Below are 72089 nucleotides of genomic sequence, written 5' to 3' on the forward strand. Positions count from 1 at the left end.
TCTGGCACGCTCAGCAGCCTTCTTCCCCGGGAAACCTTGACTTATGAAATTTCTTTTGGGTAAATTTGTTTCTCACTAATCTTGAGGGAGGTGGGCAGTGGGGCGGGGGGGGAAGACCTCCTTCCAGTTGCACGCGGGAAGACAGGCTGTCCGGGACCAGGATGATTTCGAGAACACACTCTATTACCCTCAATTGCTTGACAGAACAAGGGCTGCGGTGTTTCCAGCAGTGAACTGACATGTCAGACCAGCCCGGGGGGGTTAACTCTCCCCACTGGCACCCGCCAGCCCTGCACCACTTCCTTCTGGCACCCACGGACCCCAGCAGCGATCGGAGGCTTCCTTCCTAGCAGCGACTGCCAGGCTAAGGCGTGATTCCACGGCTTTGGGACAGTACGTTCAAGGAGATTAACAACACTGGAAGGGACTAGAATTGGGGAGAAAGCCTAGAAATCACAGGGCATCCAGTTATGAGGGGAAAAAAAAACCCCAAAGAATTAATCATCTCTGCTGGGGAAAAATATATTTAGATCTTAGGGTTCAAATCCCTGCAGTGACTATCACCCTCAAGAACTTCACCTCCAGGACTTCAAAGTCTAAAAGCCAGTAGCCAGTTGTGGATTCCTAGGGCACAAGACAAGCAACAAGTTGGGGAGTTTTAGGGTTGTAATTTCAACCAAATATCATTAATTTAGGAGATTTGAATCACAGCTACTGTTTGCAATGTGCCACTTGTAAAAAAAAAAAAAAAAAAAACCCAACAAAAAAGGAAAGCTACTGTGCTCCATAGATTTATGTCCCCAAACCACCTATTCTTCAGTTCACACTAAAACCTGATAAATCCCACCTTGCCGTACCAGACCCCGGGGAGAAAGAAGAGCGAGGTTCTTACAGGGTGTTCATGCCCAACATTAAGATTCCACGGGATCCAGGCGTCACCAAACCTCTGCCCTGGCCAAGACACAGATCTGGGACCAAATCCTCAGTCTAATCCAACTGTTCTTCACTCAGCTAATACCACACTAATACTCAGTTTTAATATCACAAGAGGAAACTTATGAAAACCCTGCCGTTCACCCTCCTTGAATGTACAGCTAAACTCCAGAAAAATCTCTCTTTACAGAACCAGAGCTTTTTTATCTATCAAAGTTTACCAAAAAAATAAGAGTTGACTATTCAACATGATTATTTTTCTTCCTCGTTTTTATTTTTCATGTAGTTTGATACAGTTAAGCTTTTCATCTCTGCTTTTTCTTTCTCCTCCTCTTTCTCCCCTCTTTTGTCACTCCTTCCTTTCTTCCTGCCCTTTTTCATTTTGCTTCTGAAAAAAAAATGATGGAGAAAAGGGGGAACTGAAAACCCACCCAAACACCAAATTTCGTTGTGCTGGCCTGAAGTAAAACAAATACGTATTTCATTTAAAAAAAAAAAAAAACAGGACGAAAGCCCATTCATCCTCGCTGGGACCTGGAGGAACTCACCATCTTGCAAGATGAGCTCAGTGCTTTGCAAAATTATCTAAGCAGTGGGTACAATAAAAGGTGGGTCCCAGCCAGAGCTCCGGATATGAGCACTTTCCATCCCTGAAGGGGAGTTTGGATTTCAACATCGGGGCTTGTTCCTTGCTGTTAGAACTGGAAGCCAAACACCCCTGAACATCAGCAAGGCTCAACCCCAAGGGCACACGTCTCCCATCAGACTCCTCCGCTAAGGGACAAGCAGCCCTGGGACAGGAGACCTTGGTGTTGGGGAGACAGAAGGACCTTTTAAAGAAATAAAACTACCTTCAGGACCAGTGCAAAGGCACTTGGAGAGCCCTGTGGTCACTCTGCTGGTAAAGATGAAGCCTGGTGGTGCAGATTTAGTCAATATTGACTGCAGATTCTGAACCAGGGTGCCTAAAGTGAGACTTGTAATGTTCTTCCTGGGTCTCAGGAGCACGAAGTGAAGGCAACTCGCAACCACAAGAGCTGGGCAGCACCATGGCCTCCTTTAAAGACTAAACTCAAACAGCCAAGCTTGAATCATGGAATTTTCTAGGTTGGAAAGGACCTTCCAGATCATCTAGGCCAACCATCAACCCAACACAGACAAAACCCCCCACTAAACCATATCTCTAAGCACTATGTCTACCCGGCTTTTAAATACCGCCAGGGATGTTGACTCCACATACGTTGAAGCCCATCCTCAGTTTAGACCAAAGGAAAGGGGAAGAGTCGCTCAATTCTTTGCATTTCAGTGACAAGAGCACAAATAATCTCAACGGAGGAAAAATCTTACAAGAAGAGTGTAAAGGAATAGGAGAAACTTCTTTAACAAAGAGGAAAAGGAGCACTTGCCTACAAACAATGGCTGAGATCGGTAGAGAATCACAGAATGGAATCATATGTTCGATTCTACTAGAATTTGTAGATATTTTTCTCCGGCTGCAGATGTAACACAGAACAGACAACAAGTCTGCAAAGATTTAGCCAAGAAGGAATTCAATGGTTTTACCATTTCTCCCTCCAAACACATGCATTCTGTACGTGCTTTCCATGAGCGTTCAGGAGATTATCAGCGAAAGTAATTCCGTGTGAGCAAGTATCAGACAGCGTTTCAAGAGCTAATTTTGCACTTAAGTAATCACATTGAAAAATAGGATGCTAAGATTGCTACTCATCCGAAAGAGGAACAAAAACATCTTCAGTGTCTTATGGACTCATTAAAAACTAGCCCAGACAGCTAGAGTATTGCATTTTTACCCAGATTGACTCATAAGTGATTAGAACGGGATTAAAAAAAAAAAAAAAAAAAAAGGAAATCACTGGAACTGTTCCCACTGTAAAGTGGGGCTGAGTCAGAAACAATTATTTTCACCTGGGAAGTGGGAAATATCATTTTGTAACACTTTTTTTACTCTTTGCTGGAAAATGACCAACTTCGTTTTACTCGTGATTGAGAAACGCATCTTAAATTTGTTTTTAATTTTGTATTTTCATATTTATCCATTCAATTGGATGGCACAGAAACACCAATTCAGGGCAAGAAAGAAACTTTTTTTTCCCTGTTTCTACTTTTCTTCCTCCTCCTCCTCGCCATGTAAATCTATCGAAATTCCTCAAAATAGACAAAACCACTAGGTGCCAAATACAAAAAAGAAAAAGAAAAACAAAAAACCCTCCCACAAAAGCCACAAGCATTATCCATTTTATGGAACATATTTTGGTTGAAAGCAAGATAAACACCGAAATTTCCAAATGCTATGTTTAAAATATATCTCAAACTTTTTTAAGAAATTCACTAGAAGATATTTCTACTTGGAATTTGCAGAAATTAAAATATCTTTGATGCCTGATTGTCAGCTTTTTATGTTTCTGGAATGATCTGCACACAAAATGTGATTTAATGAACTATTCAGGCTTCCAAATAAACCTTGCAGAGACTCTGGCAGACTTTTTTTTTTTTTTTTGCAATCTGATGGTGAAACTCATTACATAAATTATTTCCAGTAAATTGCTCCCTTCACCCTCATGGAGCACTACTATTTAAGACTTGTGGAAACATTTTATTTAGAGATAACAGCGCTGTTGCTACCATCCAAGAACAACAGAGGACGATTATAGATTTCATAGACCATCTAGTCTAATTCCTGTGTAAACAGGCCATAGGCCTTTTTTAAATTAAATGCCATTTCAAGTCCAATAGATACGGTTGAACTAAAGCACAATTCTGGAAAGAAGGAGAAAAAAAAAAACGCATCCACAGATAAAGTATGTGTAACAACGTATGGCATAACTCCAGACAAGTACCAAAATCCTGCCCCGCCACCCTTGCCTCTCACTGTGCCTGTCACGAGTCTGTCCGGGCTCAGCGGAAAGCACAATGGTTCAAAGACAACATTGTGATGCATTTCCATAGCAGAGGAAAGACTTGGTAGCTCACAGCCTGTGTTTGCAACACAACAGGCAAGAGGGAAAGCTTTTATCCCATTTCCATCTCTCTGTGCCATAAACAAAGAGCTAAATGGCACCAAATACCTGGGATTTGCAAGGTTTCTTGCAAACAAGCATTGCCCAACTCTGGTGAATTTGTTGTAGGTTTAGGTGCAAACCTGTAGAAGCATTTAAACCATTAGGTGCCTTTTCAAAGTTGGTGATGATGTGTTAAATACACAGCGAGCGGGGCAATGTCCCACCCTGGCTTGGCTGAAGGCAGCTGGAGTTTCACCATGGAAGTATTACCTGATGCAGATGCACGTGCCATCGCGGAGCTAATGCGGAGGTGGGATTAAAGGCTTCCAAACACCATTGAGCAAGAAACTGGGAAAATAAAAAAAAAAAAAAAAAAAAAAAAAAAAAAAGAAATCCTTTCTCCCCACTCAACACTCCTTGGATAAGTCACCCGAGACGTACGTGTGTGAATCGTCACCACCGCCCCAAAAAAGGGATATTATGAAGTCATCTTCACAGGGTCACAAAGACCCATTTATTTGCCGTCCAGATGTAACCGTGGGAGGGGAGGTGACAGAAAACAGCCAAACCGCCAGTGCTCCCATTCTGACACACTCCTCGGCACCCAGTGGGGAGGCGGCACTAACAACACCCCTCACCTACCTTCGCGAGGCGCTACAAGGAAGTTTGTGCAGAAGTGCTACGGAAGGTCTGACGACTCCCGCTCTCTCCAGGGTTTGTTAGAAAAGGGAAAACCTAGCCCAGAAAAGTCTCTGTCTAGCATTCCGAAAGAGAAAACAACAACAACAACTGTTTTATTTATATATTTAATTTTTAATTAAAAAATAAAGGTTATCTTAATACATCTCTTGCAGCCTTTGGGCAAAATGCACCCTTAACAAGACTTTATGAAACATGATGCACATCTATTCTTGGCACACATCTTAAACGCGAACTTTCTGCAGCAACTTCTTAAATCCATCATTCTCCCCAAACCCTGAAAACGTTTAAATGTTCTTTAAAAAACCCTACAAAAATTAGAAGGGGGCCCAAAGCAAAAATCCCAGATCCAAGCATCCCAAAGCTTTTGGAGCAGACTCAAATCCAAACCCTCATCATTTCATTCGAAGTTTTGTCCTGGATCACTGCAAATTCACAGACACGGCACCCAAACAACCACGAGAGCTGAAATCCGAACGCTGCTGACCCGGGTATGAATCTCGCTTCGGAAGCTTTGATCTTTACACTGGGCCAAAGCAAACCTATGGGTCTGAACTCCTTCCTAAAACTGCTTAAGTTGGGCCCATCCCTAACAGAAATAAGTGCTGGTTACAGGATGAAATGGTGCTATCAGAGCTCCCCATTTCTCAGCTGTCCCCGATCTGAGACCAGACCAAGTTCTCTGTCCATTTGCACTACTTTAAAAGGCAAGGATAAAGTCAAGCGAACGCACTGCACCCTCCACAGCAGTCATATCACCTCCCGTTTGCCTCCCGCAGCGTGGAAGGAGCCCTGGACCTTCTTTCCTTGCCAGGAGCTGTCTCAGGTTTCTAGAGGTGGTTTCTCTCCAGCCCCCGGAGGGACACGTCCTCCCCACGCACACGGGGTGTCTTTGCTCCGCCGTGGCCCATGATGGCTGATTCCCAAAGGCACAAAGTGACCAATCTTTAGACTTATACACAAGGTCTACATATATATATATATATTTATATATATATGTACACACACACAATTACATACATATTTAAATATATATATATACATATATATATTTGGTTTTGGTTTTTCTCTTTTATCTTTTTTTTGCTTTTCCTTTTTCCCCCCTCTCCCTCCTCACTTCCTCTTTTAACTTAATGGCGTAGTCTCCTCTGAGGAGGGCTCTGGTATATGTTCTGGACACTTCTCTGTCTCCAAAGAGACTTCAGGCTTCTCCTCTGTCAATTTAGGCTCCTCAGGAGCTTGAGATGCCTCCTGACTCTGCGCCTGGCTGTTCATCTTCTCTTCTGCTTCAATTTCCTCCGAGGTGGGAATGGAGTTTTTCTTTGGCCGGCCTTTGGGCTTCGTTGGAGCCTCCTGTCCACCTTTCAGAACCTGGAGCAAAGAGATGGAACCGTCAGGAGAGACATCCTTTAGAGAAGGATGAAGCTCGGCTTTGACCTCAAAGTTAATCCGTGACTTGGTCACCATTTCAGCCTCACTGAAATGTCTTGCATCCATGGAGCGAGCTCACTCACTATGTCACATAAATAAAATGAAACGCTAACATTGCCACCAAGGACACCCAAAATCTGGAGGTCTCTAACTCAGTTCCTACAGGAGGCCCAAAAGCAACTTAGGCACACAGTCCTCAACATTACAGACAGAAGATTCGATGCAGAATTCAGTTCCTTTCCTGAGTTTGCTTTATTCAAAGCCCAAACAAGAACAAGCATAAACCTTAGCCAGGGTCTCCTCTGACTGCCTTTCCTCCAGCCTCTCTGGCTTCTGTAATAGCCTTTTTCATTATTATTATTATTCTAACACATGCATTACATGAGACCCCTTCATCTGTGTAAAAGGTGGGAGTCTGCAAAACAGGTCTGTTCCTGTGTTTAGTTCCCTCTTCCCTTCACACCATCACTGCAGCAACAAGCCACTTCCAAACAAAGATCTGCACCCAAGGTAACCCCAAATTTATTTGAAGCGGCAGTAACTTCCGCAGCTTCACATACATGCAAAGACACAGCCTAGAACTGCATCTCCTCTCCCAGATCAGGATAGATAGACACCTCCCCTGGAGAATGTCACAGCATCACGGTTCCCACCAGAATTTATCGGACAGCTGTCTTTTCTGAAAGCATTTTAACTGGAAAAGGGCCATGAAGCTGAGAGTAAGTGAAAGAGGTGAAAGGAAGATATAAAAAGCAAGAATTAATGATATTAGCTCTCAAAACTGCATTGGTTTCCATGGAGCAATACAATCCTTTTGTCTATGCGTATAACCAATCCCACAAGCATTATGAATGCCAAAAACACAGAAGGAGATATTTTGGTTCTTCCCTCTGTTCTGTTCTAATTTCTACTAATTCTTTTCTAATTCCTACCGCCTATGGTCCCTCTAGCCCACCACATATGTTGCGGTATAAACTTTTTTTAAAAAGAGTATATTTCTAAGAAAAGTGGTCAAGAATAAAACAAAACCTGGTATAAATAGACACAGGTCACTGACACTATGCTCAGCTTCCAAATCTGTTCTTTGGAAATCAGTTTTTAAGGACCATGGAGCAACAGCAACGAACCACTTACCATTTTCTTCCACTTCATCCTACGGTTCTGGTACCACGTCTTCACCTGGAGCTGAGTCAGCCCCAACGACTGGGCCAAGTCAAGCCTGGGAGACAAGACAGACATTGAAATGAGTTCATGGAGGAGAAGAGCAGCTCAGATGCCAGGCGCAGCCAATCCAACCGTGTAAGAACGTACATGTTGTATGAAAAAGAAAAGATGTCAGAAAAGATGGCTATTTGTGTCTCTAATCTGTTGTTTTGAGTAAAGGTCAGACAGAAGTGGTAAAACACTGTGAGTTTAGGATGTTTAGATGCTCTTATGGAAGAAGCAAGAATATTTAGGTGTTTGCAGGCTATCTCTTTTCCTCTCTGTGACCAGTGGACTGATGAGCAAGCCTAGAAGTTTTGTACTCCAACTGCCGATGCTCCACGTTTGTGTATGAAACAGGGACCTACTGCTGCACCGCATCCCTGAGAAACAGGTCTATGGTGTCTGAAGAAAACACATAAGAAGCGAGACACCCAGCATCCGTCTGCCTTTGAAAGTGCTGCTCTTTGTATGGCATTTCTCCTTCACTACCTACATAATGGGGATAATAATACTTTCTCGTTTCTCACGTAGTAGTAGTACATCTAAATCTATTAATTTCTTATGCATTCTGCTATTATAGGCAATTTAGTCTTATAAATGAATTTATTATTTGCGTGTTTAGCTTAAGGGTATATGTGGCAGACAGCCCATAATCCTCATTCATCCTCCACAAATCTCCAACCTGTGCAAGTTCGTCTGAAACCATTCATTATTTCTATATTAAAACCCAGGATATGAAGCAAATGCAGCTCAGAGTAACTCTTTATCCTTCCCCACAGCTGATAGCACCCTGCATCTGGCAGTGTTGTAATGGAGTTGCACAATGGACGGAGTTGGAAATCCTCAATAACGCCGGGCAAGTGCCCCACAGAGTCACGCAAGTCCTGCAGGTGGGACAGCTCAAGCCCAGAGTCACATTCCAAGGTGTTCTGGATCGTGTGAACTTTTTGGAAAATATTTCCCCACCTTTGCATGGGGGGAAACACACTTGTCAAGGCCAAGTTTTTCATAATAAAACTTTTGTTTCAGCTGGGCTCCTCAGGCAGTCAGACTCTTACATTTACAAACACCTACGTACATCACAACAGCTCTCTGTGCTCAAACACATACTCATGGATTCATGCTTTTCCCCTCACTTTGGATCCACTCTAGACCTACAAGCTTGGTTTGCCCTCATTTTTCACTGCATAATATCTACAAGATATCTCATTGACTTAAAGGTACTACCATTTTTATTTGGGAAGCAGAATCCAGCAGAGGCATTATCCCGTTGTACTGCGCCCCCTTACTACTAGTCAATCAGGTGCTCCCGTTGCCCTCCAAGCGGTACAACGTTGTGTCCAGGCCAAAAGCTGCAGGAGCAAATGCAGATCACAACCCACTGCTTGGCCATCGTGTTTCCAGCCATGAGTTGACAGAGAGAAACACTGCTTGACTAACTCTTGCCTTGGTGCACATGTCTTATCACACCTGGACTACCTGCAACCAGCTACCATCTCTTGCCACACACATTAGCGTAACCACTATTGCATAGAAACTTGAGGAAACAAACAGGGGGGAAGTGGTACATGGACAGGAATTGCTCATCATGAGCCTCAAGCATGTACAAAGCCAAGGAACAGTTATACCATAAAATTAATTAAGAGTCTTGAGTGCTTCATCAACCGTGTCGACCACTTGGTTGTGTGAAGCTGCGAGGAGTCAGAACAGGAGCATTAGGGACTCCGAAACTGTATGAGACAGCCCGGCTGTGCTCATGAAACGTGGTCTAGCTGAGACCCTTGGCTTTGGTGACGGGCAGTACGAGGGGTGAATGCCCATCTTCAAAATCAATTTAAATATTGGGACACTGCCATCTGTGGAGTTCAAGGTCTGGGGTACCTTTCAAACCCTCTCTAGGTTTATAAACTTAATAGGAATTGGTCAGGTCTTTTTCCTGTAATTTAAATTTGCAGAGCAGGATTCAAAGTCTTTAAAACAGATAAAACCTTTCCTTATTTTGGTTTGTCCGTTTGGTACCACGTAGACCCTAAGAACTTCCCTTTTCCTTCACAAGGACAAGGTACTTGCCTGTGCCTTCACAAGGGCAAGGTACCTTCAATTCTACGCAGCCCTGGCTCTGTTATCCACACCGACGGACAGGCCAATGTCTTCTCATTGAATTGCTACCCAACTTTGCTAACAAGAGCTAGTTCAGCAGCCAGCTGAAGCTACAGCCAACCTCTCGGCTGCCACGGAGACACAGCCATCCACCATCAGATCCCAGGAGCAGACAGGCTCCACCTTTTTTCAAGTGTGCAGCAGGAATGGGAAAGGCAGAGCGCCTTCTGCACTGTACCCTGCCTATCTCAGCCCGGATGCCTGCTAAAAAGCACATAGATCACCATGTGACACTTCCATTGATATGATCTGCTCGTGTCACCTTTGATCCCAGGAAAAGTTAGCCTTGAAATTGAATCTGGTCATGTCCTTGGCCAATGGCAGAGGCATCTCTGTGGAGCCAGAACATGGGAACAGCTGAGCAGGGCTAGAGCAGGCCCTTTGCTCATTCCTCTTCCTCGTGCAAGAGACTGACTTACCTGTCAGGGGTAGAGAGATACTTCTGCTTCTGGAATTTCTTCTCCAAGCCCATCAGCTGTAGCTCCGTGAAGATGGTCCTACTCCGGCGTGGCTTTTTTAACCGAGGCGCGGGCTGCTCTGCCTCCGACTCGCTGCTGGCATGGGCCTCGCTGGCAGGGGTCTCTGAGCTCCCAGTCCCCGGGGAGGGCTGGGCTGGCAGCACGCGGGAGCTGGTGGCAGCTGGGACCAGGTGAGGGACCACGGAGGGCTGCCTGGTGATGACGGAGATGAGAGGATATGCCCTCAGAGAAGGAGAACCTGGCACGGGAGGAAGCAGAAGTGGATGAAGACCAGTTCAGTGCCAACACGGTTAAGCAACGGGAGCACTGGAGAGAGTAAGGAGGGAGAGATACCTTCCCTGGCTCTGCCATTCACTTGTTAAATGACCACAAGCACGTCAATTCCCCTCTCTGGACCTGTTCTTCTCCCAGATCGCATGTGTTTAGCTTTCCTGGGGCTGGGAGTCTTGATATGCATTTCCCTAGCACAGGGAAAGGAGGGCCTGTGTTTCCATTGCCTTTTTTTTTTTTTTAAGGAGTTATTGTAATACACACCATTGAAGTAATCTGTCTAATTACTACAAGAGATTAAAATCCAAGCCAACAATGAAATCTCTGCCCATTCCTGCAACTCTGCTTCTCTACGGTCACTAGGACAGGGCTCACTTGAGCTAATTCCCTGATCTCCCTTCACAGGTGACACACAACGGAGTTCAAGTCACAATTCATCTCATCCTCTAGCAGGTAACTGAGTCAGATGAATCACACTTTCATCCTCCACTGTCCATACTGACCCCCTTGACCATACACGCAGATGAGGATGAATAGATCGGAAGCAGAGTTCTTGACCAACTCTTAACTCTACATCTACTACCAACCAGTTGATACCAGCCCTAAAAAAATATCCCCACGGTTCCGCTCCAATCCTTTCAGGTCAGGGCCAGTCTGGGATGACAAATCTAAACATTCCCAACCACTAGAGGAAGTTCTGATTTACATCAGACCTTCTGAATTTACAGCTATAGACAGATTCTGCTCAGCCTTAGCCTCAGGAAATCAAATGTTCCTTTAAAATTTGGGCAGGGAAATAGGGCCATGTATGGGAAACGTATGCTTGTTGCAAGATAGCACCCTACACAACTTTGCAACACACCTGCACAGCCTTGGGCAAGTCACCTTCTTGCTCCGTACCTCAGTTTACTTCATTTGCAAGCTGGAAACAGTCCTCCTTACCCACTCCACTGGTGGTAAAACATGGATTAAAGTTTAACGTACATAAAGTATTCTGAGATCTTTAGATAAATGGCACTGTGAAAAGGAACGTATTACACCAGCAAGGCCTGATTGTGAAACTCTTAATATGAATCACCACTAATGAAAATAATGATCTGTAGACCTTAATGAGTCTATTTCAGTGAGTAACTCACCACAGTGGAAGAAAGGAGTTGCCAGCCTGGCCCGCTGGTGACCTATATTCCTTACCCTCCTCCTCCTAGAGAAGGGTTGTGGGTGCATAAATCGGGTCCCAGGAAAGCGGCAGTGCACGGGGTACACCAAAGAACCGCGCAGCTTGTTGATCGTCGCTTCCCTCCACAACCGCTGCAAGTTGTGCAAAATCCAGCCACTTGCAGAGCAAGCTCGGAAAACTATTGCCAAAACACTGTAAATCCCAACAAACTGGGTTTTAAGCAAGACTGTGACTACAGACTGGAGTTTAGGCAGGCTGGGACTTAATCCTTGCTTTCTCCCCCGCATCTCTGCAACCCTAAAAATTAAAATGTTTCCATTAAATTTAAATGATTCCACTTAAACCACCAAGGAAGTACTTGAGAGATGAGATCAGAATTGCCAAGCCAGTCTTTTGCTTGTGTAAAGTCTTATGTACTTTTTTCTTCCTGTGGATTTTTTTCAGCTGAAGACCATGCTGGTCTACAGCATCACCAAGTAACCTGGCAGAAATTCTGCCTTGATTTACAACTTCGGTGGCTGTCAGAGATCCTACATCAGGACAGAGTGCGCTGTCCTTGCTTTGAACTATTAATTCTGCCCTCACGGATATTTATGCACCCACTGACACCAGCCAACTACACAGAAGGTAAACCAGATCCTGCTCCCATAGTCTATAACCTCCATGATGGTTTCTTCCATCATGGGATAGCAAAAGCAATGCTGACCCACCAATGGAACAGATTACTTCCTCTGTTTTGGCCAAATTTGCCCCAAAAAATCAGCACCTCTTCCCTTCTTGCAGGGCACCTCCATGGCAAGAGTCCTGTGCAGGAACTCTGAAGCTACCTCCTCCATAAGAGACGTTCCTGGGTGAGCCATGAGGGGCGTTGATGGTTTGGGTCTGGCAGCAGTCCTGGGACTTGGCCCTTCTGCACTACTGCTCTCCTTTACAGAGGCTATAAGAGAAAAGACTCCAAGGATCCCAGTCCCAACCTGCTCTGAATGAGGAGACAAAACCGATGCGGTACCTTACACCCCATAAAGGAGTGGATCCAGCCTTATTTTATACCCTGATCCCGCTGTTAGGGGGTCCTGGTCAAACCCTCCCACCACACAGCTCTCGCTCTCCTGCAGCTTCATTCCCGAGCCTTATCTCAGAGCCTGAAACCCCATTCCTGTCCTTGCACACGGGTGGCTTTTGGCACCAGATCACTGGTTAATTGATACTTTTACCCTTGTACCCCCGTATATTTCCAGCAGGGCTCTCCATAAACCACAAGATTACGAAGGGGTAATAAATCACCAGAGCTCAGAAACCCCTGCAAGGCTCCAAGCGACTGAAACCTCTGGACAAAAGCATTTTTACAAGGGACTCTCTTCAAGGGAGGTCAGCAAAAGCTATTTGATATCAGAGCAACCAGGGATATTTGCTTTCCCGTACGGCACGGCAGCAGCACGTGGGACTGCTCGGGTTGGGGGGAGGCTAGCTACAATGGTCCCAGAGATTAAGATATGCCTCCATCAGCCATAGGAAAGTCCCTTTAGGCTATTTTTCCAATAATAAGGTAGGATCAGGAATAAAAGAACTGCTTTCCTCCTTCCAGGATCAGCAGTGAGAACTTGGCTATTTTTGTAGGGTAGAACAGTGGTTTGTTATTAGAGAAGCAGATGACACTGGAATTGTCCAGGTCCACCTTTTCAAGTGCTGAGCACCTGAATGAGGGGACACATTTTCCAAAACGTTCAGCAGCAGCAGCTGTGACCTGGCCAAGCGCTCAGAAAAGCTCAGCACGTGCTTATTTTTGGTGCTCACGTCAGGACACTTATTTACTTACGGCGCTTCGGAAACCGCTGTTGGACTTGTGTGCAAGTAGCAATTTGCAACCGCTGAGCTGCTCCGAGCTCCAGGTGGTGAACAGATTTGTGAGGCTGCTGACACCAAGTGTCTTGTATTTGTTTATCGTTTGTGATCGTAAGAGAAGCCTTCGCTTCTGGTTTGACCCCAACAGTTGCGACAGTGCTTTTAGAAACCATCGTAAATAATGAAAGCATCTGCTGATGTTCAGCCCAGCCGTACGCAAGACTTCTCAGCTTTCTGCCCTCAGCCTGATGAGGACACAGGAGGGTGAGAGCACAGAGCAAGCACAGCAGTTAGAGAAAGCCATGGGGTTTCAAGGCTTTAGATATTTTCTGGGGGGAAAGCTGCTGGCCAGAAAGGGGGCAATGCTTTAGCAGTCAACCCTCCTTGGAGACAGAGTAACCCAGAGCTGGCCTCTCCTCTGTGTTGTGCTAGCTGGCTTCTAGATCCCAAAGAAAAAAGTCTAAGTTCCGTGTCCTGTTCCGGATCCAGTTATCCCAAAGATCAAAGGCAGCTGAAGCTGAGCCAGTCCCTTGTCTCTAGGTGCACTATTAGTATGACTCCCCTTAAACCATCCGTACAGTTCTGACCCTGATAAAGCCTTGGCTTCCAAACACTCTGAAATCTGAGGCTAGATCTAAATTTCACATCCCCCAGAGTTCAAAGGTATTTCTAGACTGACACGGTATTGTAAGAATGGAATAATTTCTTAATCTTCAACAAATTAAATGCTGGCAAGCAGTTCTTGTCTGCTCAGTGCTGTTGTGACATGCTCTGTCTCCCAAAATGGGAAGGAATGGAAATGAAACGCTCTTTCTTCCCGTACCTGCCTTTCAGAACTTCTCAGCTGAACACATGCTTTCCCGCATCATTGTCCGAGCACCTTTTCCACTGGGCTTTTGCACTTGAAAAGCAAAAAGCAGCCCACAGAAGTCAGAAAATGAGGAACTTGCTTGCCACCCGAGCAACACACACATTGTGTCCACCTAAAACAACCAAGAGGCAGCACAGCCCGATGATGAAGCCACCAGTGGTTTAGGGCTCAGGAGGTCTCAATGCTCTTCATAGGGACAGCGGTTTCTTACTGTTTGGTTTTATACAGAAAAGTACCAGTTTATCTATTAGAATAGTCTCAATCACCCCAAAGTCTAGGGTACTCTCGGGCTGACTTCACTGCTGAATATTTCTCAGATAGTTGGGAAGTATTAGTACAATCCGCATTCCATACCATGCACAACTGAGGGAGCAGAGCTTCAGCCACAAAAGTTTTCCTGTAGTTATTTTTTAAGCCTTTAAATAGTCTCAATTTCAAGCAGCAAGAAAGCTCTTATTTCTCTCCATCTCCATAAAGCTAACATCTGGCCACTCAGTTGCTAGAACTAACCAAGGGCTAAAAATAAAAAGGACACTGGATCCGCAGAGCGTTTTCTAAGGATCTGAAAACATTTTGCTTTGCTATTTAAATCGGGCCGTGCTGGCAGCCGCTGTACAGGGAATAACAGACCTGCCCCTCGCACAACGCACTGACCACACCGCCTTGAAATGAGTTGGCTTACTCAAGCCACGCAAGTCTAAGGAGAACCCTGGGCTCCCGTTTCCTAATTACATGTAAAATATTTATCCTAGAAATGTATCACGACATGACGTATCCAAAGATATCTTTTTTCCTCACTTGTTTTGCTTCTCAGCAGTAACACCGAGAAGAAAGACACAGAGAATTCATCCCATTTTCTCCGGAAGGGCCCAGTCAGAAATGTCAATATTTATTAGCCAAAACAAGCCAGTATCTCGGGCAAATTTCTGGAGCGTGTCAGCCTTTTACTCCCTCTAACCCCGGGTGTGAACACAGGGGGCAAACAGAAAAGACTGGGGCTCCCCACACGGGCTCCAGCTCCATGAGGAGGAATTGGGAACACTTTTCATCAGACCAACCTGAAGTCACCTCTACTCAGCGGCTGGGACTTTTCATGCGTCTTATGACCGCCAGATACGACGCAGTAGGGACATCACCACTACATCAGATTGCGTTGCAAAAGTTTTAATTAAAAATAAATACTTCAAACAAATCTTTCCCCCTTCTCTTCCCCCCTCCCCCTGGCTTCCTTTCAACCCCAGCAGCCACAGACTAGAGGGAAGAGAAAAGGGAAAGCACTAATTAATTGCACTGTTTGACTGCCGGCGATGGCAGAACAGTTTTCCTCCTAGGCAAACTCAGCTAATTCTGTTATGGAAAGAAAGAAAAAGGAAGGAAAGATTTATGGATCAGCTCCTCTTGGCAGGTCAGCCCTGCTCGGAGGCAGAATGAAATCTCACTCAGAAAGGGCTGCAGTGAAAGGTAAATAATAAAAGAAAATGAACTTACGACTCAGGAAGGTCTATAAATCTGCTGTCTCCTGAGTGTCAAAACAAAAGGGAACCAAGGAGGAGTGGAGTTCATTTAGGAAAGAGCTTCGTTTTGCCGAAGGAGCAGGCAGCCTACTGAAAGGAAGAAGCAAGCCCTGAGCAAAGCAAAGGAGGCAAAAGCAGCAAGGAAATGTTGAGAACAAGTTGAACTAGACTCTGTTTGTGTAGGGGGGGAGGGTGTTACATCTACCTTTCGAGCAGAGATCCCCAAAAGCTGAGATTTCCCAGCCATGCCATTCCCATGGATCTTGGCTAAACTTTACCACCAGAGCTAAGCAGACCCGATACAACCCAGAAACTCAACATGGCCCAGGAGCCAACTGGTTAAAGACAACAGCCAAATACCCGCTGTGTCCCCCAGGACACAGGATGTCCTCTCAGGTCAGTATGGGCTCCTTTGCCTTGTAGCTGCTTGAGCTGAAGGCCGGTGAGGGACCTAGCATGGCTCTTATGCTTAGCATCCTCAGGCAGCACACACCATGTGGACCTGCAGCATCTCTCTTGTCCATCAGAAGCCCCGCTGAGGGTAAAAAAAGAAATTATTGCTCTCAGGTTAGGCCTTACCCCATCTGTTTTTGCTGACATTGAATTTAAGCCTTTTCTGCTCCATCTACACCCGGCTCAGGCCCTGAGCAGTCCCTCTTCTGCATGTCCTTGCCTCCCCAGCACCCTTGGCATGGGCAAGCACGGGACCAGCTTCCCCCCAGGTACCGCTGCCTGTCTTTCCTGGAAAGGTGATTTTCCCTCACCTGGGAGGGCTCATCTCAGCCTACGTCCTGCATCACATCACTGCACAGCCACGCTGTCAGCTCTCTTGCTGAGTGAAGCTGTCATGAAAGCAACCACACGGCCGGTTGAGGCCAGAGGCGGTGGGACGAGGAGCATCCACACAGACTCCCCCCCTGCCTGTGCCCTGTACCATCAAGCTGCCAAGTTTACCACCAACTAAGCACCTCCCCAGAAAGATTCCTTCTCATCTCTTCCCTGTGTTTATGTTGTTTTTACAGGTGCTGCTATAATGAGATACCTCGCTTATTTGCAATTGCATTATATTATCCAGTAACACACAAAAAAATTCAGCCGCTGGGTAAATAAAAATACTGCCCTCTTCATGTTTTCCTTCAGCTCTGCTTTATGAGTATTAACTACTAGAAGGCACCTTGCACCAGGTTCTTCCCGAGACCAATGCTGTGCTCCACCAAGCACCCTGATAAAGATGTAAAGGCAAAAGGAAAGCGGAGAACAGTAACGGGTATACCAGGCAAATCCCTTTCCCTGTAGGAACAAGCGCTTAGGAGAGGGCTGAAGGGAAATAACCAGGTCCCCCAGCCCAAGATCCAGTCCTCTCCTAGAAGCCCTGCCCGCTGGAGTGCTGGCATTAACACACACTTGAATCCCAAGTTAAAAACACGACCTGGATGATGTTTACGCTATGCAGCATGGCGCTGTGCACAGATCCCCAGCTATCTCTAGAATGGGAGGCAGCAGAGCCATGCCAGGGTATGACTGCACCTGAGCCAATTATGCCCTGAAGAGAGGTGGGCTAATTAGGTTGTGAACACCGTGTTGACAGCTTGACAGTTTCCAAGACACGAGTCGGTGTATTTGTACAGTACAGCCATTGCATCACGTTGACGCAGATGGTCTTCAGAGCTACCTACCCCTCTTGTACCCTCTCCTGATGGGCTGGAAGTCCAGGCATAGCCACAAAGTCCTCCTGAAACTGTCCCCTGCACAAGTCAACTCTGTCTCAAGCCCAGAGGTGGTAACTAAGTACGGACTTAAACCATTTTAGCATCCCTGTCAAACAAAGCTGAACCAGAGAGCTGGTGACAAATAACTTGTCAGGAATCCTTTGCATCAACCAGTTCAGACACTGATTCTCTTCTCATTCTTTCCAGTCTTACTGTAAGACAACCCTACAGAACCTACCCCTCTTCGAGTATCGAAACAGCTGGAAAACCTGCATGTGATCCTCAAACCTTTAAAAGTGCCTTATATCAACTCTGTAATCAGATATTTCTGTGGCTATTACATATTAAATAGGAATTCTGGAACTGGGGATGCTTGATAATGCTCTTTATTGTCATACCTCTTCTCCAGCATCCCAGCATGTAAGAGTTTGGTCACTTAACTGAGAGTTAGCACTGCTTTGGGAGGGGAGATTTGTCTTTATTTGTTTTAGTTGGGGTTTTGGTTTGGTTTGGTTTTTCCTACTAGCTCTCTTTTTCTTTGGTTACATGTGGAAACCAGTTGTAGCTAAGCAAGAGCCAAAGCCTCTGCACGTGAGCAGAGGTGAAGGGCACTTCTGGGACATGTTGAAAGCTTCCCAAAATAGTCCCAGGACTCAGCCCAAATGCACAGAGCCAAGATTTCCATGGGAATCGTGAGTGTCACAGAGGCTACAGGAAAGCAGAGCAGACAGCCCTGAAAATCAGCCCTGAAATCTAAATGCAGAGCTGGAGCACGAAGAGATGCTGGTGGTGTTCCAAAATAGCATGCAGTGAGGTTCCTTGGAGTGAAGACTAACTGTTCATCACCAAAGGTTGCAGGCACAGTTCACTCCATATTCTATTTCCACTCCTCATTACCCTGACAAGGACCATGAATCTTGCAAAGATTAAGCACAACTCAGCTACGCAGCAAAAAGCCTGCTTGGTGGCAAGTGGCTTCTCTCCCCTGTGGAAGAATCCAGACCCAACTGATGCCCATGGCAAAATGCCCACCAGCTTCAGCTGAGCCAGGATTTCACATGCACTTGCCCACAGAAGGAAAACAGAAAATAAATGAAAATTAGTGCAGCTATTTTTAGTGCAGCTAAAACAATCCTTTTTAGGGCATTCTGACTGAAGGCCAGTTCTTCAGGGGTCTATACCTTCTCTGATAAGCCAAGGACAAGTGGGGGGAAAAAAGTGGCTTATAAATTGGTAATTTCTGACAACATCTTCTTAGGTGGGGGAAAATCAGGGCTCATCAAGAGTCCTATTTTACCTTCCCTGAGCATGTTAGAGAATGGTCACTTTTCTGTTCAATCACATTTTTTTCAGGGGGTAGGTTTTCAGCTAAGACAGTTGCAAACAAAACCCCTGATGTCTGTAAATGTTAACTTTTATAATAAAAGAATATAATGGATCGCAGCTAAAAAAGCTCAAAGCTTCTCTCATCATGCAACTACCTGTCCAGCGACCCAGAGGCGAGTGGAGCTGGACACAAGCTTCAGCTGCCGTTCCCCAAGCTATGAGGCACCTCAATCTTAACAGTTTAGCCCAATTTCAAAGCCACAAGTGAAATTTCCTCAGCGCTTGGAGCTGTGAGATCCAGGTTTTCCCTTTCAAGCCTATCCTCATTAGCAATTTATCAACATAATGTTTCAGTGTAACTTCTACATAATAACAGTAATTAATAAGTTTGAACGCATCCGAGGCATGCATGCCGGAGGCCTTCACAAAATCTAACCAGAAAGATAATTAATCCTAACTTAATAATGACATTTGATATTTATATTATGGTTTTTTACATGTTTAAGGCACCGCACACACAGTAAGTAATTGGCCTTGAACAAATGATGTGCCTGAGAACCTCCCTGAACGAGAACTTGTCTCCCTCCCTGCTGCCACAGGCAGATGTATAACACCCTGCCTTGGACCGGGCTGGATGTGGGGCGATTACCTCTCTTATAAACACAACCCAAAAATTCACCCACAGCACCAGCGTCTCCAGGGATGCCAGATCCCCAAAGGAAGGCACCAGCGTTCTTCTGGCAGGGTTGGCAATACCCATAATAACAAACTGGCTTTGTTTGAGGGCCATACTGGTGGGGGAGGAGATAGGAACGTAGGATGAACCCAGAGTGGGAAGACCTGGTTGTGCTGCTCTGCCGGGGCTGGTCACCCCGTCGCGGTTCCATGGAGTCACAGGACAGCAATGCTCAGCTGCTGGGTTTCTGCTCAATTGATGGAAAGATAGAAGCAAGCTCCACCTGGGAGCTGTATGTTGTTCTCCTCACACACAGCGGCCTTTCTTCAAACGGGGGAGTGTGCCAGGACCTTGTCAGATCCTCAATGAAGAAAATTTATATAGAGAGAAGAAGATTATTATTCTTATTTTTAAAGAAGCATTTACGGAATCTACTTGGCTGGCTCTCAAGAAATCCTTTGTAGCAAATGTAATAGCACTCTGGCTTGATCAGTGGAGAATGAATCAGAAGAACACGCACCACTTCTCTATTTTGAATTATTCTGCTCCAGGTATTCAAGCGGCAAGCTGCCTTTTGGAAGGGAGCCCCCCTCGAGTCAAATCCGTACTCTTCAGGCAAACTGCACATGGCTCAGAGAGGTCCTGCGCTTTGTCTGAGGCTACAGAAACATGATTCTGTCTGGGATTCCTCCTCATTAGCAGAATGATCCCTTTAAATCCTACTCAGTGGGAAAGGAGGCGCTCTGAACCCAAGCAGTTCAGTCCTAACATCTCCTATTAGGAGATACGGGCCCAAGGCCATCACCACTGGAAACAGCTCCAAGGGGAGGGTGGGTTTGGACATCAACCTCCATTCCAGGCCCTTACTGTTCGGACTCCGAGGGAGTTTTAAGACCAGGCCACATTAGTCCCAGAGAAATAAATGCCAGCACATCTCCATAAACGACAGCACTCAGAGGGTGCAGGAAAGTTACTGGGACACAAGCCACCAGCTCATTTACCATAGCTCTACCGAGGGACGCTTCGGCTCCATTCAGCCAACTTCAATTTGAAGCTCTCTCTTTTGAACTAAGTCATGTTAAATCCTTCAGCCAAGTGTTTCCTCCGTTACAGAGGATAAGGCTTGGCTCTAGAGCTCATCACCCCTTGGACCCGGATCGAAGAAGCAAAGTAGCCAAAAGATTACAGAATCCGATAGCCAGAAGGAACGGATTTACAGGCAGCGTCCGCTCTTGTCTATTGGGGGTGGAGGAGAAACCCTGCACCAAGAAGACAACTCTCAGGGTGTCTAAGCTTAAATTGCAACAAGTTTCTGTCTTTACTGCTGACAGCCGGATGACTAGACATCCTGGGGCTCTGGGGAGAAACGTAGGAGGCCAAACCCCATCCTCTGTCCAGATGGTGTCACTGGTCAAGGAGCGAGATTTGGACATCGATCTGGAAACAGATCATCAGAGCTGAGAGGGTACAGTTTAATGGAAGGATACATCACGTTCTGTTCTTTATACTGCTCCCCGAGTATCTCTTACTGGCCACCATCCAAGCTACGAGTCTATATGGACTTTGGACTGACACATTATGGCCATTCTTACATCCTTACACATCTGATAAATAAATCTGCCCTCTCTCAGGATTTCACAGTTTCCCTCCAAGTTCAAACGCGTGATGCCATGTGTGCATAAATCAATCAGTCCTTCACTTCCTGCTCCGTTAATTATTATCACAACATCCATAAGCAAACACCAGCCTTGGACAGCTGACTAGCCCTGCACACAAAAGCACTCTTCAGGTTTCTCAAGCCCACCCTTGTGTGAGCTCCAGCAAAAAGCTTGCCATAAATATCACTACCTCTTCCTGCTCCGAGCCTCTAAAACACTCTGGTGAGTGACACATGGGAAGAGAGAGAGTTCAATTGTTTCTAAACACCAGACTGTGTAAATTTTGCCTCTTGGATCTTTTGGAAAATGCTTTTTTCTTCTCGGGAGAATAGTAGATCAGTGTTTAAAATACACAGACACCCCCCTCTTTTCCTCCACGCTGAAATGAAAGGGGGACTTCAGCCTGAAAGTCCCTGTCTTTCTTCAACCTGAAAGAGACCTGTCACATTTTGGCAAAGCCTTTCCCTCTTATAATTGTGGTTTATCATCTCAAGGGTTGCTTTATTAATAAACTTGCCCCCATCAGGACTTGTTTAGCAGAGAGGTTGGTCTCTTCGAGCCGCACGTATGATTCTTTGATCTTGCATCTGCCCTAACAGAGAGAAAACTCAGCTCTGTTTCCTCTATGGACAAAAATAAACTCTGCGGACGATTTGGCTGAACAGCTGCACAAACAATGCAATTTAGGAGGATGCTAATGATACACGAGCAGGTTTTGTTCGCAGCCTGCCTATCCTTTGTGCTTGCCAATTAGATCAGCGATCTTAACCCAGCTCTCGTGGCTGGGGAAAAGAGGAGAGACATACTCAGGGAATAAAGCTAAGCAGAATGCACATCACAGTATTATTCCAGGAAGCTGAAACCTTATTGTCAGAATCTAAAGCACCTTGGAATAAGGATTGCCTCCAAACCTGGGGTTTTTTTGGTTGAATAAGCTGACAAAGACCATGTCATAGCTTCTACCAGCACAGGGCATGGCTATTTTTATTCCCTCCACATCAAATAACAGCACACCCCTGTCACCCCATGGATTGAATCTGAACCTAAACAGAATGAATCAAGGACAGCTCAGCTCCCGCTTTTTGGATGGGGAAAAAAAATTACAGTTGAATTTCCAGTTTATAGAAACCTTTCATTGCAAAGCATTCTGCAACACAACTAAAAATCACTGCTGGAAGCTTCACTCCCAAAGCAGCTCCCTTGGTTTTGGTGGGACTATCTACATGATATATATAGAGTTAGTCATGAGCTGAAGATGTTGCAAGAACCCTGGGTCCCACAGCTTCATCGCTGCCTCTACCTGCAGCCGTGACTATCCGGTATGGACACGGGAAGGCGGGATGCTCCCATGGGTTACACGCCCCGTCTCCAGGCAAACTGATATTCCACTCGCTTCAACATCTGCACTTAATTACCCTGCCCTGTGGCCCGGGAGTGAGCGAGGAGAAGGAAGGCTGCATTCACTACTGCAGACATCATGGAAAGAGCATGTCAGACCGGAGCATTACACATGTGTTTTCACTGCAGAGTACAGCCGGTGGGTGAAAACACAAGCAGAGTAGACGAGGCAGCTACGGGCTTGGTCTGTAGCAGGGAAATGGAGGTGAGCAACAAGCAGAATAGCCAACTGCTCGGTGGAGAAGGACCTAAAGGGCTCCGAATGACAGCTCGGTCCACCCTACACCAGGGTGCACTGCCTGTACCAGATCTTCAGCCTGTACAAACCTGCAGAGCCCCCAGCATCAAAATCAGTCTGATTTATAATAGCGGAGACCCAGCCCATTCACTTCAGGGCGGGTGGCGGTCGGGTTTTTTTCAGCTGAAGCCCAAAACGAGTTTTGCTCCTATTGATATTCATCTCATTGCAAAAAGCGAGCTGAAAAAGGTCTCAAGGATGGGCCGCCTCAGAATGCACGCACCCAGAATAAGTAGTTCCATGAGAAAAATGTCAACCTTAGAGTTGCAAAGCACTTTGGAGGCATGCCACCACTTACATGGCAGAAAAGCCATGACAAGGTTTTCCCAGCCACCATCCTGCCTGCACCACAGCACTGGTAGAAGGATAAGCCAGAAATTCCAGTTGGTGAGCTCTAGCTGTCCCAGTCCCCAAACAATACGAGCCCTCACTCACGTCAAACATCAGCGTGCTGGGTTTTTTTCTGTTCTGATAGGAATTCAGCCAAGGAGACATCGTTTTCACATCTCCAGACAAATACAAATTAGACTCAGGGTGGAGATAGGCCCTAATTAATCATAAGGGTTTGAATTAGGTTTCTACAGCACTCAAATTCTGCTAGCTTTAATTATGAATTAATGCCATAAAGAACAGAAATGTTAGAAGGATACCTGTTTCCAACAGCTCCAATGCAGAACTACAAACATGCCCCTAGAAATGTTCGGATTTAGGGATACGGATGGGAGACCCCCCCCGTCACCCTAAGGTTTGGAGGGCTTTAACGGGAAGCTTTGGTTATCACCCATCTCTGGATTTTCATCAGCACATCTATTTACCTCCGATTCTCCTACGGCACCTGCCACTGAGGAATGCAGCATCGCCGTGTTCCACAGGTACCTCTGTGACTCGATAATCTCATTTAAATACCAATCACAAAAGTCAATACACACAAAAAACAATGCAGCCCTTTCTTCCCTCCACACGTGTGTGGGTGTACAGTTCCAGCTAGCGTTAGAAACAACTCCAGGCTCATGGGAATATTGTCTCTTTCCCACCGACTTTGTTTACTCTCACCTGCCCCGATAAAGGACCAAAAGAACAAAGTTCTGTTCACTTAGGTGTAGATTTTGGGGAAAGAGGACATTAGGCATAGTGTGTCCAACCCTGCCACTGCCTCAGTGTGCAATCTCAGCCAAGTCCTTGAATTTCATGGGACTTCTGTTTGCCCCACAGGCAAAATGAGGACCGTGATACCTACCAGCCACACGAGGCTGTTGCACGGTCTGGACAGTACTCAAACGGAAGCCACAAGGGAGGCAGAGGTGTCACTATCTCACAGCTTGCTGAGGACATTTCCCATTAATAGATTGCATGAGCACCGCATTGAGAACTCTCTTCTGTGCCATACGATTACGAAATTCCTTAATGTGCCATTAATATGTATGTTAATATTGAAGCAATGCATGTATCCTGTTATTGTGCAACCGGCAATGTTGCCACGGAAACTCCTCCAATAACAGGCACATATGCAGCGCGGGGTTTTTCAAACCAAAATAACTTTTTTTTTCCCCTTTTTTTTTTTTTTTTTTTAAATTCTTCTAAACCAAGAAAGATATTCTGCCGGTTTTTACACGATGGTTATGTAAAGAAATAAGTCTACTCGGAATCTTTTTTATATTTCTCAGCCACCATCATTACCAGACTCCTTTATGTGGCACTGCTGGGATGAAACTCCTCTCGGATTTGGTATTTCCATGCTCTCCCCGCAGACAGCATGAGAGACTCTTTACATTGCCAGTGCTTTCATTAAGCTTTGAAATGGGGGCCGTATCCCACATTACTAGATCATCTGCTCAGAGAACGTAGGCAATTATCGGCATTTACTTCTATATGATGAAAAGGAACCAACACTGTCAATCCATCGAGCTGAACTGGTTTGCTTTGCTCAGCAACAGTTTAATAGTTACGAGGGGTCTTCTAAATTCCAAGTGCTAACTGATCCTTTAATATATATTTGGTGAACCTGTCGTGGTTTCGGCCGAATTTACCAAAACCAGACCAACAGACGGCCCTTCCCCCCCCAAAAGAGGAGAGAAGAGGAGAAAGAGATAAAGAGATAAGGAGATTCAGAAGTTTAGAATGAACTAAACTACTTTAATGAAGAATTAATATTAAAATAAAAATAAAGATGAAAATAATGAAATAGATACAATATATACAAAACCGTATCAAGCTCCCAGGATGACAGTCACGTCACCGGCAGGCACTGGGGAAGTCCCAGACTGGACTCAGCGACGGATGGGAACCGGATTCTAGCTCTGGAGTCAGGAACACACGGATCGGGATCAAAGGCAGATGAACAGACAGAGTCCTCTCTGGACGTCGGCCATCGCAAGAAGGGGCTGACCCTTTGATCCCTCAGCTTTTATACTGAGTGTGGGGCAGATGGGATGGAACACCCCAGTTGGTCAGGTTTGGGTCACCTCTCCTGTCCCCTCCTCCCCACCGATGTGACCCCTCTACGTTTTTTCCATTTCCGACCCTCTAAGGGGGCAAATAACAAAATTGTCTGCCCTTGGTTGTTACAGCAATAAGGATAAGCAAGGGCCTCTCTGCATAGCATTCCTTGGCACGGAGCACAAACATTGGGCTGATCATTCTGAGAACGAGCAGTTTTCTCCACAATGTGCCGTTAATTTCAGAGAGTTAGAGGAGGCCTGGCTGGGATGTAAAGTTACAGAACAGAAAATTGGTTCAGTTTTTACTTCAAACCGGGACAGAACCACATACGAAAAAGCACTTCAATTCTAACGATTTTTAAAAATCCTACTCATCTTTTTCTCTCTCTTGAAGTATCGATGTGCTGCTGTCTCTGTTTCCACCCCGGAGGATCCGCTGGGAAACCAGATCCAACGTCTTTCAGTTTATGTAGAGCTTTAGAAAGACTCGTTTGGACACTGCAACCCATTTCACCGTCTTGAAATAGAGTTTCTCCAATTAATTCTAGAGTCCTTCTTTAAGTGTTTTAAGTGATTAAGTGTTTTTCCTCCTTACGTTATTAAATTTCTATAGAAATGAAAATCTTGAAGTTAGACGGATGCAGTGGTGAATGCATACAGATGGAGATATATAGTTGGTTTAATAAAAAGATGACATCTCTTCTGTATCTAGCGTGTGTATTCACCACCACAAACACTCCACCACCACCTCTTTTTCACATAGAAAATGACATAGTGGGGGGAAAAAGCACAACTGAAACTAAAGTTAGATCAGAAACTTCTAGTCCGGCACAAGAATTGACTCAAAATAACTAGAATTTCAAATTATTTTAGTCCTTTATTAAAAATAAACTAATAAAACCAAGACAGACTGAATTTAAGGCATTTGAATAGCTTGGCCCTTTCAAATATATAAAGTGTCAAACTGACAACATATTCTTATTCCTACTCCTTTCCAACTCGGAGGGAACAAAGTAACAATCTCTAAAGAAAAAGAAAATCTCATTAAAACAAAAATCCATGTGAGTTGTCTTTGTACATATTATGAAGCAGAAAAAAAAAAATAAAAAAAAAAGCGCCTCATTTTAATTATTTTCTCCTCTTTGCGGGTCACCTTTCATTAAATTGTTGAGAATCAAACCTACTCCCACCAAGATGTTAACTTCTTATTTCCAGTACTGCTTGGGTGAGGAGACCAAATAAAAATATGTGGCTTCTACAATAAGACATCATCCATCATCAGCATGTAAAACGCAGTCATTAATCACAGCACTAACCTACTTATTATGGGTATTCAAGCACTGGCAATACAAATGCTTATAAAACAGGGACTCCTTTCATAATTCCCTGCCCTTGTCTCTCAATAGTTGAGAGGATTAACCCTTTTACAGCGAGGGATGGGCAAACTGGTTTTGCCTAATTCCAAACCAACTTGACGTCATGGGTTCGAAAGTTCGACTTGAACTCAAACATTATCAGATGCAGCTTGTGTGGAGGGGAGGCAGCAAGAGTGAGCTCAGGGAGCGAAAAAGGAAGGAGGACAGCGAAAGAGCAAATTGAAAAACCCAGCAGGACATGGACAAAAGGTCCAGTAAAGGGTCAAAGGCTGGATAAAAATTGCCTAATGAATGAGTTGGAAACCCCTACAAAGTAATAAATGCAGCTTTGCCTTAACACCTATCTTAATGGGATTTGTGGGATCTTCCCTCCTACAGACTTTTCTCCGGTGGGAAAAACATCCAGATTCTAATTGTACTTAATTAATCCTCACGAAGAGTAGAGTTAAACATACGCAATCCCCACTGACCATATTACTTTGAGCTTCTCTTGCACTTCTTAGCAAAGGATTTTACAACACTTTGCACAAGTGTGTAATGAACCGCTATTTGCCTTTAACTGATAGGAAAGATGAGGCTTGAAGCGAGCATTTAACTGGCTCCACATCGTATGGAGAGTCAAGGACAGAGCCAAATAGAGATGGTCAAACCACCGAGTATCCACTGCAAAGTTCTCAGCTATTCCACGGGCTCTGCAAAATTACAGACTCCATTCAGGTGTCCCCGCTCCCAACAGCGGCGTGTCCCAAGCTGCCAGTAAATGAACGCTCAGCAGAAAACATTCATATATTTGCCATCTGATGCAATTCCTTTTCTCTTTCTACACACCCAAAACCTATATTGACTTCAAGGAGTAAATAAGAAGTGGGGACAGGGGGGAAAGAAATCAAGAGGTGCTGAGAAAAGCAATATTTGGAGACAATCTGCAGCGTGCAAAGGGTTAAACTAGAGTTTAAAACACATAAGCCTCACAATTTACTGATTGTTGTAAAAAGTGACACATCTGAAAGCAGAAAATTCTTGTGGAGAGAAACGAGATGAGATACGTATTTGAATTTTCTCACAATGTGCAAACTGGCCCCAGTTTAACCAAAGGCAATAGCTTTTCAAACACTTAAATTAACTTTGCCATCAACTGGACAAACATTTCCAACGACGGTATCAATTACTGGAGGCAAATGACACATAATTGGCTTTGGGGAAAACAAACATTTCGAGAAGATAAATTAACATTTTAAGCCACACCAAAGCTACGGGCCAGGTACTGGGAATAAACACTTAAGTTTCAATTAATTAACAAAGCAGCAATAGGCAATAGCAGCTATTCCATTATAACTTTTTGGCATATGCAAGAAATACTCAGTGAATACCTCGTAGGGGTGACTGGGTTCAGGGTAAAGTGGGCTACGTCCTGGCAAATCCTCAGCAAGAAGTTCAAATCATTGCTGAGGCACTCAGAAAATTCAGCACCAGCTCCGCTTCCGAAGAAGTATCGGGAGTTTTCCCAAGATATTTCCCCTAAAGGAAATGTTTTTCTTCAACCTTCAAGGCACCGTGATGACTGAAAGCCTTTTCAGGATCCTTCACTGTCCAAAAGCATTTTCTATCCCATAATTTACTACAGGAAAGCACCGTTTTTATTTTGCAGGTATATACTCGGAGAGAGAGAAACACAATCAACCGGTAAAAACATTATCACTGGGTTTGCTTTTAGAAAGGCGATGCCAAAGTTAAGATCACTGGTGAGTTAATAGGAGTCAAACAAATCATGCCTGGGCTGTACTGAGCGACTAGATAATAGTAATGCTCAGTTTTTAAAGAGCTGTCAAATGATTTTAATGCATTTTTACAAGTTGTGACATGACTAATTGTGTTAATATTAAGAAGGGAGAAATAAGGCACGGATCACAGAAATCGTCTTTTTTTTTTCAAACATATTAAAGCCACACATCATCAACTATAGCTATCGAGTTGGCTGCGTCACTTCCACGGTCGTGTCTTTGTTTACTGATGGGGAAGAAAACAGGCAATATTTTTTCCCCAAGTTGAGTATGTGCCATAGAAATTCTAGATCAACGTTTATCATGGTTATACCCCTTTTTCCTGATTAACCCTGCTGGGTTAATACAACTCGGGTATCACTTTCACCCTTCTCGGAAGGACAGAAATTTCTATTCCATAGTTGCAAGCTCTTTAGAAAGTGTGAATGGAAGCTATTAATTGATCCTGCATGGCATGATGCATGCAGGATGCAGATGCAACAGAAATGCATGGAAAACAGAAAAGGATATAAGAAAGGCAAAACAACCACGAACACCGACAGCACAAAGGAAATAATGAAATAATTTGCCAAAGTGAGTTTGCCAGATTAAAAGCGCAGTCCCTTTAGGCAGTTAAAGGGCTCTGCAGAGACTCCAACCCCCCTGCCGCAGCCGTGGGTGCAGCCACATCCATCCTTGGATGGATCCATCCACCCGTGTCCCATTTGCCGGCCTTTCACTGCCCTGCAAACATCCAGCCCCTCCAGCCGCCGCGCAGACGTGTGACGGAGCCAGGAGCGATGCCGTGTCCCGAGCCCAGACGCGGGGCGGGCCCCGTCTTTCATTTTAAACACAGCTGCTCGCGAAGACGGAAAACAAACCAGGCCAACTCCAAACCCTCCCAGCGCTTGGCATCCTCGGTCTGTGGGGACAAATTTAGTTCGCTCGGAGGGACAGGAATGACCCCACTTCGCAGCTATTCCCTGTTGGATCCGCAGCTCGCTACGTCCCAAAGGTTTTGACGGATCTTTAGGGAATGGCACTTGGGATGCGGCGCCGAAACCTCCAGAGACAGCCTGGAAAACCTATACCTGCCACCCCTGAGCTGCTCCGAACGGCAGGAGATGCCTTCGCCCTGCTGGAAAAGGGACAGCGAGGAGAAATTCCGAGAACGAATTCTTACAGAACGAAAAGGATCAATCCTGAAATTATTAAAAGAACTACACAAATTGCCTTAAAGCAGGCTTGTGAATCACTACTTAAAAGATAACCTCCCTGATTTTCTGGAAACACCACCACGTGTTGTTAAACCTGAACATATTTATAAACCCATCTTTTTATCACATAGGTTATTTCTTTTAAAATAATATTTTGGATGCTGCACTTTGTTCAGCCGAGACAAAGGTGAATATCCATAACCAGTACAGTTTTGAGATTAGCTCACGCAAAAGCTTCAGCGGTTTAGGAGCTGACAGTTACACAAGTGAGCTCTCTAAACCCTGACAATTCGATGAACCACCACCGGGGTTTCTCCAATTGAATTCTCCAAACGATTCAGTGATTTTTGCTGTCTCTCCTCACGCCATTGCTGGCCAGCCTGGCCCTGATGGACAGAAATCCGTCTGCAGGACCAGTTGCTGGGATATCTCTTCACCCCAGACGGGTGGTAGAGGGGTCAGGCTCCCGTCTGAGAGGTCTCTGTCTCTCAGCCCCAAGGAAAAAGTTTTCAATAGAGCTGCACAAAGAAAATACTATCAGTCTGGGATTTCGTAAATGCTTTTGTATTAATGTAATTTAAGTGCTAAACTACCTTATAATAATGTGCTTTCAAATGTTTACAGTTAAGGCATAATTGAATTTGACTCATTTTGGCCCCGTTCCAATGACAATTTAATTGACTTCAGTGGGAGTTGGATTGGGCTTTAAGTAACTTTAACTAAAATAATCCATCAATTGTTCCTCACCCACTTCATCAAACTCCTTCCCATCATTTATGATTGCTCTGTAATTTATTGCAGCAAGGTGAAACCAACCCTTCTAACTTCTGGCACGGCTTCCTGTCCCTCAGTGGAGAATTTCACTATTATCCAAGAACCTAAAACAAATCTGCTTAAAGGGAAGCAAAAGAGCAGAGCGAAGAGCAGGCGGCAGAGATCCAAACCGCCTAGAACTGTCCTCTGCTGCCACAGAAAACTTCAAATATCAGCTCCTCCACTACTTAGTCACCGCAGGAACAAAATGAACTGTTAGCAAAGCTGTCAAGAGGAGGCTCGGAACAAAACAGACAGAAGGGTGAAGCAAAATGTATTCACAAACTCACGCAAATGTTTTATGGCCAAAAAAAAAATAAAAAAAAAAATCCCCATTATATTATATCAATTATTACGTTACTCTCTCCCTATTTCAGGGAGACTGTTCATATTTTTCCATACATTTCACAGATGAATAAAAGCAAGCCTGGGCACTAGGCTTTCCTAAAGACGTATCCAGTTATGCAATTCCACGTACGTGATACGCACAGTGTGTGAGTCTCCGCTCCGTAAGACAGTACCCACCACTGCTAATTTTGCTTCAAAGCTGACAGGTTAATCTGTCATAGAACACCCTATTTAAGTAACCACAGATGTATCACGCACGTTTCTCTGTCTTGTAAAAGAAAAGGAGATGCTTTTATTAAGGCTTCAACCATTCTGTGCTTACACAACAGTGTTTTGTTTATTTAATGTATCAACGTAGGCAGCCGTACAGGGGATGTGGCAAGAGGTGCCGTACACTCGAAGCTACAGGGACCTGTTCTTGCTTCAACATTAGTTCTGAAGACGGCTGTTAAAATCCAATTCAGGGGGAAACTCAACCTCTGGAAGGTGAAATCCCATCAGCAGGAAAACTAGCCATTAACTATCCCGCAACTTGCAAGATAATTGTTAGTAGAAATATCCAAAGCCAAACGTTTAAAGATGACTTGAAGACTACATTGAAAACTCTTATTCTGAGGAAATTCCACAAAATAGTAGCGAGATTATCGGAGTTACAGGGCAAATACAAACACTTCCAGTTCAAATCTTTCTTTGCATGAGTAGTCCCGCTGAAGTCAGCCAATTAACTACATGAATAAAAACCACTGGCATGTTAAAGAATGTACAAGATAAGACCTGAATGCGCACAACCAAACACATTTTAAGGTCATTGTAAGGTTGTTGCTCCCAATCTCACAGAAAAAAGAGCATAAGTATTTGCAACTTTTCTGTCATCACATTTTCAAAGGGAATTCTATTTTTGTTACATAGGAAGTTCCGGAAAACCGTTTTTCTCCTTCCTTCAGAAAAAAATAAATGTTGAGAGTGTGATTATTTTTTTTTTTTTTTTACAGAAAAATGAAAAAACAAAGCAGAGATTTTTGGCTGGGAGCTGTTGATTAAGGGTAGTCTTCTTTCAGGTTTTGTGTTTTAGAGAAAGCTCAAATATTCCGGAAATAAATACTGCCAAAACCATAGTTTTATAAAAATCTTATACAGGGAAAAGACTGCCTTTTCCCACTCATCATATATGCCAGGATATTCTTCTAGAAAATGTCTTCTTGTTTTTACTGAAAGTCATTTCTTCTTACTGAACCATATATGCTTATGTTCTACAAAAGTGTCATCTATGAACAGGTATGCACAGATCAATTAAAAAAAAAAAAAGGAAATTAAGTAGTTTGTTGGGGGGGTTGTGTTGGTTTTTTTTTATAAAGAATCGATGCTGGACTGCCTTTCCATGTGGCAGATTCGGAGAGAGATGTACACAGACAATTAACTGATGTGGACCCCAAGAACTCTCCCACCCTCATGAATTCTCATCAGGTGCTAAGAGCAGAACCAAACCTCCAGCATCCTCACGGCATATGTTCTACCAGCATCACCCAGACCCCGCTGTTCTTGTCCCCTCTGAGGGCCTGGATACATTCAGAGGACATCCAAGCAGCAGCAAGTATATAACTTCATTTGCAACACCGGGTTGTGCTAATTGCAGTCGGAAGAGATTTGAATACCAGTGCAAGGGTCCACCTTCAGGGAGACGGAGGATTTTTGGGGAAAGGCTGTTCCTCACCCTTCCCTTTAGTTACTTAAACAGGTCTCAGCGCCGAGTATCCGAACACCTGTCCGAAATATCTGCAACTGGTAACTTGGTGTTCTTCCGAGCTGCGTTCTGGCCAAAAGAAATGAGGGAGAAGATGCCAAGAATCAGTCAAAATGAAAAGTTACACGAGAGGAAGATGGAAAATATTAAGTATTTACTGTGTGAGCCAGGTCCTAACACCAAAACTCTATATATTTTTAAAATGTCATTAAAATGTAGCTTTGGGAATTTCACATCACTCAAAGGGCTAGAAGCCTCTCAGCTAGACCCTCCCAGAGTGCCAGGAACACAAGAAATAATAGATAACCCCGGGGTGGGGTAGAAATCCATCTCCAGTATTTCCCTGGATGGTAATATTAATATGACCTCACGATTTACTGCCTCTAAGCCTACTCTGAAACTCTCGCATTCGTCTCACCCGTGCAATCCGTGGTGGGAGCGATCAGACACACCGTGGCATGGAAACTCTTTGTAGGAGAGGGAGAAACGAGAGCCACCAAGTAGAAGCGCACTCAGGACATCTACTGCCCAGCTCCCACGAGCTTGTTCTTGTGATCCTGTTCCGTTACGGACTTCGTGACTCTCACAAATACAGCTGAGATCACAAACCAGGTCCTAAACTTTCCAAGGAACTATTATTTCCCAGCAAAAGCAGCTCGTGTTAACATGCTCTGGCTTCTGCAGTCCAGCTGGAGCAATTCTTAAATAGAACTGACTGAAAACGTTCGCTTGTAACTTCCTTTCATCAAAAAAAGAGGAAAAAAAGAAAGAAATTTTTGCAATACAGAAAGTAACTTCAGTGCTTTGCCAAATGTCTCATATAAAAAAAAGAAAGTGTTGGAAACTTTCGTTTCAGGCTTCGGAAGCTATGTTTTCAATATTTTATTCCAGATCAAGCATTTTCTCTGATCTGATTCCCCCCACCCCCCACTTTTTAAACCTTTAAGTTGCAAAAATAAATCCAAAACAGTTTGCTTCACCGTGAACTGAGAAGGAGAATGGATTATTATTGCTTCTATCTACCAACAAACCAAATCACCCATTTTTCTGACGACTACTAGTGGTTTTGCTTTGATGGGACAACACTTCATACACGGTCTGCAAATGCAAAGCCCAAGTTTCCAGTTCCTCCAAGCAGAGCTGTTCATGATCCACCTCTAACTGGGCAAGGTATCAAGGGAACGAGCAGAAGGAATAGATATATGCAGAATCAAGAAATTAAGATCATCGGAGCAGCGGTGAGCAAAAGCAGAGCCTCTCTCTAACCCAGTAAATGCCAGCAGCAGATTAAGAGCCGACTCCAGCGAGCGTATTGAGCAAGTCGTCCACAGAGACGAGTTCCTGATGTGAAGATCAATTCCAGATGATCGGCTCTGCCACCTATGGCGTAGAGTTGCAAGTAAATCTTCCTTCCTCGCAGGCTTGCGCTGAGGGCATGGAAGCGACTAAGCGTCAGAAAGGCAGAGATTTCTTTCCATCACCCAAAGCTGCTGACAACACTCCTACCGGCATTAATTAAATCCTTTCTGAAGGTGGGTCGACGCACCACCAAGGCATTGACACAGCGAGCTGTCCCTCGCCATACTCTTTCACCGGAAAATAAATGTAATGCTCAACACAAGTAAACAGAGGAAAAAACAAAAAGTCTCCTTAGCTACTGCTCTGCTTTTCTCCCCGGAGCCCGGCGACTTCACTGGGACCTTCGCACAACTCCTGGGCTCAAAACACTCCCGCTGCTTTTTCCCCACCTTCCCCGGTGAGGATTCTTGCCCTTGCTCATACCCAGCCGGTACCGAAGGCGGCGATGCTGGGGGACGTTCATTCTACTCTGTCTTGGCTGCATTTTTACAGCGGCAAGCTGAAGAAAAGCCATGAAAATAATCATCATCATTAACTCGAGAGCTGTGGCACTGGGTCTCGATTGCGCGGTCTCCACGAGCAGTGTCCAAAGCGAGGAGACTTTTCACAAATCTATAGCGTTAAAAGCTAAACCGGTGTGCGGATAGATTTAATCTGCACTTCGGTGCAAGCCTCTAAAGTGAGGCTTTAGAAAATAAGGTGTAGGTGTCAATTTTCCCAGTGGAATCCCACATTCATTAATACCTCCTATTATAGCATTCCTGGGCAATGCTTATTCATGCTCAACCACAACCACAACGCTGATTACTTTCCACAGCAGGTTTTATTGCAATCACTGGGGCGTGATTTTCTTGTTTATTCCGTGTAGTTTTGCCGTTCATTAACTTCTTTTACTCACTGTTATCAGTACTGAGCTAGAGACAGCAAAATTCAGTCTTGATTCCAAATTTTTAAATACCTAGCACCGAAACTTCTTTAGAGCCAGATTTCCCTGCTCAGTCCAAGTGAAACTTGTTTTTCAAATTCAGATTCTGATCTGGCTTTGCTTCCGAAATACCACCTCTAATATTGGATCTAACCCGATGGAGAAAGCTGACAGATTCTTCTTCGAGTATATAGTTTTTATTAGCCAGCCCATTGTTATCCCTCACACACCGCTTTCTGGCATTTCTGAACTATGTGTCCCGCTAAAGACGTCAAAACACGTAAAAACCAAGGCGGACATCCTGAAAAGTGCTGAGCTCTTTAAAATTAAATTTTGTGCCCAATCTCCAGCAGTTATGGATGAACCCACTTTCAAAGCCCCCAGTGTTAGTTCAGTTTACCGCGGCTGATAACTTGGTTTCAGCGTGATTGCTACAGAAAGTCTTTTTCTTGTAGGGCTAAAATGGACGGGGAGTTATTTGGTTGGGAGTTTTGAGAAAACTCAGGCTTTCCTGAGGTTGCAGCTGAATAAATCACGCTACGGGAGCGGGGAGACAGTTCCGACAGCAAATTCTGACTTTTCAAGAGGAGGGCTCCAAGACGCCAACTTAAATGTGACTGCATCTTCTGGGATCTGTGTGCAGTAACATCATCTTTGAATTACCTCACGTTTATTAGGAATACCTGATAGCTTCCTTAATACTGGATCAGAGACACCTACAGAAGCAGCACTTGGTATTTTTCAGGATGTATAGATTTCCTTTGTCATTTTGCCTTTATGGTATTAAACTATAGAATTATACTGATCACTAAACTTAATAAGTATAGGCAGTTTGCAAAAGATTTTTTTTTCTTCACGTTTGCAGAAATAACCAGAAAAAATCCCAAACAGTATTGCAGCACTGCAGATTTCCACACAGAGCTTTGCAATTTAAGTTGGCACCTCCTGCTCTCTGCTGCCATACACACAAGCGTATCCCTTTTGGCCGGCTTCCCTCGGCAAATACAGTTTGGGACACAGGTCTTTAATGGACCTCGTGAGTCACCGAGCCCCAGCTCCTGCCATCGCAGGCGCACATTTAAGAGACGTAGGTCTCCTGAGCACCCACTTCACACAGCACAAGACCAAAACTCATCCCAGTCATTAATCCAAGGTGTTGGGAAGCCACAGGAAATGTGCTGGGGGATGGCAATTCAACCCCAGCCGAAGATACTGGGCACACTCAAGTCAGCCCGGTAGAAGGTATACCCACAACTTGGTATTTGCTTTATTTAATAGGATTAATCCAGCTGTTACGTTCCAGATAACGCGCTTTGAACGGATGGCATCTCGTTTTTCCCCACATTGGGATACAAGCTACATGGATTCCCTTTTCCACTCCCACAGTGCCCTGCTTCCCCCCAGGAACTCCGTAACAATATCCGTTTAAATTAAAGGAAAAAGGTTCAGCCAATATTTGAGCAAAAGAAATAGCTTCCAGCCCGATTTTAAGTAATGTCCCAGAGCAAATTCAAACCTTGCCCATATCAAGGCCTTTTTGAACAGAATCAGAAGGAATCTTGTTGTGAGGTTATACATAAAAACTGAGCTGTTTTAAGACACAATAAATCTACTTTTTCACTAAAAAGGCTGACAAGCCTGACCGAGGACCAGGAGTATCAAAGCTCACACTTTATCGCACAAGCGATGATTCCCCGCAGGCCCCACTGGTTGCAGGTATCACTTAATTTAATCCAGAAAGCAAAAATATCAAATATACCAAGAAAATGGGAGCTCAAAAAAACCTTTGGGACAAGCCATTCCCAATTTCACCCTAAGATAAAACAACAGAAGACAGACAAAAGAACTGAAATAGAAAAATTCGAGTTTTGAACAATTCTGTATTAGAAACCTACCTAAAACCTCGATTCATTCTCCCCCTCCAAAAAAAGCAAACCAAAAATCCAAAATAATAATTTCAAGGAAGCAAGTCATAATTCTTTATGTGTTCTTTAAAGGCGCCTTGTTCCACAGACTAGCACCGGAGCAGCAAACTTTCAAAAAGATGCAAAAAAGCTGAGAAATTCCAGAAGTTGTGGTGCTTTAAAATATATGTAGAGCCGTACAATCCCCTTTAAAGACAACTCCCATTACAGACGTGTAAATATTTGATATTAAAGTAGCTATTTCTCTCAGAAGACAAAACCACACCGATATAAGGCATCTTTCTACCTAGTTACATTCGTGCAAGACGTTATTCAAGTATAACTACTGGAGGAGATAAAAAGAGAAAGCAGCGCAGTCCTAGCCGAGATAACAGTGAAAAACCTTGGTATAGAACAGAAATAAATTACACGGATGCTCATTGGAATTTAAGTTATAAATCACTAAGATTATTTCAAATTTGAGGTATTTTTATGAGTTCCAGAACAGATCCAGGCAGAAACGAATACACGGCATAGATAACAAATAATCTGCACTACAAACTTGGCTAAAATAAACCGAAAACTCATAAAAAGCTCTCTCGTGAAATAGGCAACATGATTCTTTTTAATGTAGCCATCTTAATTAAATTAGGATAGTTTAGAACGGACCCGCAAGACCAATATTGTCCATTATCAATACACAACGTGAGGAAATTCAGCGCCACCGGGGAGAGCACACAACTTCCCCCCACACCCGGCCAGAACCACCCTGATGTTTATTTTTTCAAGTTATTTTAGTTACTTTGATAAATACGAGACATTTCCAGTTTGAGTTCATAACATCATCCACTGACTATGTCCTTTGATTCTTTATCATGCCCTCAACTACAAATATGGCATTTGGATTTTGAGTGTATCGCTAAAGCAAGGTTTTAAAAAAAAAAAAAAAAAATCCAGGAAACAACCCAAAAATCGGTGTAGACTCACCTACAAATATTTTTAAAAATAAAATTGAAAAATTATATAAAGACAATTTGAAAAGTGATTCCGACAGGACTCTGCTCAGTCAAAAAGCAGCCTTCAGAAATCCCTACAGCAAACCAAGCACAGTATACATGAACGCTGTAATCATTACTTGTACAAATTAATTAAATATGACATAACATGAAAAGCCAATAAAAATATAAATGTCATGAAACAAAAGAAATGTTTTCACTATGTCATCGCAATCCAAAAAGCCATAAATCAAAGAGGTATTAACCACCATCTGAAAATATTTCTGTTTAAATATTATTTTTTTTTGTTCGTTATCATAATGGCTCTGAACCTGGGTGTTTTGTCACAGACTCCGTGTGAGTTCAGCCTTGTTTATTTGGCTCAATAAATCCCACAATACATGTTCATACACCAGATTTTAAGCTAATGATGGATCGTTTTCACAAGGAATTACATTTTTCTTTCCGAAGAAAAATTTGGGTTGGGGCTCGTTCCAAGCTCTTTGCACTGGGAATGTCCCCATGGAGACGGGTGAGCTTCGCACCATCCAAATAATATTAATAATAAAAATAAAATAATAATAAATACTGTCCGAGGCACTGAGAGCTGCAGTTGGGACTCTGGATTTGAGAAGCTGGATGAATGGATGGATGGGGGGCGGGGGTGGCAGAGGGGTCCTCACAACTCAAACACCGGTTTTCGCCCTCACCACGTGCAGGAAAATTCCCGAACGCTCCTTCTACCCCCGTCCCCCTCCGCCTGATAATTTTGGTTTGTCCCAATTCAGCTGCACAGGCTTAAATATTTACTGTTTGATCATAGCCAAAAGAAAAAATATTTTCCATTTGGTTCCCAACGCTTCTCAGATCTCTCCACCTACCAAAGGATGTTGTTAAAGACACATGTTGTGCGACTTAAACAGCTTCTATCTTTCAGCTCCAAATAAATTATAAAAGCATATCAGACTTCTCTGACTTCACCCAAGATGAAAGAACTATTAACTCTTCAGCCCATGAAAACGCCTACAAAATTTGACTCCTGACGGGAGAAAAAGCCACGGCACCGAGGAGCAGCTCAGCTGAAGTAACTAATCACTCATTAGTGTTTCAAACGCTCCCAAACCCAGCCATGACTCTGCTGCCAAGGGAAATTTCTGTGATTTAGATTAAGATTCATTTCTTCTAGACCGCAAAGAGACTAAGTGCTGATTAACTCAAGAGACAAAGGAAACGCAGGCAGCAAGTTAAATGCCCCACGCTGTGTTTCTGCAGTCTGTAGTCTCCCAGCGGTTTGGGTTTGTGTTTGGGTTTTGGTTTTTGGTTTGGTTTTTTGTTGTTTGTTTGTTTGGTTTTTTTTTTTTTTTTTTAACAGATTTGTGTTGGCTATTTTTCAAATTCTTTCACATTTAGTTGTCTTTTGTGGTATTGTCCATTTCTTAGACGATAGAATTTCCTCTCTTTTATAATAATAATAATAAAAAAATCCCATTATCTAATACATATAGGACTTCAGTTATCCCTATAAACCTTAGAACACTTACAATTTGGAATCGCTGACTTTTGTAGCAGTTTCTTTCATGGCTTTAATCCCACAAGCAAATCTCTCTCCGTATTCACTTCTCAAGCACTGCGACTCCATAAAGCTTATTCCATGAGAAGCAGATATACACAATGCACCCTGACACGGGGACAGGCCAGAGCTTGGGCTAGAAACACAGTCTTGAGGGCAAATTCATTAAATAGCCCAGGCACAAAGAGAAATAAGGCTTTAATTGAAGAGTAACCACAGGAGTCAGGCTAGCATCACTCAAGAATCCACTGCCGAATCATTTGAGGATTATTAATAATTATTTAATAAATCTATATTAGTCTTGCAAAGACAATGTTTGCTATACTTGAGACAGAAGTACATATTAAAAAAAACTAATTCTCTCTTTTTTTTCCCATGGGGGTGGTGAGACTCCAAACAGCTGCTGGGAAACACCCCACTCACCGAAAACGCTGGGGATCCCTTAGCCTGAATGGGACATTCAAATCCTGGTTTTTGGTGCGGAGTTAGTGGGACGTGCTTCCGGATGTCGGTAAATATTCAGGTGAATATTGCTTTTGGGTGCTAAAGGGAGCTTTCTTTTCTATCGCTTCCTTTTTCTGTATAGAGGGAGATAGAAATCTCTCCCCTCTTCCCGGCAGAGTGGGGTCTGTGGGAGGGACACCAATGACTCCGATGGGTGCAGAATTGGGCCCTCGCCGCGGAATTGTGAGCTCCCACGCACCCATTTGGGACATTCATGCCTATTTTGGCCAGGCACCGAATTTCACTGTCTACGCAGTAGCGAGGGATTAGCTCTGAAAAATTCCCTTGTCAGCAATATCTTGATTAACAACCGGATCATCTTGTATAAAAATATGTCGGCAATTCCTTAGAGAAGGCAAGGAATGACCCGCACAAATCGATCGGAAGAAATAAATGTTGAATGAGGATCACACTATGCATTTAACCTCTTTCAAAAAGTTGGCCATCATGGGTCTTAATTCTGATCCGGCCCCCTAATCACTTCTGAATCTTTAATTATTAATATTTACAAAGTAAATATTGAGGTTGGAGGAAGGCTTATGCTTGGGCCAAGGGTTTATTCTACTCGTCAAACTCTCAGGGAACCTAACAGCAAGTTTTATATCAGCACAGCTTTACTAAGACCCAAAAAGTTCCTTCTTATTTATATTCAGCTAAGCATTAAAACCGAAACAAAACACCAAACCTAAGCCAAAACGCAGGTCTCAAATTTTTAAACACACCAATACAAACGCAAAATGAACATTCCCAGGAAAGAGAAAGAAGAAAAATAGAATTTTATGACCTTGAAATAGATATTATTTTACCGGGGGTTAGTCCTTTGCACGTATTTTTCAACAGTTAAGATTTTTTGAAGAACGTATTTTTAAGTTTCAGTTTCATCATCTGATTCTCTTAAAACATTAGGTGTCACCACTGCAAGCCTTGCCTTATCGGAAGAATATAAATCTGGAAAACTGCCTACCTCGCCAGGAAGAGAGGGATTTTTTTTTCTTTTTTAAAATCTGGAATGCATTCTAAGAATAATATTTTTCCTTTTAACATCGATTTTTAAAAGCTCACGTTAGACCGATCTGTTTGTGAAATTTAATAACGCCCGTGGTCAAGACCCAATCGCTCCTTCTGTTGCGTTAAAATCAGTGGGATCTCTCCAGGACAGAGATCCATTCGTCTGTATTTAGTTGTGGTGTCTCTGTCAGTAAAAACAACGCAAATATTTCCACACCTTGTCTGTTAGAAATAGCCGTTCACAGGAAGGGAGAATTTAGGGTAGAAAATAACGTGTCTCAACAGCAGCTTCTCTCCGTTTTCAAATTTTCTATGAATTTCTTTGTACTCCCACAGATGGCAATGAAAAAAATCCACCGGTGGTTTCCAGGAGCACAAGATCGAAGCCGCTTTCTACTGGAGGACCCTGTGCTCCTCTTAACTCCTTACCGTTTGCATCGATTATTGGTTTGGGAACACCCCGAGGAGGGCTACAGCCGAACCGCACCCCTGCGCGCTGCGATTAGCCCTGAAGATTTATTAAACGGCATCTCCCTGGAAAACACGGGGAGCGGGGACAAACGCTACCCCTTCCGTTGGGGACGGGGCGTGAAAACTCGGGTTCAGGGCTGGGTCTGGGGGAGTCTCCGCTTCGGAGGAGCGGGACGCGCAGGAGTTTGCTGGTGGCCCGGGTGGCAAACCTCTGCATCCCAGCGCATCCCCCGCTTCCCTGGGGAGAGCCAGCCCGGCTTGGGATGGAGGGGGGGGGAGGGACGCGGGGAGCGGGCTTACCGGCGCAGGAGTGCAGCGGTTTTGGCCGGACCAGGAGGGAAGGACAGACGGAGTAGAGGGAAAGTTTCTCGAAGTAATCGCAGGTCTCCTTGGAGAGGATCTCGTCGATCATGAAGGTCTTGTAGCGCCTCCTGCCTGCCTTGGGGCGGCCGGGCGCGGCGAGCCGCGGCTGGGGCTGGCAGTGCATGGCGGGGCGGCCCGCCGGGGCTGCGGGGGCTGCCAGAGCCGCTGCCGGCCGGGCATGGGCCCCCCCCCCCTCGACCCCGTCTCCGCCGCCTCCCAGCGCTGCCCCGGCTCCTGCCGCCGCTGCTTGCTCCCGCCGCCGCCGCTCCGCAGCCTGCTCCGCGCCGCTCCGCGCCCCCGCTATATAAACCTGCCGATAAGCATCTCTCCGCGTCCTTTTTAGGAGGCTCCGGCTGTCAATCAGGGCGCCCGCTGCTCCCCGCCGAGCACCATTGTCACCCTGCGCCCGGCTGGGAGGATCCTCCCAGCCTCTCCCCTCCCTGCTCGCTATTTTAAGATACCGGGGTGTGTGTCTGTCTTTCTTTCTCTCTCTCTTTTTTTTTTTTTTTTTTTTTTTTTGGCGGGGGGGAAAGGTTCCAGATTGGGGCTGGCTTTTTTTGGTTTTTTGTTTTTTTTTTTTTTTTCCTCTCCTCCTTTCTTCCCCCCCCCCCCCCCCCCCCCCCAGCCTGTAATTACTTTAAAAAATTAAAAGCGCGCATCCCGCAAATACAGGATGAGCGCCTCTTTCCCGAGCCCCCGGAGCTTTCTCCGATCGGCATCAAATCTATTCCCCGGCCACAAAGTGCTGGAGAGCGGCGGGGGGGGAGGTGGGGGAGGTGGAAATAAATAAATTACTATTTATAGGTGCCTTGCTGAAGCAAACGCTGCCTTCTCCGGAGCGGCGTTACTCAGTCCCTGCAGCCCGAGATGATTTACTGGTGGATCCCCGCTTATCTCAGCTGGATTTTTGCAAAGATGAGCTTTGAGCCCCTTCCGCAGAGGCCAGACCCCGTGTAGCCCGCTAAGGGGTGCTGAGATTTCTCTCCGTTAAAGCTGTTTTTCCTCCCGGGCTGAGCCCTGAGTTTTATTTCCAGGCTCCACGGCCGTTCCCCCGACGGGCAGGGAAGACTGCTTCCCAAACGGGGATTTTTGCCCGCTGAGAAACTGCACCGCGCCCCGTTTGGAATCACCGGGACGCCTTATTCAGGGCAAGGCGTATCAGGAGGAGCCTTCCCAATTTCCACCGGTTGCTGCATGGTTTTCCAGAAACCACAGCAGCTCGCAATTACTTGTGGCCGCAGAATTTAAATGGGTGAAGAGAGTTATGGAAATGTCCCACCCCCCCCCAAAAAAAAAAAATACTTGCAGGCGTCTTACAAGGATTTCAGTATAATCTACAAAACATTATCAACCACAGTTTAGTTTTCATGCTTTGGTGATCCAAATGGCAGCAAACTCTTATTTTCTGTTAGAAAACTCAATCTCTTTTTCCAGGAGGAAACAATGGTCTCAAACTCATAAACGATTTGAGCTACTTTTATTTTATTGATCTATCTTTTTAAAAGCCTTCAAAAAAAAAAACCTATAAACTATCTTTAATCTCTTTGGCAAAAGCACTATTTCTTTTTTCAATTACAAGTATCATTTGGCTTTAAACTTCAGAGCTACATTTGCCGATTTGGACAGCCCTAAAACCAAGAAAAAAGATACTCACGTTGTCCGCGCACTGTCAAAACTGGAAGGCAGAGGCAAGGAAACATAATACTTTTGATATATCCTTTGAACTTTTTTCTTAAAAACTCGTTATGTGGTTTTAAAAAACAGGGCACAGCGAAATATATTAAAGATAAAATAAAGCGCCTTGCTCATTGAAAAGGCATTCTCATCAAATACATCGGTTGGAAATGGGTTTACTTCTTTTTATTTTGAGAAACTAAAGTGATCTTGTGACCAGGAATTTAACTAGAATGACAACAACCATTAAGGAGTTCAAGGACTTTTTTCCCCCTGATGATATAACTATTTTTAAATTACTTAGACTGTTGCTAAACAAACTACAAGTATTTAAGATTTGCTGACTTCATTACGAATGTAGCTTTATGAATACTCACTTCTTAATTCAGCCATAAAACATTTTAGGAACACGCTTTCTTTGCCTCTTTATCACATGTAAGTTTTTGAGAAAACAAAATAACTACCAGTAACATTAACTTAAACAATTAGTGCTTGCTGATAATTATTGCAAAGAATATTTCTGAAGGAAAGCAACTGATTTAAATCCTGAAGCAGCAGAAACCAGCAGCAAACGGCATTTTGCTCCCCTGCGTCTCCTCGGTGTCTGGGCAGTAGCTGCAGCCCCTTTGCCCCCATCCAAATTCATTTTGCATTTATTGGCTTCCCAAAACCTGACGAGACACAGCAGAGGAACGTTTCCTAAATTGGGAGCACAATACAAGCGCTGGAAATCAAAGAGTCTTCCATGAGCCCGACAAGATCCAGCCCAGAAGAAGAGTGTCAGCTCCCCTCAGTCGCACACAACCGGCCGCAAGACAAGAGGCTCCGCTTGTCTTTAAAAGCTAATTTCTCTCATCTGAAGGGCTGGATTTCCAGAGATGGGGGGCTGGCACCTCTGCCCATGCTCTAGAAACACCGATGGCCTCACCGGAGCATCAACTGGCAGGTGAGAGCAGCGTACCCTGGCACGTCTTTAGAAATATTCTTTCTTTTATTAATAATTTTTTTTTTTATAAAAAAGAAGCGGCCATAGCAATACGGTGAGTTATGTCGTATGAAACACACACTGGCTGTCAATCAAAAAGGGGGCGCTTTGGTCAGGAATAATCAGGGGTTTTGTTTCCAACATTAATGAAGTGGCTGGAATAGCAAACATCTGCCAAGGGGACTCAAACCCCCAGCAGCTGTTGGAGCCCCCAGAACTCTTCCCATGTAGGACAGCCCCGCCGATAACTCCTTCTCCCTGAGGTTTCTCTAGCGGTTGAGAAATGGGGCCGTGCGGGAGGGTGGAAAGCAAAAGGCCTGTTGGGAGAGGTTTGGAGGGCAGAAGACTTGACGCAGTTTGCGTGCGTGAGCCCAGCACCTGCACTCCACAAACGGCAGCGTGACAGCCAGTTACCGGGATTTCTGCACGTGCCCTTTTCCAAGAGGGAAGGGGGAATTAATCCAAGGGACACGATCCTGCAATTCACTGACTGAGGCACATTTTTTTTTTGTGTATAAAACCAGTATCAGAACCGAGGAGGTAAAATAGCACTGCTCTGAGCTTGTCAGTCAGCAGCGGGTTGCAAATGACCAAGAGCAGGGAGCTCAGCCCTCCACCAGAGAACTGAAAGTAGATCCTCCAGGAGGGCAACCGCATTCAATCAGAAAAGATCTGGCAGGAGACCTTCTGAACTAGGGTTTCTGGAGGCAATTTGTTTTAATTTGGAGACAATTTGTGCTACCAGGCACTATGCGTGCAGTACTGGAACCCTGCTGGTGCTGTGCACCTCGGGAAAATGATTAAGCGCCTTAGAGTAGGCTTGTTTAGTCCCAGCACAAACATTATCGTAAGACGGTGATTAAGGCCATAGGAATTAAGCTGCTGTATTACTAAATTTGTTATTTAGGTAGTAGCCAAGTACCTGGCTCTGCTCAGGGAAGAGTGAGCTGGTTGTGATTACTTGTATTTGTACATTGTACATTGCCCAGCACACTGGGATCATTTGCCTAAGGAGAGGAATTCTGTCTGGTGGGTTTCCAGCTCACTAGTTTTCACATTTAAAGACGACTTTCAAAAGCAAAAACCTTGGGGGGTTTTGTGCCCATTCTATCAAAATAAGTGCCAAAGCTTTAAAGAGCATTGATTCTTGTTCCGAATTCCTTTTTCCTTATCAAAAGGGCAAAGATAGCTTTTGCAAGCCCCTGACATTACCATGTTTAATACTAGAGAAGTCCCTTTTCCAGTGAAATCCAGCCACCTTTGAAAGCAGATTCATACAGCCAGAACCAATCCTGTTAAACATCAACACTCTGATCCTAAGTGTACGCCTTTTTCAGCATGATGTTGGGCTTGATACCTGATCCAGAATAGAAAAGTCAAATGTGAGGCTTGAACCAGGGAGGCACAATTTGGGCCAGTGTTTTGCTCAAGGGAAGCGTATCCAGAGGCTTTGTCCTCTCAGCATGAAAGGTCTTGGTGCATAAAAGTCCCTTTGAGGAAAAGATCTCAGCATCCATCTCTCATAAGTAAAGAGGGTTTCTAGTATCTGACCGATGCCAGAGAAAATACAATTGTCCAGGAAGCTTTTCTTTTTTTTTTTTTTCTTCCAAAAAAAGGACCTCTGAGCAGGGTGTCTCTCCCCCATCTCCTGGAAGGGCTCTGTAAAAGCAGGATCACATCATAGAGTGTTTGTTGACTCCGAACTTTACCTTGGCCCCTTTGCAGATGGCAGGATGGTACCACTGGTCACCCAAGTGTGAGATGTAATAGAAGTGGCAGAGCAGAGAGGTAATCGCACGCACCCCATTGGCTTCGGGAGGCTGCTGCTTCCAGCTTATCTTTACAAGCAAAGTTCAGTCCTGGCCGAAGTGACTGCAGAACAGGACTGCTCCGAGTCCAGCGGTTCCAACTCCCAAAGCTATGGAGTCTGTCTCAAATCCTCACAATTACATTACTTCTCCTGTCACCTTTAAATCTGTCTGCAGCCTCTTTGAGCATCAACAGACCTCACTCCAAGCCCAACTGCTTCTCCTCCTATTCCCCCTACCCCACTGTGATACTGCAGGTTTTGTCCTTTAATGAACAGATCTGGGCTTATGGCAGCATCACCACTACAAAGTAGCCCCCTTGACCTGGTCAGAATAAATCAAGGCTGGAGTTACCTTCTTCAATAAAAGCTGAACTATCTATTAGGACACCTTTGTTGCTCTGCCACAAGCCCTAAACCTAGTCTCCCTTGCTTAGAGCCAACTTTGAATCATCTAGAAATAGAGTATAATGGTACTTATCATAATGGTGAAGCCAGTGATTGGTCCCCACATTAGTTAAGATGCTCTACTTTAAAGTACTATTACAGTTAATATCAGTTGGGTTTGTCAGTGCTTGTAGCAGGCTTAGAATGCACGACTCGGAACTCCTCACACAGATTGTAAAGTTTCTTGGAAAGGAGACATAGAGATGGTTTCAGATCTACATGCAGAGAAACTGAGGCAGAGGCTCCCTCTGTTAATCCTCAGGACAGAAGCCAGACCTCACTCAACATCGTGCATTCTCTAGGTGGAGAGCATAACATAAATCCCAGCATTTTCCTCCTGTGACCTCTTTTTTTCCCCACAACAGCCCAGGGGGCTGTGAGACAGCGTCTTGCTATTTTTCCAGTTACCTCTTTGCAGGGACACACATCACCTGAGCAGCTTTTCCTTTCCTAGGCTCTACTGCTACCAAAAATCAAACCAGATCCTGCCACTGGCAGTGGTGATTGGTGTGGTTTCCATGAGCTCACCGGGGGCGTTACCAGGGCACCCAACCGGATAGAATAAATCATTATGAATCCCGAGACAGACTCCCTGGCAGAACTGAAGGCATTTAGAGAGATATTTTATGGGGTGGCTCTGATTTTCTGGGTGTTGTATAGGTACCACGTACACCTGAGTTTACGCCAAGAAACATATGCCATCTTTCAGCAAGTGGGGATTTGTTTTTTCATGCTATAGCTAAGAGGCTAGAATCCGGACTTGTAAACTAGGGATAAGGAGTTTGGGAGCGGCAAACAGGAATGCAAAGGAGCATTCTGTGTCATCCTGAGCAGTAAAACACACCGATGGGACTTGCTGTGGAGCAGAGGTAGCAGATCATACAGGTCACGGACAGGCCCACTGCTGAGGAAGGAAAAAATCCTGGAGAATATCACAGAAGTTCCTACTGCTGTCCTAAGCACAGCACCTGAGGGTCCAGTTTGGGCAAGACAGATGAGCCCAGACCCCTACTATTCATCCCAAATACTAGTGGTACAACAAACAGTGGTTTCCCCATGCATTCATTTCTCCAAGAACTCCACACTGCAAAACTGTCGCTTCCTCATCATCCTACCAGTGTTGCTCTCCTCGCCAGAATGCCAATGAAAACCAAGACACCTATTTTATTATGGCCAAGGTAACAAAAATCTCATTTTAACCACTTCCCTAGAGGGACTAGAGCCAACAGTAAGGGGAAGCATCTGATCTCATAAGAATGAGAGTGTTTGGGATTGGAACTTCTTAAAAAAGCTCCCCCAATTTTTTTGGCATGGTAGGCCTCCCAAATCTAATACCTCTTCACTCTTTAATCCATACTCCAGCCTAATTTGGATGAGGATCCACATGCAAACACTCACTGCTTCATCCAGCTTTGCCTAAGGCCAATTATTTTTGCACAAGGCTTGCTAAATTTCTGCCAAGCTGGATGGTAGCGCGTTAAAAAATAAAAATCAAAATATTTCCAACTCCTTCTATAAAAGGGGCCAGGATGTTTTGGTGTTCTGTGACTGATGCTTTATTCATTATTCCAGAGGATTATATCTGTTTGTTTTCTTTATTCCTACAAGACAATTTACCTGAAAGCAGAGAAAAAGAAAAGAGATCCCAAACCAATAGACCAGAAGAATGTCTCCAGTCTCCATAGAGACACCAGAAAAACACCATGATCATGTGAGTTGTACACAAGAAGCCTATTCATACTGGAATGGGTGGTGTTCCAGGACGTTAAGTAATTTTGACAATCTGCCACTATCTCAGCCTGCAAGAAGCCCAGAGGGAGTTATTGATGCCATCAAGTAGTGATCTTTATAAATGGTTTCTAGACAGCCTTCATCAGCCCAGGCTCTGCAGGACCCCAAATCCAAACCTGCAGATGGATCTTAGCACAGCCATTCAAAAGAAACGAAGACCACCACCCCCGGAGAGAACCCAGATGTTGTGTGTCCCACATGAACTGCTCAGGCTTCCCCTCCCAAACAGGCTGCAGGGAGTAAGGAATTCCTGCAAGAGGCCCAGCTATCACGGCACATAGGTCTCACAGAGCCCAGGTCTCGCTCTTCACTTACCCAAGCACCTTGCTGCTGCAATTCACTGGTGTTAAGTAAACTCATGTTTAATTAATACAAGGAGAAACAAGGAGAGATAGAGGCTCTGGGAGTGGATAAATAACAGAGCATGCCAAAATTTGCTGTACGCTGCTGGGTCCCTAGAGTTCACAGGTAAGGCTGAGACTTTCATTGCCTCACGCTAAGAGAAAAGCAGAGAGATTTCCAAGAAGCAGCGTCTTCATGGCTATAGATTAAATCCTTCTAAACAAGGAAACAGCAAAACCTCAGCTAGAGTGGAAAACCCCCTTTCAGAGGTTCTGGCCAAATTTACTCTTCTGAGGTATCCTGCTCATGCGCAAAGAGTTTGCTGTACGCATGGAAGCCAGCCAAGGCAGGGTTTGGTGCTTGAACCACAGAGGAGAGTCTCCCTCCTATTAAAAGTGCCTAATTTGGCTACCTATGACGCTCAGTGTGCTTCTTCGACCTGCCACAAACTCTGCATAAAGTTCCTACCTGTGGAACGGCTCAGGAATCAATTCCATGGCCAGAGCTGAAGAACAATGCCATTCCCAGAAGGATTTGTTGCCTGGGTTGCAGCAGTTGGGTATTTCGACATCAGTTAGGAACCAGCACATAGCTCCAAGGGTCTGGAGGACTCAGCACTGACAGCTGGGCTGCCTGCAGTAGACTCCGATTCATCAGCCCCAGCTCAATCAAAACCACTTGTGACACTGAATCCCTCGGAGTAGCCTTGGACTAAAAGATTTGGCCCTGAAGAGTGACCTTTCTGCACCAGTGTGGTTCTGGAAGCAAATCTGTCACGCTCTGGATTGCTTAACAACAGCCGAGGCACCCGCAGGAATCTGCAATCAATCAGGTTGTGCCACTGCTCACCTCCACAATAACTGGTTCTGCCTCGCTTCCCTCCTGTTTGCTGCAACGTGTTTGCAGATGGAGCTTTTTGGATGATCCCAGCGCCCTGCAGGGACAAGCCCTAGCCCCAGCCCAGGGTTCAGACCAAACAGCTAGTAGCCATGAGAACAGGGAGAAGCCTACTATAATTCAATTGCCATTCAGTATAATTAGGCCATTAAAATACCCATAGCTGTTAAGACCCTGGTGCCAATGGTTAAGCCACAGAGCTTTTATTGTGTTACCAATGTAAGTGTGGGAGCAGGACATCAAACAACTGGTACGTGTGTCCAATCCCCTCGTATTTAAGGAGCACCTTCAAGTTCCTTGACTCGGATGTCCCATTTTTCTGCCTGTAATCTCAGCTTTATGCTTCACCCGGAGCTGTTTGTCTTCTCACCATTACCTGTTTCCTCACCTGCTTTCTCAAAAACACTCTCAACATTCCTTTTCCAATGGCATCTGAAAGGCCTTAATTCCTCCTGCCAGGGACCTTACCACTCCTGGGAGCCTCGAGCCTGGTATTAGCTGCTCCCTGATCAGGCAGACGGCTGTCTGTCATTTGGCACAGTATCTTTCTTTCAGGGCTTAACTCAGGCCACACAGTTCTTGGTCATGCCTGTTTGCGAGCAAGAACTGTTCTCATTTGCCTGCCACATACTCCATAGATTTCCTAGGACAGGTAAAATTCCACTCTCCAGCTAGCTACAGACCACAACAGAGCAACTGAAGAACATCTTCAACACAGAAAAGAAGGCTCCTTAAACTCTGCCTGAAGGCTTGTTCCTCTACTTATCTACCACTTTGCCACCAATCATAACATTTCGTCCTACTCCAGAGACATTCGTGCTTACTACACTGATACTTCACATTCAAAATTCTTCACAGCTTAGCTCTATTTTATGCTCTCATTTGCTGTTATTTGCTTCTTATTATCTTACCAGAAATGAGGCAGTGCCTTCTTTGCTGTTTAACATCTCATGTTTTGCTCTGAAAGTCTCCCTGATATAAGGAAGAGAAGGAAAAGGTAACTGGCTAAAAAAAACAGAAGAGAAGCTCATCTTCCCCCTTTTATAAGAAAGGAAGGGTGCCCACACCCGTGCATTTCCACCTGCAAGCACTAATTAGGAGGCATTGTACTAAGTGCCTTCTGTGCTATAAAAAGGGGACCGAAGAGTCTTAGAGAGGCTTGGAATGGTTATGCTTCTTGGTTATGTTGTGGTAAAACTTCTGTGTTAATCTCAGACTTTGAAAGCAAAGTGTTCTTGTTGTTAACATAAGCAAGGTCAATACAGAAGGAGTTTCTATAGACTATAACTGTACCATATTGGTGTAAAAAATAAAAAATTTCATGAAGAAAAGAAGTCTAAGATCTTCTGGTAATAACCTCTTATTTCAGCCTATGCTTTATTATATAGAGCTTTTTTCTTTGTTTCAATTCTAGTTTTCAAATAAATGTTATATTTTATAGCACTGAAAGAAGAACGTTCCAGGACTTAGTTTTGGAAGTCTCATGAACTCATGTGAAACTCTACATCAGTTATGGATCCCTGTTGTAGGTAAGAATGCTGCTTTTAAGCTACAACAAGGGGTTAGGGAGTACTCTGAGACTTCTTAGTCTTAATTCTTTTCTTGGTTCTATTCTGTGCTTTTTATATTAAACAAGACATCAGTTATAGATCTAACATCTAAAAGGATAGTAAATGCATAGGAAAACTGAAACATTAAGGTGGATACATACATTGCACGTGGAAGAAGAATTAAGGCTTATCAAAAATCTTCTGCAAAGGGAGCAGAAAGAAAAGATTCAGCTGCAGCTGGAGAGTAAACCAAGATACAAAATTTCTCATTGTAAAACAAACTTCAATTTATTACTACCACTTCATAGTCTGTTTGTGACAATAAGTAATGAAACACCTTACTTTAGCCTGTTCTCTTACAGTGAGATGTTTTCTCCTAGAATGATAGAAGTAGGCTTTCTTCCCTTATATAATAGAGTAGATTAACAAATAGAATATAAAGGAAACCTACAGCATCTCTGCTACAATTCTTCCAGAAAAATATTCTGGGCAGGCATGGCTGGGCAGCTGGGGTGAGAAGGATGGGGCTGACAATAAATAGTAATAGCATCACTAGCTGGAGAGCTTGACAGTGAACTAGTAGGTGTTTCTGTCTTGGTGTAATGCCTGAACATGGACATTTGATGTGCAACTAATTCCACACTCAAGGGTGTATTTTAGACACCAATAAGCAGAGCTAACCTGGGTAGAGGAAGGCAAGCCATCAACTTCATGTCTATCAACCAGCTGATGGCAGCTCTTGGGCCATTCCAGCATGAGAGTCTCCGGCCATATCTTTGCCCATAATCAAAGCAGCTTGTGGATGCTTAACAGAAAGCAAGGTGGGGGAGCTGAGGGCACTTGGGTATTGGAAGCATGAAAGGAGGTGTGAGAGCTAAGAAGCAAATAGAGCTCTTGGCAGGAAGGAGAGGAGGTTGCATGGCGGGGGCTGGCCAGGAAGATGGGACAGGAGGCAGAGGGCTAACTCCAGTAGCTGGTCTATGACCCTTGGGTTTTTTGTGCTGTTTATTTGACCTGTATTGGCAAATAAACATAATTGCTGGCTTATTACCTTCACTTCAGCCTTCCACTTAACACTTGCTGTTAGCTGCTATGTTTCCGAAGACATCAGTGGGAAAACTCCCAGGGTCTTTCAGAATATTAGACTGGATCCTGTTCACAATCCTAACAGACTAATCCTGTTCCATTGCCTGCAATGGGACTAAACTGATACTAGATAAAGATCTGTTTTGTGATCCAGATGAGGCAAAGCTTGAGAATAATTACCAGCTAATTAGGTCTCCATGGCCCAACTGTTGTCTTGGTTGGATCAGGACAAGTAACTGCTTAACAATAAAGACCTGCTCTGAGCTTATAGCAGCATCCTTGTGAAGCTCCTTGAAACTTCCAGTGTGATTTTGTTTTTTAGATATATGTAGCAAAGGCATGACAATGACAGCCTCAACCAGGCAAAGGACAGTGATTTAAGATGTACTGGTTGTACATCTGTTTTGTGCGACGATTGTGCGGAAGGCAAAGAGCAGGTTAAAGGGTTTTCTGTTCCTAATTGTTTTAAGCAGAACTGGTATGGCCACATTGCTACAAGATGTTCCCCTGGACAGGAGTACAAACAACCCTTCAATCACCCAAAGGGCTCTCTTGAGATGAGGCACTACAAGCAGAGGGCAGTTTTGTGCACCCAACGCCCAGGTGTCACTTTATACGCATAAGTAACAGTAGATATGCAGCCCGGATCGTGGGCTGGGATAAATCAGGCTGGTTCTCTTTGCTTCCGCTGGTCTTAGCCAACTTCTATCAGGAGATACAGGTCTCTTGGGCAAAGGTACATGTTCCCAGCTGCTGCTTTCTGTCTCCCCTGCAGGGGGGTTTTGAGGACTTGGTGACTAGCACCAAGCAATCTGCAGCGTGGGTAAAGGTAGGGCGTTCCTGGGCTGGTGGTGTTTGTGAGCGTTGCCCCATTGTGCTTTACAAACAAATGTTCTCAGCTCTAAAATGAGCACTTTATACTAAATACATGCAAATAGAAGGCGATGACAATGTTATCAAAAGACAGACTGATTAGAAGTCCTGGACTCTTTCTGACCTTTTCACACTGCACTGCAAACTCAAAGAGCAACTTGCAGGTCAGAGTTAAGAGCAATCTGTCCTCTGTGCCAGGCTTCAGCGGGCTCTCCAGAGCCTTCCTTCCCCTTGGATAAGGAGTCTGTGTATTAGTGGTAGATGGAGGTAGGTCAGCACAGCTTCACTAATTTTTCAATGAAGGTATCAATATCCATCAGCTGAGAATCCCTGTTGCGCATATCCTGCTGCTAAAGCTTGCTAGTACTGTTGTGGTGGGTGCTGACAGCCTGCGGCACTAACAAACCGGTCATTAAAATGCTAAGTTTGAGAAGCCTGTTTGTCAAACACAGGGTGGTGTGTGCGATTAGAATAGACAGCACCATAGAAACCCAGATGCTGGCTAAAGAGGCAAGAAAACAAATGTGCCTTTGGTCTGGTTCAGCCTCAGATGCCATCCAAGCCGTGCTCAAACACCCAGACAGGGCTGCCGTCTTCTCATGACCAATTGACTCTCCCTTTTGCAAGTGGTGGGTCACAGACATGCGGGTTATCCATGTTAAAAGACAGACAACACAACTCTTCCATAAAAGTCCAACAGACAGACACATTAACCCCTGTAATCCCTTCCTGTGGTGTATTTGACGCCACCTAGATTTATTAATTAAACCCTGTTATCCGGTGGCCACTGTCAATTAAGTGTTTCCTTGTAATGTGTATAACGAGGGCTCATTCATTAGCAAATGTTTCCATTACATTTAAGGCTGTGAGTCTCTCTGAAGAGTTCTCTTCCCCAAAAAGAGGTACAGGATTTGTTGTGGTTTGAAATTCTGGGGAGAACTAAAAAGTGGGAGAGACAGATAATGGATCTGTTGCTAAATTGAACAATTAATAAATGATTGTTGCTGTGCCCTGGGAAGGCACAGTGCCATCTGCAAACAACTCTGTTTCAGGAGATGGATGCAATTCCTGGCTCTGCCACTTGCCAGCCCTGTGACCCCAGAAAAGTTGCTGTTCTCAGCTTAGACAGCTCTCTGGAGACGTACAGCTGGAAAGAAGCAACCTTACATGTGGGGCCTGTATCTTGATCAATGCCTCTGAAATGTAGCCTTCCCCAATAGTCTCTTCAGGTGGCCAACAGTGTTGAGGTCTGAAGTGTTGCTGGCTCGATGGTTCATTGCCAGGTTTGTAGCGCTGACTCTCTTCTTAAAGTCCCAGCTTCCTGAGTTATGTTACTAGAAATACAATCACATCTGTCAGACAAACTCTGGCCGCTGAGAAACTAAACCACCAAAAGACTGAACAAAAAAAAGCACAAGATGCTCCTTTCAAGCAGCATCTGTAATAATAAAAACTTCATGCTCTTAAATCAGTACTTAAAGTCCCTTCAGACCTGATGTGATTTTTAGATCATTGGGTTTGGGTAAAACTGATCTAATAGAATAATTAATCCACTCTGAATGTTACCAAGAGCTCTTTCCAGCAGCTGCCTCGAGAAGGAGGGAAAGGACTAACTGAATCCAAAGCTTTTAGTAAGTACATGCCTGCCGGTTGTGCTGGAGCAGCTGTTGGGAGATGGAGCTACAGTTCCCCCTTCTGGCAAAATTTGCAGTTGCAAGTCCTTTTTAAAAATAGGATTTAAATTTAAAAATTAAAATATATTAAATAATGCGAGGCTGGTTTAAGGCTCCTTGTGAATAAAGCTCAAAGCTAAGTATGTCAGATAAATCACAAAGTTTGCATGTCAGGGGAAAAAAAAATAATGAAAGCCTACCTGGAGACAACTGATAAATAGCTAAAGGAATTAAACTCAGCCAGTAACTTTTTGGCTAACTTAACCCTACTAATGATATTAGAAACGTCTGCAGTGATGTCTTTGCAAAATGATCTCAAAGCTTTAGATTTATTACACTAGCAAGAGAGAGGGAAGTCTCTTGTAAAGATTCTTTAGTGGCCAGAGGCCAGTTGCAGAGCCTGGAAATAGATGGGAGTGGAAATTTGGATATCGGGCTGAAAAGTTGCTGGGTGGTGTCCCTGTGCCGTTCCCCGCTCGTTGGAGCGCTGCGGCAGGCTCTTGCGTGCCAGCGCTGGGGAATGGGGTCGGCAGCAAATCCTGAAAGAATCCCACAGAAAAGATCCAAGTCAGATGTTCCCCCTCTCCCAGGTCCTCTGCAGCCAGACTGAGTGAATGAGCTGTTACCGTTGAGCACATGGAAAAGACGACCTTATCGAATCAAAATCACTGGGAAAAAAAGACAATACCATCTGTCCGCTTCTGAGCGAGCTGGAGGCCATGCTGGCACTATCTGAGCAGACTTGTACACTCATCCTTCCCCACGCATTCCTGGGACATTTCTAATCATAACTGTGAATGGCATCCCGCAGTGCCTTTCTGGGATCAGGTTCCCCTCTCTAAATGCCCAATCCTGTGTCTGGAGGCAGCAGAGCTCCGACTGAAGTGCTCTGAAACACAGCCTGACTCACTACTGTCAGAGCTGGCATTTCACGGAGGGCCCATCAGGAAAGTTTTTAATAGAAAGTAATTTAAACTTTCAGAGTATTGTTGTGTCTGTTCGAGGTGGTGGTTTTTTTTTTTTTTTTAAGGAAGCCAGCAAAAGACAGGCAAGGCTAAGATAATGTATTCCTTGTCCTTTCTTCTGAATCATTCTACAGTAACATATGTATATAATCAATTATGGAGAGCAAAAAATAGGATTATATTTAAGAAGCCCACTTTACTTTTTTCCTTTTTAACGTCGGCATGTTCACACAATTCAGAATGGATTGGAGTGATAACGAGTAACTCAGCACATGGCCCTGTCTGCTCAGTTTATTATCATGCATTCCTATCTGACTATCTAATCTAAGATGCTTTTAAAGGACCCATCATCAAAATTTCTAAGTGCTGCCACAGGATCTAATTACTAATCTTCAGGAAGAAACACTGGCTTTGCTGCAAAGTTGGAATAAACCCCCCTTAAATCTTTATGAAGTAGAGGGGCAGAAGGCTGCAAAGCACACTTGTATAAAACATAAAACTATCTTTCTTGTGCATAAGTCTGTGAGCGCTCGATGCATGATGCAATCTAAAACTATTGTTCTATCAGAAACGATGGTGTTGTTTTACACTGCACGAGACCATGAGTCATTAAAACTCTCTTGTACCACGTCCAAGCAATGGTTTATATTGGCCTGTGTTATTCATCACTTTCTTTATTGGTTGGCTTTTCTTTGAGCATGTTACCACAGAATTTGAGTGCCCTACAAGTATGAGTGGATTCACTCTGAGAGCATCCGCAGATCACGCAACACTATCATTTTCTTTACATGTGGGGAATTGGAGGCAAAGATGACGGATGAGATGTGTCTAGGGAAATAAGAGTGGTTTGCAGGGCAGCACTCCAAATGCAACCAGATGTCTTGTGTCATAGTCCTTCCCTGCAGGATCTCGACTCATCGAAACAGAGCATTTTCCCTTGTCTCCTGACAAGCCAAGGACAGGTTCGCCAGCTGGACCAAATAAAATCACAGCCAATGTCTGCATCCTTCTGCTCAAAGAAGTTATTAAAACTCTTAAAATGCAATAGGCTCAACAGTAACACAGCGTTAGATACAGACTTTGTTGCTTGCCATATAAAATGGGGGAACAAAAGACTGGAGAACGGGACTGGGATGAGTCTTTCATGCTTGTTATAGAAACCATCTTGCCTCATTCTAGGTCTCTCCTTTCTTCTAAGTCACTACCAGCCTTATAATTAGTTCCTGCCCATCAGGAATATCTCGCGTATCCATGTTCTCGGATAGTTCTTCGTCACAGACAGCAATAGTCTCATGAATCACATCCACGTGTCCCACAAAGAGAACACAGAAGTCTTCACTCCAACTCAGTCCACACCAAGTTCCTCAGCTTTAAGTCAAAGTATGACTTTCCTAAAACCACAGTAAACCTGTGGTTTTTAAAACCACAGTAAAACTGTGGGTGGGCACTGTCTGATTTACAACTTGTGTGGACCAACTCAGTTTGTAGCGGTACATTTGCAGCTAAAAACTAAACCGTTATAGCTGACTTTACTGTAACAGATATTGTACTCTCGTGTTGCACCTGTATAACCGTGTTTCTAAACAAATGTATATAGACAGGGCTGTCCAGTCTCATCTTAATGACTGCCATCCGCTTTCTCCCACAGACAGAAGTACAATCCACATAATCTGAACCCTAGACCAGCCTTCTCTTCACTTAATTCAATCACCCTCCCTACTAAGCAATAGGAACACATTCACAGAGTTAAGACAGGTACCATAAAGTTACCCAGACGGCTCAACGCAGGTGTCCTTGAACTGCTCTGGTTAGTAATTTGGGGGTGAAACAGCATCTTCAGAAAAGCATCCACAAAGCCTTCATTTGATGGCATCCTGAAACAGAGGATTCACCCATCTGCTGAGATGTGCCACTACAAAATGGCATCTCATTTGGATGCACTCACCTTTAGCAGCTAAGTGCTGACTTAATAAGACACTTTGGCATTTGATTTTTAATGTTACAACTTCTACTAATTATTTTGCTTTTTAGTGCATTTATAAAAGTGTGCTTTTAAAAAAAAAATAATAATTTTGCAAATTGAAAGCAGGATGAATCAGCTGTAAAAAAGTACACTAATCACTGGAAAGCTATTGTAAAACGTCCAGGTCAGCTCCCTAGTCTGGCTGGCCTGGAGTTAGCAAAGGTGCTTCTGCCCTGCCAGGGTTCACACCAGCTCAGGTACCGGAGGGAACAGGGATGGGCCAAGCGGCACAGATTAAAAGGGTTGCAGTATCCCAGTTCACCCCTCACTACAGCCCTGCCTTTCCAAGAGGAGACCAGCAGATGGCAATCCTCCAGAGCAGAACCTCAGGAATCACTATCTCAAGCCAAGGAAACCTGAGAAAATAAAAGGCCAAAATGTCCTTGAGCTTTGCTGAAGAATTCAGGCTGAACATCTGTACCATAACGGGCAAAATCCTCACTGCATGCCCTCTTCTACCTCTCATTCGTCTGTCTTTCCCACTCTACTGCTATTACTATTACAGCTATTTTTATTTTGCAAAGCAATAGTTACTCTTAATAGGATGTCCTTCAGCTGGGATGAGCACCCCCTGTGCTGGATGCTCAATCACCGTGCAATAAAAGCTGGTCCTTTCACCAAGATTTTACAATCTAATGTTTTTCTGTTTCTCTGGGGGCTCCCCCAGAGGCAATATAACACCTTTCCTGCCCTAGCAGCTCCTGTTGGAGGGAATACTGTTAGCCTCCACACACCTTGGTAAAACTGCCTGCCTGGTTCATACAAGAGGGTTTGCAGAGTGAAGGGGCTTGAATTAGCATGAATAACGCTTCTTCTGTTACTCTTCCTCCTCAGTGTATTTTCCTATAATTGTATCATTACATTTGCTACTTTAAAAACACTAAAATATAAACCAATCTCAGCCTTGAAGTGTTCATGCTGGGAAGGACAAAAGGCGGCCCTTAATGACACTGAGACTGAGCGCATAAACTGTCATTAAAAGCAAGCCCTGGGGGGCAGAGAGGTGGCATTATCCTGAGGACAGGGAAACTGAGAGAAGTACCTGCAGTCAGTATCAGAAAGACCTCCTGGCTCCCGGCTCCCGAGCTTGGGGTTCCCAGAGCTGAACCCCTCTGCCTTGAGTGCTTCCCCAGCCAGAGAGCTCAGCCAGGATGCCAAGCCCACGATCTTATTTTGAAGTTCTCCTCCTGCTCCGCAACATCTGTGGAGTCTTACTGCTGTGAACCCACTGTCCCACCTCTGCTCTCTTGCCACCTGCATCATGCAAGGGTCTGATCTCAGCTCTGGAGTTATAAAATATTCAGCAGCAGTAAAGGAGAGCTGGGATGGAGCTGGATGCTGAGTGCCAAACAGGCAAGGAACAGCAGGGGGAGGTATCAGGCCAGACATGAGAATAACCAAGAGAAATTCCCTGCCCTGTGCTGTTAGAAAAGGTAATCACGATGGTCCCTTTGGGTCTGCATGCCTCCCACCCCCACCTTTCACTGTGGGAGACAGTGGGCCCTGAAAGTAATCGTGCATAGAGAAGAAAATGGTTTTAAAGGCAATATAGAGAGACAGTCGTTTGTGCCCCGGTCAGCTGCACAGCTGTGCACACGTGAGCTCTCGAGAGGACACGGTTACTGAAAGGACATGTAAAAGGCTTTGCCCTTTGGGTGCACTGTTGAACGCTGCTGATCTCACCCCCACCACGCAAGTCTGAAAGAAAAAGACAGTGATGCCACATGCATCCCTGGAAGAGGAAGTAGCTCTCACCCTCCCAATGCATGGATGCTCTCAACAACCAGAGGTTCTGGAGAACACATCTGGAATCACTTACAGCAGCATCTGGAAGTTGTCATGAGCTGCAATGAGACACAGTTGTTTAATTATTCTGGGTCCATATCCTTTGCCACTGTGAAGCTGTCAGTGGCCATTCAGCCTCCTCGGCACGGATCCCAGCACATCATCCCTGCACGCCACTCATCACATATAACACTGGTGATGGTACGAGAAGCATCAGCTTTATCTTCAGCCCTGCCCTGATGGCATCCAGCACAAGCAAACAACTATGCGAAGTTCACTGTTACAGCAAGAGGAATGAAATAAAAAGGAAAAAGTCTTAAATACTCAAAGAGCCTAGAAAAATAGCCCTGCAATGTTCATGGTTTATCTCGCCACCAGACACAAACGAAGATTTTATTCCACAGCATCTATCCATTCTTTCATGAGAAGTCCATCAAGAAATCTATTTGCAGCAGCTGTATGGTTAAGATTATCTTCTGAGATATCCTGTAAGAGGAAAGGAGTATCCCAGGACAGACCATTATATTCTCAGTACCGTGTGCTCTCTTACCAATATAGAACAGGTGGCCTTTTCATGCAAGATGCTCCTTTTTGTTTCCCTGTCTTTTTAACAGCATCTTTGCTTGCTCCTGGAAGTGAAGGAGTTAAGCAGACTATACCGTGAATTTTATTCATAGCACAAGGGAGAGAAGCTAAGGATTCTTACTCATTATCCCAGTGCTGAACTTCCTCTGGAATCGTTTGCATCTTCCCTTTCCGCCTCCAGCAATGCCTCTGAGGTCAGTCTCTTGACCCAGGATGGATGGGATTAGAGCAGGAGGGAGGCCGATCCCCACGCTCAGTCAAGGGTTTCAGAGTGGAATGGTGCTCCCTGTGCTAACAGGAAGCAGAGAAACGTGAGAAAAAATGGAATAAAAATAATAGAAACCAAACAAGAATGCTGAGAAGTTCTGGGGAGAAGAGGAAACATGAGAGCACATGGGATACCAGAGGACAGAGTGCACTCATGCAACAGTGGCTCCAGGGGCGCAAAGGAGACATATAGAAAATGCAAAGGAATGATAGAGAAATCATTAAACCAGGACCAAATTCCAAAGGATACATCTAAGAGTTCAGCTTATGCTGCAATAAACAGCCAGATGGCTGCGTATCCCAGAGAGACGCTGCTGGGAAAGGAAATGGAGAGGGAAAGAGGGGGAGAGCAGGGTCACTTACACATGACTCTTCCATTCCCAGTGAAAGAGGAAAAGGAAATGTAGATTAAGAGAGGTCTTCACGGCCCCAGCACTGCCTGAGCCAGCACAGGCACAGGAGGCAGAAGCAGCCAAAGAATGTCTTTGAACCTCTTGTGCTCACATATTTTTCTTGCCCTCTTCCCTTCTCATTCTCTCCCACCGTTTCAGCCCCCTCTTTTCTTACTTGCACACCACCCCTCTCTCCACTTCTGACAGTCTCTCTGCACTTCTTCAGAGGCCCAGAGCAAGGACTGGTTTATAGCACCCCAGGCCCTGTGTCAGGGTCTCAAGTCCTCTCTTCTTTTGGTGCTCCAGAGCAGAATCTCTCACAGGTCACTGTCAAACAAAGGGCAAACAGTGAGACAAGCATTGACTCTTACAGAAAGTGCTCTCTGGCATCCCCAAAGGTCCACAGGACCTCCCAAATTCATCTTCCCCGTGAAAAAGGGAAAAAAACAACACTCTGCTAATAAAGTCACACAGGCTGGACTTCCCACACCAGGACAGTTATGGGAAATACTGTGAATTTAGGATTGCATCAATATGCTCAAAATAAGGACATCATCTTGTAGTTCTTGACACTCTCAGCACTCGTTATGTGATCTTGAATAAGTCATCTACCCTTTCTGTGTCTCAGTTTCTTCCATTCTGAAGAACGGTGACCTTGCTTTGTATAGAACCCCAAGATTTTGTGTTAAAAACAAGTTTAAAGAAACATTATTCGATGAATCAGCTGCTATTCATCCTATTAGTGTCCTATTAGATTTTAAAAGCTTTGGTCCTTCAAGCAGCTGTGAAAGTAAGAAACATCAGTGAATTTCAAAGCAGGAAGGTTTTGCTGCTGTTTGTTTTTTTTTTTTTACTGGGCTCTTTTTCTGGCTTGAGCTGTAGGTGTTACGCACTGAATATGGATTCTTTTAACCTGTTCATCTAGGATGCACCAAAGGCAAGCTCGCACTGAAGGCAAGAGAGATGAGAGAGTATTCTTTACACATCAGCTAGCTCTTCACAGACAGCCCTGACCCTGCAGGGTGAAGGGCAGCAGCAGGAAATGCAAAATCAGAACTACCTGGTGCCTCAGCCAGCTGGCAAAACAGAAGCAAACGCAAAAAACCACCCCACAATATTGTTCTGTTTTGCTTTGATAAGCTCCTTTTCATTTAACAGCACCCTATCACCTGTACAGAGGCCACGAGTCCTCAATTAAAATTAAATGACTATTGGAAACAAGGAAGCTGTGTTCTATAGAAAGAAAATGGCTGTCTAAAAGGCACACAAAGTTTGGGCATTAAATTAACATTAACCAAGTCCTTTTACATTAACCAAGTCCTGTAGATGGTAAGATTGTCACGAGGAGTGAACTGGGATGCCAGTTCATGGCTGTGCAGCATTAGATCTCCTCTCTGCTCCTGGACACACTGCTGACCTGCATCACATTATCCTGCCAGACTGCACGGACCTCAGACAACGGGGACTGGAGAAGCTAATGGAAAGTAAAGAGTAAGAGCAGTATGGTATCACTGGGAATGCCAATGGGATTGCTGGAAAAAACAGCACCAGAAGCCATTACTCAGGATATATTCCCAGTCAGGCTGTAAAGGGCTGGCAAAGTTTGTTCTGTCCAGGAATAAAAAAGCCATACGAGATGCTACCTATGAGTAAAGGGAGAAGGCTCTCTAACAGAGGGAGACACAACAAGCAGGTTGCAGATTACACTCCCCCCATCACCCTGAGCAGTTAATACACCAGGCTGGTCTATCCAAGCTTTTAAAAAATATATTATATTCAGGAAAGGGGAAAAAAAAAAAAAGACTGGTTTTGCTTTTTTTCCTCTTTGCTCTGTATGCTGCCTGCTTTAAGATGAATAAGGTATTCTTTCTTCTAAGCTTTTTATTTTTAGCATCATTGCAAATTATTTTCCATTTTACACATGTCTACCTTTAGAAGGAGATTAAAGCCTGCTGTTAGGAAGATGTTGGTTGTACTTCTGTCCCTGGGTGCTTGAATGACGGGGTGCAGCAGTTTGAGAAGTCAGCATTTATAGGGCTGTTTGCTTTCATCCTTGCTTTGAATCTGTTTTAGAACATGCTGACTAAGCAGGGAAAATAGAGACCGGGTGGGGGGGCCGGCTGAAGCAGGGCAAAGACAACAGACAACCATAACACCTTGTTAAAGGATCTCTTTTATACTGAGACTGCTAATAACGTTGCAGATGGTTTTACCATCGCATCAATCCCATGAGCTGGGATTGAATATTAGGAGAAAGAATAGTTTTATGGATAAGACAGAAAACCAGATACTGCAAATGGTAAACCAGATATTGCAAATCATATATATCTCCTTTAGTAAGTAACTCTGTGATAACTCATCCACAGAAAAACAATTTGCTTTTCTGCCTTGCCTTTTGAAGATGTGTGCTCTTTTGGTGTCTCACATGACCCGCCCAGCATCTGCCCAGTGGGGTTGCTGTGTCTCTAAACACCACCACAATGGGAAAATCAATGGCGTGGGCTGAATCCTGGAACATAAAACTTGGCCACGACTGTATCGTTTCCACTCAGCAGACAGGCAGATCGCTTCTGGCACCTCTAAGAGCAGGAGGCCTGTTTTACTGACTGGCTCAGATTCCAGATCTCCTAGAGCAATAGAAATTGAAACGCACTGTCCAGAAAGATTTAATAAAATAGTCTTTCACCCACAAAGATGGGCATCAAGCCATTCTCACTTTGCCTCTGCCTAGCAGCGTACCTTGGCTGAGAGGTGATCAGAGTCCAAGAAAGCCAGAACACAGAAAGGAGAATAAATCTTCTGAGTCAAAACAATTGCAGCATAGGAAATGTTTGCATTTCTGGGCTGTAGCAGTAACCGAGACAAATGTACTTCTCTCTATCTGCTGTAGCATTTGCAATATTTCTTACTACAGAACAGCTCACGGTATGCAGGCTTCTCAATGGGATTTGCCCTAACTTTCTCCCCAGGCCTGCTTTTGAAGCCAGAAATCCCTACCTCCTTGCCAATAATTATTATAGACCTAGACTGCATCATCAGAATATAAAAAGTTTTAACTGCATCCTTGTTGGAGTTTTCCTTAACTTGCTTAATGAGGTGCAGGGTATTTTTATTATCATCATCTGTTTTGCAGAAGCATCTCGGATTCCCAGCCGTGGCTCTGCAGTACAGCTGCTGTATACATACAGAAAAATGGGAACAGACTTTCCCCAAGAAAGTTTATCCAATCGCACTTGCTGTGTCCCACTTGTGACCCTTACACGGCTTGGTTCTACACCTTCAGAAAGTGATTTCCATTTACAATTACCTTCGTTGTCTGGAAATAAAGCCAGTTTATACAAAATTAAACTTCCCCAAACCACCAGGCTGGAAAACAGACCTAAATCTTTTCTCACTGCAAACAGGAAAAGGTTTAGGTCCATTACAACTGATGAAAACTTCCCAGGGATAATGCCAGTTAATTGGGAGGAACCTTTCAGACACCTTTTCATGTTTCTTATAAAATTGTGTCATAACTTCAGCCCTAAACTGGACACTGCACAGCACTGTGATGCAAAAAAACCCCAAACCAACAACCAACCTAACAAAAAAACCCCAGAGCAACTTGCTAAAATCCATGCTTTTATCTAGGGCTCTCAGACACATGGGAATCCCTAGCCAGACTTTTTTTTCTTGTTGTTCCTTCCAGGAAATCTTATCTGAGCAGAACTGAAGGACACATACACTTTCCTGGGTTTCTGATGTCCAGCAGCAGCTTTGATCAGATAGTTCTGTGTCCAGGACTCCGGAACATATCCTTTGGGTATGTAAACCTCATCGCTACAGCACCTGCAGAGCAAGAGTAATGCTTCCAGGAAACTTTGGAGCTATTAAGCATCCAACTCACAGACAATCTGCATATGCAGAGTGAATCCATGGTGTTCATAATGTACTACACAGAATGCCTGAACAGAAATGTGCCAGTCCTTCACTTCTCTGGCAAGACAAACACTGTCATCGTGAGAGGGAGTTTGATAGAAGGCTATATGTGTAGAAACCAAGCGCATTAGCTGTGCAGCTAGAGGACGTGTTATTCTAGGGCTGGGATCCTCCAGCTCTCTCTGCAGGGTGGCTTATATTGTTCTATGCTGGGACAAGCCCCAACAATTTAGAAGTATGCTGCATGGGTTCCAGCCCCCCCCATTGGCAGCTGCTTTGGGTCTCTCCTGGATTCAAGAGCCCTCAGTTTGAGCAGTCTCTTCGGTGCGAGTCAGCAGGAGCTGTGGGCGTTTGCCACCTCACAGAACATCACAGGCTGCCCTTGCCAGCCCCACTGGCCAGATTCTCCATCTCAGGGGATCTTTTGCAGCAGCTGTAGCCACCCCTTGCTTCTGTAGACATGCCCAATCCCCATCTTTGTGATGGGTCAACACCCTGAAGAGCTGCTACAGTTATCCATTTCAATAATCATTTTCCAGAGATAGAAAGAGCTGGTCTCTTCAGCTGATTTTAATGGTGTTAGTCATCTTTGACTTGGCAGAGTGTTCAGAGAGCTTGCTTTGTGTTTCCCTCCTTCCACTTTCAGGCATCGCAGAACCTTCACACAAACTCCCACAGCAAGTGGGCTCGTCTCTGGCATGGAGACAAATACTGAACATCCAGGTACCCAACCAAGCCTTAAAAGGGACATCGTGCTTATTCACAGGAAGCAACAAGAGGACAAAAGTCTCTCTCTTCCTTCTCTCTCACCAGTAAATATGTTTATTCCTCAATACAAGAAAGAGTAAATGTGGCAAGAAGGAGCAAAGGGAACAGAGATGTCTCTGAAATGAGTAAAGAAATTCCAGTAATTTAACAGCTCATATTTTGACACGCTGAGTTATTAAATTTTGAGAACTGATGAAATATCTCTCTAGACATAACAGTGCTTCCTGAGTGCCAGGATAAATACCAGAGCTTAGGCAGCCTGATTTTCAACACAGATACATTGTCCATGCCCACAGGCAAGCCCACAGTTGCTGCTGATGGAGAAAACGTTTAGAAAAAAGCCTAAAAAGAAGGTGGCTCTGAAGGTAATGGAACCACAATTGCTGCACACCTGCAGATGGATGCTGTTCAATAACCACAGCTTAAAGATCATGAAACCAGAGCCTGTACCTCAATATTCCTGTGAGCTCTTCCATTTCCTACTGATTTCACTGAAAGCTGAGGAACCTCCTCCCACGCAATCCTCTCCTTCGGTTTCTAGAACCTGCTGCATTTCTAGCTCTTTTCTGTTCCAACGGAAACTGATGGGACCACTCCCACGAGCCAAATTTGGCACTGTGCATCACTACCTAAGTATACACTTGGATTTTGGCTTGCAACCTGAAATATGCCATGGATCCGACCAGACTGCAAATTTAATATTTCACAATGAAACTAAATTGTTTTTCCCCTGCAAATAGCTGGGAGCATCGCTGTTAATAACTAATAATCATCCCTTGCACATATGTAGCATCTTTCATTCAGGAGTCTCAAAGCACTTAATAAGCAACAATTAATTAACCCCATAACATCTCACTGCTGTAATTAAAGCATCTATATAAGGAATAATTGCACCACCAGTGATTCCGGTTCCAGTAACTTCATCAAAATGCAGCAGATATGTCACAGCAGTTTGTAGGGCACTGCAACCAAGAGCAGCAGCCTTAGAAAGATCCTAAAAGTTCTGTATTAGGCTCTGGAGAGGGATTCAGGAAAGCAGAATGCAGATTGGTAATTCATCGATGTTACAGGATTTCTAGACACCACGCTTTAATACTTCTCACTTATAGATACGTTAATCATCAGTATAATTTTGTTCCACGTTAGGTTAAAAGTACCCTGTAGAATCCATATAGAAGCCTCGATCTACAATTCCACATAGAAATAGTCAAGTCAAGGTTTTCAACTTCCGAGCACAAAGTTTATGGATCAGCTAGGCAAGGCTGCCTCGAAGGTGGAAACTGAGTTTGGGTGTCCAGCTGATGCCTTTAAAATACCTTTGAGACTTTCAGGTTAAAAAAGAAATAGCATAAGGAGCATGTAAAGTGCAATTATCTCAGCCTGCTGGGTATTATATTTGCATTCCAGAGCCCAGGGCACTAAGCAAACAACAGCCATTGTCTCCCAGCCATGCAGGCCCCTTAATGGCAAAGTATTTATTAGACACTCTCAACAGGCTGATCTGGGGATACTTCATGTTTCATTACCAGTTTGGATGAAGAGCTGTCTCCCATCTCTTCTTTTCCTAGTGCTGCATTACCTTCTTTCCTACCCTTTTACACTTCCTTTTCAGTAATAGCTGTCCTATCTTCCCATACAATTATGACATTTTATTCCAAGACAAAGGAAAAGGGAATTTGTTCCTTTAGAGAGCTTTCCTCTGCACACAATGCTTTAAGGCATTTGCCTAGATTTATATAATCTGACAGCTTAAAGATGGAACAATAACAATAATAATAATGGCAAGACTTGCCATTTTTTCCAGCAGCTCTCAAAGCAATGCAGTGTTCTTCATCAACATTCAGTCTTAAACCATTGCCAGTGCTCTTGTAAATGGGAAATCTTAAGCACGCGGTGGTTTAAAAGGCCTTGCAGGGTGTCACAGGAGTCAGTAACACATTTAGGAAGAGAGTCCAAATATCCAGACAATTATGGTAAAGCCTAATTTTTCCTTATTCCTTTCCACTACGTAATTAAAGTGTGTTTCTAGTGTGCTGGTTTATAAGAAGCGGCTGTTCTTCACGCCTTGCTGCTCTCTCTCTCCAAGCCCACATACCATCAGGCTGGATCAATACCCACCACCGCAAGGATACTGTAAAGCAGTGCTTGAAATACTAATCCTTGCAATGTCATACCCCAGATTGTCACAGGGCGCTGGACCACAGCAACAGGAGACTACTGATATTGAGTTACCTTGTATTGTTAGGCAAAAAACACACAGCAAAAAGAGACCGAAACCTTACCAGGTATAATTTAGCATAGTTTTACCGAACCCAGAAATTCTACACCAACTTAAACCAGTCAAAGCTGTTGTAGCAAGACTCAAAGGCAGTATTTAACGTACAGAAAAGCATCAAAATCTGGAGTTTCAGCAAAATAGAAAGACGAGTATCTTACTTCAACATTTAAGCCAATCTTTGGAAAAGGTCCAAAACAAGACCGGGGGTGAGATTTTCCCCACATACATACTCACTCTATTGCCTAAACAAAGGAGAGCCAGGTTATTTCCATCAAAGCTCTACCGTGTCCTGTACAAAGAGCAGAGTGAGTCCTGGCAGTGCTTGGGCCTGAAAGGCGACATTGTCAGAGTGACAATGTGACAACCTGTCAGCAATAAAAGCATTAGCCCAAGTCTGGGTTTGCATTGCCCCCACATTGCTGCAAAGGCAGCAGAAAAGAATCGCGACTTCTCGGCTTGGAAGGCTGAGAAGGCACCAGCTGTAACTTCAGCTGCATGGGTAACCACTACTTTAAAGTTTTAGCATGCTTCATACACCAATTCCTCCTGAATAGGAAACTAATGAGTGGCATAAAATGTGCTGTTAATTAAAAGCTTCTAAAACGCCAAACCTTCTCCATGCTTCGGCTCAAGTCAGCAGTTCTGCAGGGCTGGGTTTAGGCTGCAAACCAGCCCGCAGCCTCTGGCAGCAGTCTTCAGCTATTTAGAAAGATGTTCAGCCAGTATTTTAACCCACTGTTAAGAGACATCCACATCTTGTTTAAATTTATCAGACAGCTTGCTCCTGCTAAGAAACATTTGACATGGCAGAGCTCTGTCAAACAGCTCAGAGGTTGTGGTTTCTGTCTAGAGGGCCCAAGCCAACGTTAAAAACATACAAGGAGTGCTCGAGCTCGGTGTGAAGTCAAAGAAAATGCAGCTAATCTACCTCCACCAAAGACGCCCACAGTGCCGTGCAGAAACAGGCCCCAAATTCTCAGGTCATAACAGAATTCATACAGCACAGGACCTGTCTTACAAAGACACATGAGCCTCTCGCAAATCAAGAGGCATTGCCTGTGTTTACTATTAAAGTCCGTTGTTCTGTACACCAAAAAGATGTGCTGGAGGAGAAGAATGTTGCTCTGTTTTAGAGAGCTAAAGCTTTCACTAGTCATTTCTGCCTTGATGCAAACAAAGCAAGCAAACCCCATCCAAATCAAAATCCATTTCCTTGCTGTTACGGCATGTGGGACAAAGCAGCCAGTCGAAACTAGAAAGAAAAAGGGGAGAAAAGGAGACCGAGTAGGTCACAGCATCCCGGTCAGATCTCCCAGACTTCTAGTTGCCCAAAAGTTAAGAAAAGCAACACAATCTACTTGTCATTGCGAAGTTTCTTAACATCCTCAGATGAAATAACTTCACAGCTATAAATTGCCTTCTATTCGAAATCTTTGAGATGAGAATCTCCTTATTTTATGTAAAGCACCTAATGTGCCGAAGAAGTAATTGATTGAGTGCTGTCAGCAAGCACTACTATTACACTGGGCGCTTTCTTCACCTAGACACCTAACTGGATAATTATAGCTTTAAAAATGAAAAATCTAAAAGTACTCAAGCAAGGAAGGGCGGGTAACAGTTTCTGCAGCACTTGTTCCTCATGACAATTAAAAAAGGTTTCTTCAAGAACTCATGGATTGACATACGGAAGACTATATATTAAAGTAAATACATAGCATGGGACATTCTCCTCTCATTTTGCTCCAAATTGGTGTATGGTATGGAGAACTTGCCTTGCAAGGAATGCTCTTGTTTAAATGGCTTGATAAATTGGATTCCTTTGATGCCGTTTGCTCTTGCCTTCCTTAATCTCTCCTAATCATAATAATGATTTTTTTTTTTGTCTGCAATGCATCTGACCTACTTCCACATTCCCCCTATCCTGCTGTTCTTTTCTGTCTATATTCTCTGTGAAGTATCTGCATTTTTCCCCCCGCTTTTTCTATTAAAAAATTATCAATGAAAATTTCTTCAAAAAAATTATGATCCTCAGGCAAATCAGGAGATGTTTTTATTCTCACCACCCACTGAATGCTGGAAACTTCACGCTAATATTCTTCCCCTTTAACCAGTCCAGGCATCAAGCTTTATCAGTCCCAAGATACTGTTAGTCTACATGGAATTTTGAATCACAAGGCTCTAACAGAGACCTAAAAAATAGAATAGAACTCAATAGAATAGAATTCAATTTTTAATCACTCCATAAAAAAAAAAAAGGATTTGACAATGAAAAAGAAAAAGCAACTTTGACATGGGGACAGAAAGAAAATAACTAGCTTTAAACAGTGGCAGGTGCATCACTTCAGACAAATTACACACCATCCATCTTGAACTCTGTCTGAAGCAGAAGGATAGCCCAGGGATTAGGGTTTTAATAGATAATTTAGAATTAGGGATTACAGTCCCTGCTCCACTGCAGCCGGTCTATGCGGCTTTGGCCATTTACAGAACAGGGTTAACAGTTTTTCTCCTCTCTCAGCAATATTTAGAGACCAGCAACGCTGAATATTGTCAGGCTGTTAAGGCTAAATACAATCTAAAATAAATAATTCTTGGATGGGATCTTGGGCACCTAACATGGGAGCTTCATGGGCATTTAAACTGAAAGCCGCAACCCCTCTGCCCAGTACCCAGGTGTTGCTGGAAGCGTGCTAATTCAAGATTCTCTTATTAACCTAGAAGTATCCTGGGTACTCGTAGTTTTGCACAGACCCAACCAGGCCCTGATCTGAGCAGGGAAATGCTTCAACTCCTGCGTAAACTCCGGTATAATCCAGGAGAGAAGAGCAATGCTTGTTTACATCTCAAGCTCCGCAGTCAGTTAGTTCCTGCTGTAGATACCTCTCCTTTTGTTTTTTTTTTATCCGACTCTGAGATACGGGTGCAATAGGTGCTATAAAAACAAGGAAGGAGCAGGTGGCTGCATGCAAACCACTTCCACACACACGTAGGGGCTGATGTGTGCAGAGTGCCACGGCACGGAGGAACTGAACACAGCAGCACAGGGAAGTTTAAACCTCAGTTTGTGAGGTTTGTACCTCTTGACACAACATGTAGCAGGAAGAGAGGAGAGGGACTGAGTCCGAAGAAAGTAGCTGTGACAGAATAACATAGAAAACCTCAGGACAGTTACTATTTCTGCTCAGACCTTAATTATTTTCCATTTTGGACCAACTCAACTCTTCCTTGGAGACCAGGAGAGGTAATAGAAAAGCAGCTTTTGCATCAAGAAAGTAATTTCTTTCCTAATTTCTGGCATACTCCACAAGGAAACCATTAGCAGAGGTCTTGCCTGCAGATTCTCATTTGAGGGTCAGGACTCGTACAGACTTTGCACCGTTCTGTATCAGCGACCCTCTGGTCTTCACCTAACATTTTGAGTATCTTGTGATCAAATAAGTGAGTTTGCTCTCTGCCTTGAGAATATGACTGGACACGCCTAGCTTTTGAGATATCAATCCAGCTGAGTTAGGTAGGAGTCAGGCAACTGCACACACAAACTCCCTTGAGGGTGTAGCTTGTGCTGTGACTACAAAGCAGTGAAGGAGAATCACGTAACTGGAAATATGGTGTGGGTTATTACCAGGCAAAGTGCAGTCACTCAGTCTTGGAATTGGTCTCCACATTGGTACTAATACTGGAAGATTTGGGAAGAGCAGTACAGAATGTCTGACAAAACTTGGAAAAAAAAATAAAAATCAACAGCCCTAGTTCCCTTTGTGTGTGTCAATGCTTCTTAACTAATTGCTTCAGAAGCAGTATTCCTGATTTGCTGCAGCACAGGGGAAAGGAGAACCTGGGCCCATGTTCAGGGAACAAAATGTTTAGAGCCAAGCAAGTAAAGACAAAAGGACAACAGGAATCAAAGGCTGTTGTATCTGATCCAAGAACACAAGGCAGTTAGAAAAACAGTCTCAGAAGTAAATTGCAGTAAATGACAGGTACTATAGTAGCTAGAGAGCTAAGAAACAAAGATATTTCCTGTGCAATAAACCAAGTAGCATTACGTAAAAGAAGAACTTAATTTAAAGGGACAACCATCCTCACCTTGTGCTTTCCACCGCTTTAAACGCTTTTGTGACAAACCAACAAGACACCTTAATATTGCAGCATCCAACGGGGTCTCACTTTACCACAAAATCTCTCAAGCTATTTTTATGGATGCCAAGCCAAAGTACAATAAGGATACGTGACTGAAGTCACACAGTTTGTCTCTGGCAATGCAAGAGCTGAATCTGGACCTCCCACAGTTCAGGCCAATGCTCTCAATGCTGGACTCCCTTTTAACACCACCACCCTCCTCAACACACACCCCTACAAGGAGGAGTGGGAAAATGGACTTAAGCTTTCTTTATTTTCTTTACTAGAAACACAGTGAATCAGCTCTTGATGAGAAAGTGCAGAATCATGCATGTGCAACTTCAAAATTCAGGGGAACGCTGAAAGACATGATTTTCTCCCTCATGTCCTCAATAGCTCACATGA

The 72089-nt window shown here is 44.2% G+C and overlaps 1 protein-coding gene across 1 annotated transcript; it reads right to left on the reverse strand.

Annotated features, from left to right (window-relative positions):
- Window positions 1-5777: 5777 nt before the first annotated feature.
- BARX2 (BARX homeobox 2) lies at window positions 5778-41583 on the reverse strand. Its single transcript, XM_074162518.1, has 4 exons — window positions 41397-41583; window positions 9869-10166; window positions 7218-7302; window positions 5778-6023 (listed from the first exon to the last, which is right to left on the reverse strand). Exons 1-4 carry the CDS (start codon window positions 41581-41583, stop codon window positions 5778-5780), a joined length of 816 nt encoding a protein of 271 aa, XP_074018619.1.
- Between the last annotated feature and the right edge of the window lie 30506 nt (window positions 41584-72089).

Source organism: Numenius arquata, chromosome 22 (assembly GCF_964106895.1).
Source record: "Numenius arquata chromosome 22, bNumArq3.hap1.1, whole genome shotgun sequence".
Taxonomy (NCBI): domain Eukaryota; kingdom Metazoa; phylum Chordata; class Aves; order Charadriiformes; family Scolopacidae; genus Numenius; species Numenius arquata.

What these genes read in the sequence shown, in the direction of transcription:
- BARX2 (XM_074162518.1), bottom strand. Translation starts at nt 41,583, where the DNA reads ATGCACTGCCAGCCCCAGCCGCGGCTCGCCGCGCCCGGCCGCCCCAAG. An exon ending in ACCGCTGCACTCCTGCGCCG is followed by an intron (nt 10,167 to 41,396) that starts GTAAGCCCGCTC and finishes CTCCCGTGCCAG; the next exon opens with GTTCTCCTTCTCTGAGGGCA. An exon ending in GGATGAAGTGGAAGAAAATG is followed by an intron (nt 6,024 to 7,217) that starts GTAAGTGGTTCG and finishes TCTTTGCTCCAG; the next exon opens with GTTCTGAAAGGTGGACAGGA.